General features: G+C 33.0%; 1 non-coding gene across 1 annotated transcript; it reads left to right on the top strand.

The window, feature by feature from the left end:
• Positions 1-22,853: 22,853 nt before the first annotated feature.
• LOC113594444 (U6 spliceosomal RNA) lies at positions 22,854-22,960 on the top strand. Its single transcript, XR_003414833.1, has one exon. It is a non-coding gene; the product is annotated as a U6 spliceosomal RNA (small nuclear RNA).
• Positions 22,961-72,089: the final 49,129 nt, after the last annotated feature.

Below are 72,089 nucleotides of genomic sequence, written 5' to 3'. Positions count from 1 at the left end.
GGAGAGCAGATACAGAGAATATACAGAAGGTGCAGAGAAATCACCACTCTCTTCCTTACAATACAAAAAAAAAAAAGCAAAGCAAATTAAAACTCAATGACTTTTCTTGAACCCATCCAAGGACTGGCATTACAGAACAAATCAAAGCCCTGAAACTTATAGATGGATGAATCCATAGAGTTAAAGTCAAGAGCTACTACCCGGAGCACAGCTGCTGGAGCCATCAACTGGTAGGAACACTAAAATGATAATTTTGACAAAGTGCTGGAGTCTGAGTGTGGGCTAGATATAGAGGGAGAAATTCCTGGGGCCCACAGTCTATGCAGGGTCCCCACATTTTCTTAGGTTTTACCCATATGAAGCCTCCAGGTTCTCATTGGCAAGAACTAAGTATAATCTCTCATGGCCTTGGCAGAGGGAGGGGAAGAATCAACCTTGTGAAATATGATCAGGGCATTGTCCATGATAAAGGCTTACTCTAAAGGGCAGCTGACCTTACCAGAGTGTTATCTCACCTACAAGATAAACATTTCTCCCACTGCATCCTCATGTAGCCTTTCTGTGTTATCTAAGATGTGGAGGGATCAAGAAATATTGATGAAGTTTGTAGTCCAAGGACACAGGCCAACGACAAAATTGAAATTTAATTTTAAGATTATAGAAGGTTTCCCTTCATTCAAACCTTAGTATGATACCAGTAGTTTTCCAGAATAACAATAGTGGATTACAGCTGAAAGAGATGCGAGACACAGACTCTTCTTTGATAACCAAAATAGAAGGAGAACAAAAATAATGCCACAAAGGATACTAAAATGCCTGGTACCTACAGCTACAGCAGATATCAAACATGATCCAACATTCAAACAGATTAGCAGATCTCATTCTAAAATCCTAGTTACCTCAGATTCCAATTGCCCATTACATCATGCCTAGCTTTCAACAAGAAAATTCTAGGAAAAAAGAAAAAACAAAACAAAACAGAAAACCATAATCTAGAGGGACAAAGTAAGCATCAGAATCAGACTCAAGTATGACATAGAGCTTGGAATTCTCAGACATGGAATTTAAAATACCTGTGGTTAATATGTTAAAGTCTATAAAGTAGGCAGCAAGTGATAATAGATGGGTAATACAAGCAGAGAGATAGAAAACCTATGAGTGAATTAAAAGGAAATGTCAGAAACTGAAAACTCTGAAACAAAATTATAGAATACTTTTGATGGATTTATCAGTAGACTAAGCATGGGAAAGAAAGGAATAAGGAAACTTGAAAATAGGTCAATAACACTGTTCAACTGCTCAAATGCAACAACAAATAATATAAAAACCAAAACCAGAATATTTAATATCCCAGGGGAAATTCAAAAATTTTATATGCATGTAGGATCCTAGAAGGAAAAGAACATAAGGGAAGTAATATTTGAAGTAATAATGGCTGAGAATTATCTAAAATTAATGAAATAATCAAATCACAGATCTAAGTAGCTCAGAGAATACCAAGTGGGATATATACCAAAAAATTAGACCAATATATATCATATTCAAACTGTAGGAAACCAAAGATAGAAAAGGTTTTTAAAAATCCAAAAACAGAGTGGGGGTTGAGGGGAGGGGGGAAGGGTGGATGGTGGAATACCTTAACAATAGAAAAACAAAATTTTCTTTTCAAAATGGAAGAGAAACAAAAAAAAAAAAACCACTTTCAGACAAAAACTGAGATAATCCAGCAGACGGCACTAAAGTAATATAAAATGAAGATCTTTAGGAAGATTAAAATGGTAGACATAAGGAGTTTGTATTTACACAGAGAAAGGAAACCACTAGAGAAGGAATAAAAGAAAGTAAAATGACCTTTGTACTTTTATTTATCATTTGTTGATCTATAAGACAGCTGTTCATTTCAAGGAATAGCAGTAACCATGTAATGGGTGTTTATAAAACACGCATGAGTAAAATGAATGGTATAATGGCCTAGTGGACAAGAGGAAAGATGTGAGAATTCTCTGTTGTAAGATACCTGCTTAGACATGACTTGGCATAGTATTATTTGAAGGTGGACTTAGACTAGTTAAAAATATATACTGCAGACTCTGGAACAACCACTAAAATTATTTTTTTAATGTTTATTTATTTATTTTTGAGAGCAAGAGAGAGTGCAAGAGGAAGAGGGGTAGAGAGAGACACAGAATGTGAAGCAGACTCCAGGCTCTTGAGCTGTCAGTACAGAGCCCAATGCGGAGCTTGAACCCATGAACCGGGAGATCATGACCTGAGCTGAAGTTGGACGCTTCACTGACTGAGCCACCCAGGCACCCCATTAAAAGTATTTTTAAGCACACTTGATATTCAAAGAAAGGAGTTAAAATAGAATCATATAACATGCCCAATTAAAACCAAAGAAGACCTTGAAAGAGAGGGGAAGAGAGAAAATGTAACTAATAGAAAATTTGTCTCAACAAGATAGCTTTTAATGCAACTGTATCAATGATCACTTAAAATATAAATGGTCTAAATATGTCAATTAAAACAGACTGACAGAAGTGGACAAAAAAAAAAATCATGACCTGATTATATGTTGTCTGCAGAGAAATCACTTAAAATTTAAGGCTTATGTAGGCTAAACATAAAAAGATGGAAAAGTAAGTATCATGTTAACACTAAACCAAAGAAAGCCATATTTATGTCAGATAAAGCAGACTTTAAAAATTAGAACCATTATCAGTGATAAAGAGAGACATTACATCATAATAAAGTGGTCAACTCTTTAAGAATACATAAAAATCCTAAAAGTGTATGTATCTAACAACAGAATGTCAAAATTTGTGAGACAAAAACTGATAAAACTGCAAGGAGAAATTGGCATATCCATTATTATTGTCTGAGGTTTCACCACCTCTCTCAATAATTGATAAATTAAAGAGGTAGAAAATCAGTGAGGATATAGTTGACCTGAACAGCGTTATCAATCAATTTCATCTAATTGATGCTGATAGACTACTTCATCCAACAGCAGAATACACATTCTTCTTAACCTCACATTGAACACACACCTAGACCACATTCTCAGCTATAAAACATACCTTAAGAAATTTAAAAGAATGGAAGCATGCAAAGTGTGTTCTTAGACCAAATAAAATTAAACTAGAAATCAATTACAGAAATAGCTAGAAAAATCCCCAAATATTTGGAGATTAAAGAACACACTTTTAAATAACAAATAGAAAAAAAAATTTCAAGAGAAGTTAAATAATATTTTGAACTTATCAAAAACCAAAACACAACTCACCAAAAATTGTGGAATGCAGTGAAACAGTGCTTCGAGGGAAATTTACAGTATGTAATCCATATATTAGGAAAGATAAGGATCTGAAATAGAAAATCTAAGCTTCTATTTTGAGATAATTAGAGAAAGAAGAGCAATTTAACTAACTCTAAACAAACAGAAGAAAAGAAATAATATAGAGCAAAGTTGAAAAGTAGGATACATATTCTCCACTCTGAGCCAATACAATGAAGTTTCTCACAATTTTGAAACTAGGGCTAAGAGGGTCAGACACTTCTGATTTTCCTCTAAGAGAGGTGCAAATAAACTACAGTTCAAAGCACATGCATGGAGAAGAACAGAAAATGTGTAAAATCTTAAGGGTGATTCAGAAACTTGGAACTATACCTTGATGGCTTCCCAGGCCTTGGTTTCGATACCTTTTTGAGACCCTACTGTATACTACCTCCTGGTTTCCATGAGATTCAACCAGATTCCTTCGTGAAACTGTCTGGAATGTTACTGAAATTATTTCAAGTTGATTTCTATTACTTATAACAAGGGTATAATAGCTAAGATACATAGCTAAGCAGCAAAGGCATTTAAATAAAGATTCATCTTGAACTTTAGCTTCATTTTTTTTTCTTATAATGTAGAGGATAGCAAAGGATTTGAGCTATTTAGCATCACCAAGTGCTCATATTATTTTTTTCTTATTTTAAACAAAGTACTTATATGTATTTTTAATATTATCCTTTGGAAAATAGGAACTTCAATTTGGATGCATATATCATTTCTGTGAGGTTCTCTATTGAAAGGACAATATGGATCAAGTTTACTCTCATGACACTTATCATGAGATAACCATTAACAAAATAGTATATTCAGGAAAAACAAGTTCCACTGGAATTTTAGAGATCCATATTGAAGATAATATGCTCTTCACTGGGTATTCAAAAGGTTTTATATCTCTAAATATTTTCCACTTATTTCTTGGTGTAATATTGACTACTATTTATTTTTGCATGTGATTATTTGTAAAATCACACCTATTGATATATGAATAAATAAATGCAAACATGCAGATGTTGATGTTCATACACATCTTTGTTATTTTTCTACTCTGCGATTTTTTTTAACTTAAAGTACTGTGTACACTCTGAACTCCTAAAGTTGAAATCTTTTGAATAAAACCTTTAGAACTATACATGAGTATCATTGTGAAAGGCAAGTACAAAATACAATACAGGTTAAGGACAACCTATATCTTGAAATAACACCTTTGACTAAGTATACAGAGATTTCAGAACCTTATGATGAAAGTCATTAGCATGATACAGATTCTTGATTACTTTTGTTTAAAAAAAGCTTTGAGTATACCCACTTAGTGTTTTGGCCAACTCTTTTGATTAGCTTGGAGTTAATCAGTTCTATCTCCATTCTTTTACTAAGGTAAAATGTGTTTTGAAGTTCCTTTTCTATAAAGGGCATTGGTATCAATGGCAATTCATTTTCTCTTGGGATGCTCTTGCAATTTTGCTGTGCTAAATGCTTCCACTAAGCACTTAGTGAAGGCTGAGGTCACCTCTCTTGTTAAAGAAGAAAAATTGCAACGCTTTAACTCAAAGTTTCCCAAAGTGCAGTATAAATTGTAATTAAAGGCTGGAATTAATTTTTTCAAATGACACAGAAGTTTTATCCTTGTTTACCCAATCTTCCTGTTTAGCTAGGTAAATATTATCTTGAAACTATATGTTATGACCCTAAGGACATTTATTTTATTCCTTAATGTCATATGTCGTATAAAACATAGTGATATAGGAAGAGGAATCATATTTCTTTCTGGTGTCTGGAGACAATGTCATGTTCCATGTAAAAATGTCTTCTATTTTTTTCTTTTTTTCTTTTAGAAAGAGAGAGAGAGAGAGTGTGCATGCCAGTTTGGGAGAAGGGCAGAGTGAAAGAGAGAGAATCATAAGCAGGCTCCATCCGCAGCACAGGGCCCAATGTAGGGCTCTATCCCATGACCCTGAAATCATGACCTGAGCAGAAAGCAGGATCCGAAGCTTCAACCAACTGAGCCACCCAGGCACCCCAAAAATATCTTCTATAAAAGTGATGGTTAACTCATTGCCAGCGTGATACTTTTCAGTAATTCATAGTTTATTACTAAATAAGAAAGCAAATTCCACTGTTCATACCTCTGAATAGCAATGCTGCTATAATAGAGGCTTAAAATGTTCTTTGAAATTTATGAAATCTACATCCTATTTAGTGTTCCACATGCATGAGTTATATTAAAGCTCACATATTGATCTGATCACATAACATTTCTGTCCTTTTAGGAGTGGTCTTTAATTTCTAAAATGAAAATAATAAACAAAATAGTAACGATTAAAAAAATACTGTGAAATAATATTGCTGCAGTAGATAGCAAGCAAGCATTAAATTAGTCCAAGTAACCTATCCTTCAGCACCTATACACAATAACAAATGTGCACATTTCTTTTGGCAAGAGTGTGATTTTTTTTTAAGGTTTGTTTATTTTGAGAGAGAGAGAGAACGAGCACACATGGGGGAGGAGCAGAGAGAGAGAGGGAGAGATTCCCAAGCAGGCTCTGCCCTGTCAGGGCATAGCCCAACACGAAGCTCGATCTCACCAACCATGAGATCATGACCTGAGCCGAAATCCAGACTTGGCTGCTTAATCAACTGAGCCACCCAGGTGCCCCAAGAATGTGATCCTTCATAAGATTCTTTGGAATTAGAAAATAATTTTTAAAAAGAATATCTTCTGAGAGTTAAACTTTTAAATCATCACAAGTATGTCACATTAAATACATACATGTTTTAAAATGAAACAAGTCTCTGACAACTGGCCTGGATTCTTATCTGCTTGAAGTAGTTAACACACATAAAAAATAAACATTCCATGGACAGGAGGATTCATCCAATCAAAAAATCATGGAAGAAGAGAAACATTGAAGCAAATAAGAGGAAGTTTGAAAGGAAGGTTCTGACCTATGGACTGAAGCAACTTTGCCTCATTAGCTGGTCCAATGCTATTAAAGGGATACATGCATTTGTATAATTTTACCTCTTGACATTAACTGCAAAAACAATCTGATTCAATTTGCTTACATCCATATGTACTCAGCAAGAGACTACCTCTCTGTGGAGAGAATGGGTTAGTCATACGCATGCAAGTATTTCTGTGCTAGTGAGAATTGCTTCTTATTTTTAATGGCATTTTTATTCCACAGAATTTTCTCTTAAAATTTATTGATTTGATTTTCTTTCTTATAAATATAGTCACATTTTTGATATTATGAGAAAGTTATGATTCATGGTGAGAATGCAGACTTTGGTAAATTTGCCAAAATAATGAATACTACAAGTGAGACTTCTTTAGAATCATATCGCTAATGTGGACAATGAAAATCCACATTGTTGAGAAAGTCGTTCTCCTCCACCCAGTCTTTCTGCTGCCTGGATGACTAAGAATGGGCTTAGGAACAGTTCCTTGCCAGGACAAAGGGAGCCTTCGCAGCCTGTACTGGAATTATCATCTTGTACGGGAATATATTTGCCTGTTTCAGACTCAGGGAAAATCTTCTGTTCTGCTAATAGCCCTGAAGCACACACCCAGCTTTCTTTATTTCAGACCCCACGGGAGAGGGGCTGAGGTACTTCTACTGCAGCCTGGACCAGGGCGTGCATAGCTACACCACCCACACGGGCAAGTGTCCACTGGCCAGGGGAACTGATGCATTGCAAGGGGCTGGATCTTATGCACTCTTTCTCCTTTCTCACTGTGAGTACATAATCACTGCCCTACTTGAGCCTGTTATACATGCTCTCTTCTTAGGGACCTTGCATCATACATTGGTCTCTTCCTTGGCTGCCACTTATCTGCCCCTTAACCTTGGCCGCACAGCGAGGCCACTGAATTATGCACCCATATACACGTAGTCCATCACAAAAATGCACCTATGATCTCATACACACCTTAGAAACATCACAGAAAAATATCTTCAAAACAAAGCAAAGCAAAACAAAACAAAGCAAAGCAAAGCGAAGCAAAGCAAAGCAAAGCAAAACAAAACAAAACAAAACAAAACGGTAAGTTAGTAAAATGGTAAGCAGGTATTGGTACCTTACTGGCTCTGATATTGTTTGCTCATCTCTGTGATCAAGTATATTAAGTATCAATGGCTTGGTGTCCTGAAAAGGTGGCCTGGCTTTCACACGAACTTGTGTAATGAAACTCAGACACCTAAAACCGAGATCTTGAAACCTACTGTGGATCATCCAACAAAGGGAGATTACAGAGCTAATATCCACAAAATGTCACTCAAAAGCGATTTTTAAAGAATGCTTTTTATAAGAAAGAACACTATTTCAACAGCATAGTCCAAGATTAAACAACAAACACTACTGAGGAAAGAAACTGAAAAAGGTGGGTATGAATCCAAATGAACGTTGACTGTTTTAAACACTATTTTTTTATTTTTTCAAAATGTTTATTTTGAATTTTTTAAAAATTTTTGAAAATATGTATTTATTTTGAGAGAGAAAAAGAGCATGGGGAGGAACAAAGAGAGAAAGGAGTGAGAGAATCCCAAGCAGGCTCTGTGCTGTCAGCATGAGCCTAATGTGGGACTCGATCCCACAAACTGCCAGATCATGACCTGAGACAAAATCAAGAGTCTGACACTTAACTGACTGAGCCATGCAGACACCCCTCAAAATTTTTATTATTTTTCAAAAGTATTATTATGAATAGTAATAATCATTGTCAAACAGAGGAGGGGAAAAGAAAATGTACATAAAACCTGGAAAACGCTAACATGAAGTTGGTAGCATGCTGCTTGGTATTAGATTTTTAAAAGGCATTTTTTTGTCTTTGTTTATTCTTATTATTTGAGAAACAGCTACAGACATGTTTTAATTTTAGATTTTGTCAAATTAAACATTCAATTTAATATTTTATTTTATTTTTTCTAAATATTTTTGAAAGAGGGAGAGACCACAAGCAGGGGAGGGGCAGAGAGAGAGAGGGAGACACAGAATCTGAAGCAGGCTCCAGGCTCCAAGCTATCAGCACAGAGCCTGAAACTGGGCTAGAACCCATGAACTGTGAGATCATGACATGAACTGAAGTTAGCCACTTAACCAACTGAGCCACACAGGCACCCTCAATTAAAAATTTTAGGTAGCCATTAGTAAATGAGAATGTATGCAATTTCCAAACCAGGAAAAAGAAAACAAAACTAGACAAGCAACAAAAACAAACAAAAATCACCTCCAGTCAATCAAAATGAAGGTAGAAGAGGAAGAAATAAGAAAAGGACATAAATGACTATCCTATGCCTGGTTCCACAAAAGCAGATCCTGGGTAAGTGGTTTATTTTCCTTCCTTCTTTTCTTTTCCTTCTCCTTCTTCTCCTTCTTCTTTGAATCAAGACAAAAGGAAGGGGATGTAATTAAGCAAGGATATCATTTCAAACAGTCTTGCAAAGGTTATCTTCAGTCTAATCCTTCATGACTGCTCTGTTGTGTAAGTTATCTTCAGATATGTCCAAACCTAAGGACAGGGCATTTATATTCCTGCACCATCAGGCTTTGGTAAAGAGCTGCCCTAGGGGAATGTGAACTCCCAAGTTCTCCAAGTTCTGCCCCAGGAAGCAAAATATGTCTCAGTAACCTGAGAAAACCTTTCCAGCCACGGGCTGCAGAAGCGGGCTGTGGCCAAATCTAAAAAAAGACATAATGCTAAAAAGATCTAAGGAAATCTGGCCAAGTTTTCAACATCATCTGCTACAAAGACATATAAGGAAAGTCAAAAATAAAATTGTTTAAATACTTTCAAATATACCACTAATCATAAAAATGTAAATGGCCTTAATTATCCTGTGAAAAAACAGAGGCTGCCAGATTGGGCTTAAATCAAAATCTAATAATAATATATTTATAAGAGGTACACATAATACGTAAGGATGCAGGAAGATTGAAAGTAAACATTAAAGATATACTTACCAGTATACCAGGCAAACATGAAACAATTAGAAGCTAATATCCTTATTAACATCACATGAAACTGACTTAAACCCATATGTACTATTAAAGATGAATAGGGCCCTTAGATAATGATAATGTAATTTAACTAAATATATACAACAAAAATTATTTGTCCTTGTAAAATGGTGAAAACTATATGGAGCAAATGACAGAACCCTATTAAAATTCGCAAAACTAGGGGCACCTGAGTGGCTCAGTGGGTTAAGCCTCTGATTTCAGCTCAGGTCATGATCTCCCTGTTCATGGGTTCAAGCCCCACATCAGGCTCTGTGCTAACAGCTCAGAGCCTGGAACCTGCTTCAGATTCTGTCTCCCTCTCTCTCTGCCCCTCCCCCACTCATGCTCTGTCTCTCTTTCTCTCAAAAATAAATAAACATTAAAAATTTTTAAAAAACAAATATTAAAAAACCACCTCAGTGGCAGATTTGTTTGGTGATTTTTTAGTGATATAAAATACACTTGCTAAAAGGTACATACATTTTAAGTTTACAATGCAATGAATTCACACAAAGTGAACACTGCCATACAACATCAAAGTCAAGAAATAGAACATTACCAATATCCCAAAGTCATGCTACTCTCCCTCCCAGGATATGCCCCATCAATTTCACTGCACTATTGACATAATGCCATGAATTAACATCACTTGCTTTATAATTTTCTACAAATGGAATCATACATTGTTTACGTTTATCTCTTTGGCTCCTTTTACTTAGCAATTTGTACTATTTGTCTATGCCATAGATTGTAGAAGGTTTATTGTTCATTCTCATTGTTGTGTAGTATTCTACTATATGAATAGAACCCATTGTCCTGTTAATAAGCATTCACATGTTTCCAATTTTTGTCTATTATTCTATTATGAATAAAGTTGCTCAAATCATTTCTGTGCATGACTATTAAGTCTATACACAGGGATAAAATGGCTGATTGACACGGTATGATCCACTTTTAATGGATATTATCAAATAGTTTCTCAATGTAATTTATGAACATTAAAATTTCCACTAGTATTTCATGAATGTTCCCCTTCCAGCCCCACATCCTTGCCAACACTTAGCATTGTCAATCATTTCACATATAATCATTCTGGTAGATATAAAGTTGTCTCTCATAGAGGGTTTGGTTTGTTTTGGTTTGGTTTTTTTTTTTTTTTTTGCATTTCCTTAGTGACTAATGAGATTGAGATATTTTCATATTTTTATTGACAACCCTTTAGATAACTGTTTTTCGAGATGCAATTTCCACTGGAGATTTTTACTCACTTTTCTATTTATCTGTTTTTCTTATTGATTTTAAGATTGTTATATATTTTGAATATTGGAAAGATGTATACCTTGTGTATGTATACCTTATGGATAGCCTTTCATCCTCTTAAAAAATGATGAGCATGCATTATTACATTTAATGTAGTTATATTTATCACTTTCCTTTATGGTAGCAGATATTTGTGTCTTGTTTTCTTTCTCTTGGTTTAGAATATTCTATGCTTTCTTCTAGAAATTTAGTATTTTAATAATTTATACTTTAATATTTATTTAATTTTTTTGGGGGGGGGACAGAGAGAGACAGAGCATGAACGGGGGAGGGGCAGAGAGAGAGGGAGACACAGAATCGGAAACAGGCTCCAGGCTCCGAGCCATCAGCCCAGAGCCTGACGCAGGGCTCGAACTCACGGACCGCGAGATCGTGACCTGGCTGAAGTCGGACGCTTAACCGACTGCGCCACCCAGGCGCCCCAATATTTATTTAATTTAGACTCACTATTCTTTTTTTTTTTCTAATTGGGATATTTGCTTGCCTCTTTCTCTCCCTACTGCAGTGCCAATCTTCTTACAAACCATGCATGTGTGGTTCTATTTCTGAACTCTATTCTGTTTCATTATTTTATTAGTCTATACTTGAACTGATATTACATTTTTGTAATAGCTATATCTAAATACATTATTGTCTCATAGTGTAAATCTTCTTTCTCCTTCTACTTCAAAATTTTCTTGGACATTTTGTCTCTTTTCATTTTTATGTTTTTACTTGTATCAGCTAGTATTTTTCCACAAAATATCAGCTATGGCTTTGAATGGGATTAAATTAAATTTATATATATATTTGGAAAAATATTTTTACAAAATTGAGTGTCCTGCACTCATAAATATTTTATGCTGTCCATTATTTAGGCCTCCTTTAATTTTTTGAGTATTTTTATTTCTTATTAGATATATTGCACAATTTCTGTTAGATTTGTACGACTGATTTTTATGCTATTTCACATATCATTTTAATATTCTAATTCAATTTTTAGTGGTATATAAGAGTAGGATTGATTCATCTATCTTAATTTTATGCTTATTAACCTTGTTAAATCAAATATTTCAATTTTTTTGTAGTTAGACATTCACAATTATGTTGTCTTAAATCTCAGCAGTTTTAGCACAACTTTTCTGATCCTCATATATATTTTTTTCTTGCCTTAATGTACTTGGTAAAATATAGAGTACAATATTGAGTGAAAGTGATAATCACACATTTTTTTTTGTTTTTGCTTCCAACATTTGAGTAATATTGTCAATAATTCATAATTAAACATGATGCTTTTGTGGGATTTTGTATGGTTTCTCCATACTAGTTAAGGAAATTTCTAATTTCCTTCTATTTCTTGGTTCATGAGGTTCTTTTTTCTTTTTTTCTGAGTGGATGTTGAATTTTACAAACTATGATTTATATCCGATATTTCAGAATATTATCTTTAGTTACTTTTAAATTTTATTTTTACATTATTTTTATCTATTATGCTGATCACATAGTAAATCTTACTGATTGAGTTAAAATTGTTAAGTGACCTTTACATTATTGAATAATGAAATAAACCTAATATTAACACTAGTAATTAGTGACACTGAGTTTGTTCTGCTAATCTTTTGATCATCATTGTCCTGTGAGCAATGCTTAATATATATCAATTAAGTCGATTCTGTCAATCGTGTTCATATTTCATGTTTAAAATAGTTAATGAATTTTGTTTCTTTGTCTATCAGTGACAGAAACAGTCTACCTACAACACTCAGTTTGTATATTTCTTCTTATCTATGTCCATTTTGCTTCGCATATTTGGAAGCTATGTGTTAGATGGATGCAGACTTGAAGTTGTGTATCTCCCTGATGGATTCACTTCTTCATTTTAAAGAAATGGCCATCTGCATATCTGCTAATTCTTCTATCCTAAATTCTATACTGCCTTCTGTTATTGCATAACTCCCACCTCCCTTGGGATAATGTATTAGTTTTCTATTCCTGCTTTAACAAATCCATACACTCAGTGCCTTAAAGCAATCAAATTTATTCTTCTTTTTGTTCTGCAGTTTGGATGTCCAAAACCAGTTTCACTGAGTTAAAATCAAGGTGTTGATGGGAGAGTGTAAGAGGATTACTGCTTTCTTGCCATTTTAAAATCTTTGTGGCCCCTGGATCCCTTGACTTATGGCCCTTTCTTAATGTCACTATAACCACTTGCTTCTATCATCTCATCCTCTATTGCCCATCTGATCCTTCTGACTCCTTTAAATAAATATCCTTTCATTATATCAGGGCAACCCAGAAAATTCATGATAATCTTCCCATCTCAAAATGTTTAACTTAATCACATCTGCAAAGTCTTTTTTTTGCAATATAAGGGAATATTTACATGTTCCAGGGATTAGAACACAGACATTTTGAGAAAGGGAATTATTTAGCCTAAAACAGTGTTTCATAGCATAACTCTTCCCATTCTATTACTTTCAAAATTACTGATTACCTATATTGAATGTGTGTATCTTAGTTGTATTATTCTGTGTATTCCAATGGAATATTGTTGTGATATATATTTTTAATATACAACTTAATTTTTGTGTTATATTATTCTACTTGTTTTATGTTATTTTTTTGCTTCTTTGTCTTCTTTGGGATTACTTGTTTTTACTATTCATTTTTCCTACTATGACATGTTAACACATTCTTTCTAGCTCATTTAGTGGTTATCTAGAAATTATGACATGTCCCATTTAGTTGCTAAAGTCTAATATTAATTAGTACATCTACCATTTATTGAAACGTGCATGATCTTAGAACACTTTAACTCCACTTTGCCCTAAACCTGCATGTTATTTCATGTAGTTTTTATTTCTACTCATATTTTAACCTCTACAAAATCTTATTTTATATAGTCTATGACAATTTATATTTTCTGCATATCCACTCTATCACTTTATACTCATTGCTCTCTATATTTCCATGCTTCCATCTGATATAATTTTCCTTTCATCTCTGTTTTTTTTTTTAACTGCAGACTTGCTAATAATGCCATTTGGGGTTGGACAATATTTCTAAGTTTGCTTCATCTCTGAAAGATTGGTTTTTGCTCATATGGGGCTTTGTGTGGATAGTTATTTTTTTCCAGCAGTTTGATGACACTGCCCCCCCTCTCTTCTGCTTGGTTCTATATTTGAGTAATCAATCATCAGTTTCCTCATGTCTTTTGAAAATAATATGATTTTATTTTCTGGCTCTCTTATAAGATTTGTTTTCATTAGGTTTAGTATTATGTGTCTTGGGGTGGTTTTTCTCTGTATTTATTCAATTTGGTTTAAAAAAACTAAAATCAGTTATTTATTGTGTCATCAGTTTCCGAATATTCTTAGACTTTATCTCTTCCATTATTCATTTTCTGTCAGATGCACTATCTTCTTTTAATCTTGAACTCCAATTACATGATTATATGATACCCTTTAATATGGTAGTTAAGAACAGGGAGTTGGCAATCATATGGATTAAATTTGCACCTGTGCTCTTTTTTTACTAGTTCTGACAGTAGGTAATTGTTCACCTGTCAGTTTCCTCATAGGTAAGTGGAAGATCATAATTCCACAGACACTAACTGCTGAGTAAATATTCAACAAGAAATACCTGTAAAGCATTTAGGACACACATTTTGTTTCCTATATAGCAATATAGCTTTTCGTATACCAAATAGACTGAGTATAAAATAAATTGCTTTAACCAGCATCTCTTTATTTCTTATACTCTTATTACCTTGTGTGTGTGTGTGTGTGTGTGTGTGTGTGTGTGTGTGTGTGAAACATGTAGTTGCATTACCATTGCACTTAATCTGAACTGCAGTCCAAATACCTCAATATAAATTAACTTTCTTCTATGAGGTGAGCTTATAAACTATGATTATACTTTCCAGACGTTATTGGTCAGAGCAGTAAGTCAAAGAAGGAAATCAGAGAAGTAATGTGATATTATAGGAGGAGACCAGAGAGTACATGGTCCAGAGCATTTTCCCTGCCCACATTTTGCTGATTGTTGGTCTGAAGGATCCTTAGGAATTTAATAGATAACATCAACTAACCACAACTATCAAAGACAAGAGGATTTAAACAAAGCTTTCATGGAATAATACTACTGAACACTCCTATAAAAACCGATTGCACAAAATAACAGATATTAATAATTAAGGATATTGTTTATTTCTGTGTTCATATTAACCAATTCACTTTGCATTCATATCAAATAATTCATTTTGAAAATGTATGTTTGCTAAATTCAATTAAAATTAGTATCTCCAATTGAACTAAATGTATAATTAGTATCTTTCAAAAACTAGTGTAGTTATTCACTTAATTCCATGACTTCTGTTTTAGTCATTAAGCTATATATGCATTATACATGCCTGTGAATAAAACCAGTGGAGCATTTCTATTTCAGTTTTGCAATGATAATTGGGACTTAATTAAAAGAGAAAGATATACAAAGCTATTGATTAGTTTCCTACATATTAAAAAAAAAAACATTTGTTTCTCTCCATTCTGTGTCTATGTACAAAAATATATAAGAATATTGACATAGAGTATATTGCTTACATTGGCTTTGGAAAATAATTTTCTGTGTGATCTTTCTAGTGAGCATCAAAAATTTCAAAAAGAAAAAAAACAAGTTTTCAAATATGTCTGTACTGTGGATTTTATATATTTAAAAAACAAATAAGCAAAGAGAATAACTTTGGGAGCAACCTTCCTAAGTAGATTACTTTAAGAGCACAAGAAAAAAAATTAGGCAGTTTTTAGCCAAATATTTTGCTTTGATTAAAATGTCTTCCTCTCTCAAAAAGAGAACCAGAAGTCAATATCTCTGATGAACATAGATGCAATTATCCCTGTCTCTCTTTTTTAGCATGAAAAAATGGTTTCTGTTTTTTTCTAGTTTTTATTTTGATTATTGCCATTTTTTAACCCAAATTTTATTTTTAAATTTTTATTAAATAAATTAACTCTTATCATTTTATAAATTGAAAATGTTTTCCATGTTGGTATGTAAGTTTATATTTTAGTAAGGATTTTATAATGCTATGTAAGTTTAAAATTGTGAGTAAAAAGGATAGAAAAATGTTTCCTACTCCTGAGGAATAACCTCTTGGATAACATCATACCATTTTAACATTACATTCTATATTTTTAGATTCAAAATGAATTTATTCAAGCTCATGAACTTGCTAAGTATTTCTTAAATTAGAATCTTCTATCTTATCACAGCTAATTTAGATATCAGCATATTAGATATATTTTCTCATGAAAATTATTTTGTAACATTTATAGATTTCATTAAATTATTGCACTATTCTTTATAGAAATAGAATGTATGTTGGCAGCCATCCATGAGGCACTTTAATGTATAATGTACTCAACCTTCTTCTTCTATCATTTTTATCATTAAACTATTTATAATGAGTAACATATAGTCCCATAACTTAATTGTATAAATTTAAGAATCTTTAGATGATACTAGTAATCCAATATGACTCAGAATGCAACAAATATATTTGAGAGAATTTTTAAGGTAATGATTGTATTAGTGCCTTGAAAAATTGTTGAATATTCTAAGAAAAAAAAATCTGATGATGGCTTAGTCTGAAATGGCTTTTGTCAAACTCCTGATTAGTATGTCCATTAACTAATCTCCATTGTATGAAATAAAGAAAATACAAACCAAAAAAGTCAATTTTTAATCAGTTGTTCAAAATATCCTAGTTTAGTCGCCTGTGGGTATAGTAATTTTTATTCTATTTAACAAATTTTATTATCCCAAAATGTATTGGAAAACCACTATTTACTTCTGGAAAAATAAACCTGAAAAAAAACTCTTAAGGACAGAAATTTTCTTTTTTCTCAGCTTTATTGAAATATAATTGACTTACAATATTGTGTGACTTTAAGGTGTACAATGTGTTGATCTGATATACTTACATCATGCATAATGATTACCATAGTAGTTTTAATATAGTTACATCATCTCACATAATTACCATTTATTTTCTATAGAGAGAACACTTAAGATTTACTCTCTGAGAAACTTTCAAGTATAGGGGAGCCCAGGTGGCTCAGGTGGTTAAGTGTCCAACTCTTGGTTTTGGCTCAGGTCATGATCTCAGGGTTCATGTGTTCCAGCCCCAGGTCAAGCCCTACACTGATAGTGCAGAGCCTGCTTGGGATTCTCTGTCTCCCTCTCTCTGCCACTGTCCCACTTGCTCTCTCTCTCTCTCTCAAAAATAAATAAATTAACTTTTAAAAGAAGAAACTTTCAAGTGTTTAATACAGTATTGTTAACTGTAACTATGATGCTAAATGCTAGATCCCCCAAACTGACTCATTTTATGATTGGAAGTTTATACCCTTTGACCAATATCTCCTCATTTCCCCAAACCCCTAGCTCCTGGTAACCAGCATTCTAGTCTTTGGTTTCTATGAGTTAAGCCTTTTATATTCTACATATAAGTGATATTATACAGTACTTGCCTTTATATATCTGCTTATTACACTTAGCATAATATACTCAAGGTCCATCCATGCTGTTGGACATAGCAGGATAGGCAAGAGATTTTCTAGTATGTTAATCCCCATACCTAGTCCATGTAAACCCACAAATATTTTCCAGAATAGTGAATGTTTACTTACCTCAAGTGACTTCTTTATTATAAGTCCTTCTACAAATGGTCTTTTCTTGAAAGAATATCTCTATCGTCTAGGGGGAAATACCTTAAAAAGTGAGAAGATTGATCAATCAGTTGATGATTGATAGATGATAGATAGATAGATATGATAGATGACAGATGACAGATAGATAAAAGATAGGCAGACAGATACAGGTTAGTACAAGAAACAAACATCTTTGTGGTCTGTAAAAGTAAAGTCCCTGAAGAGTTGAGCCTAAAATATTATAACTTATAATATAAAATATTATAGAAAACTATTGTGGTCCAACTTCATAATCCTAATAAACAGAGTCTGTGGACTTGTTTCTAACTTGGCAGAGATAATTACTCTCCAATGTTTAAATTTGGAAATGAAGTGTCCAATAACTTTAGGTAAAACCCAAGACCAGATCTTGGTCTCTTGTTTGTATAAGCCCAGAAATGAACCTTTTATGTGATTCAGAGCCTAGAACTTAGCTGTTAATGTGAGACTAGCTAAGAACTGTGAACAATAAAAAGCTAACTCATTGACAATGTTTATACCATCTTATAGGCAAACATCCCTTTAGAAGATCCTAACAGACAATGAACTGTCACATAAAAATTTCAAAATACACAAGGAACACAAGCACTCAGACACACACACACACACACACACACGCACACAGGCATGAACAGGTCAAACAAAATGAGGCGAGAAGAAATTAGATACTCTAAAAAAAGAAAAGAATTACATATTACATATAGAACTAATTACATATAGAACTACATATTACATATAGAACTAATTACATACAGAATTCATATTACATATAGAACTAATTACATATAGAACTGTTAAGTGTCAAGAAATATTGAGAAAATTCTCAAATGGAAGAAATGAAGCTTTGCCTTCCAGATATCAACCATTAAGTATGGGGATAATTTGCTACACAGTAATAGGTAATTAATACACTGAGATTCTAGTCATTGTTCTAGATTATGCATTTTAATCATGATTCTGGTCCACTAGTAGCTCAATGTTCCTGGAGGAGTTGTTTATTTGTTTTAAATTTTACTTTTCTTTGTACAATTGTTATATTTAAAGTGACTTCCAAATAGAAAAAAATGAAATTTATTAGCCAAGTGTATACTTTCTTGTAGCCAAAAATAATTTTATGAACATTTTAATAGAAATGACCTTAAGTAGTAAATGGCATTTTGAAATAACTACATTAAATGTTCATTATTTTATAAATAATTATAAACCCAGTTGTAATTATTTCTGAAGAAGGATCCCAGTCCCACATAAATCTAAATCACAAAGTGTTACACCATCTTGCCAACAGTTGTATCAATGTCTTATTATACTTCGCATATGAAAGAAGCAGAATTCTCAGATTTCCATTTCTGTTGATATCCACCACAGTTAGAAGTATATTTTAATTTGAATTAGGAAGTAAGTTTGAATTAATAAAAAGTAAAGAGAGAGTAATGCAGTATCTAGACATGCCTATATATGCTATGTTTAAATATTTTCTTATGTTATTTACTAATACTTGTTGATGGGTTATTTTTTAAGTCACATATGCCATAAATATTTGTGGCATCTGAAACATTATATTTTATGCTATAATTCTTATAAATAAATAATATGACTGACTATATAAACACCGCAAGGCTGTATCACGTGTAGCATGATTTTCAGTTGGTCCCATTTTGACGACTATAGAGGTGATATGATTTACTATTCTGTTTTTATTCAGCCTCTGTTGATAACAATGGTGTGAATTTGTGAGCTCCATATTTGATACATACAGTTAAACACAAGAATAGAAGTAGTTCTGTGTAAGTTAAACCTTTCTCCTGGCAATAGTGGCATGGGGATCTTACCAAAGAATTAAACATCCAGTCTTTGCAGTGATCACCAACCCTCAATAATTTATAATAGAAAATACAAATACTGAAGAGGGAACCCATATCTAATTCAAGTGTATATCTACCTTTAATATATGTTAATAATGCAAATTCTCAAAAGCTTTCCTTAGTATATTTTATGAATTATATTATTTTTAAAAATGTCGCCACCTGCTAGACACCAATAATTCAAACCATTTACCTTAAAAGAGGAACAAAAATACAAATTATATTTGTTTTTATGAAATTCATAACGATAGAAAAAACTGCAAAAAAAGAAAGGAAAAAAGTGCTTGCTTAGTCAACCAGTTAAATAGATGCTTTCCTAAGTTTGACACTAAAATGTTTTATTTTTAATCAATGAAACTCCTTGTTGATGAAAGTACATTTTCCATGCTGCTAGAAGTACTCACATTACCATTTATATTCCATGGAAATAAAATGCTTGTTCTTATAAATGTATTAAATATAGGTAGCTTAAAATGGTCTTTTTCATTTGATACATAGATGATACAGATGAGAGATGATAAATGATAGAGAGAGAGAGAGAGAGAAAGAGATAGCCTATATAATTTATCATTAACTATAAGAACACATTATTTTTAAAAATATCTCAGACTATTTTTATTTTTATTTTTTTAATTCTAAAATTTTATGACTCAGATGGCAGATCCTGGTGAAAACTGAAGTCTTTGAATGGCCATAACATTTCAAAGAGCAGAAAAAAACTTCTTCCAAAAATATGTGGCTGTTCAAACTTTCCTTCTTCATCCCAGTGACAAACTGGGAACATTCATCTGACGCTACCGTCGTTTTGTTCTCCATAATGCAGGTTACAATTTACTTCAGAAAGACATGAAGGACTTTTCTTCACAAATAGCTGCAGTGAAAGAGGATTGTGTCTTTTATCTGTCTTTTTTTTTTTTTTTTTGCAAGATAAATGGAGCAGGTGTAGAGGAATTAATGAAGCAACTGCCAAATTGTAGGGGTCATTGGTGTGTTGAAAGCTATAAATTAGCCAGGTCTTGTGGGAAATTACCCTCTACCTCTATTGAGATTCTGCCATTTCTAAATTCAAGTTCTAGACAAGAGAAAAAGCAATTTGAAAGTGGAAAAGAAAAGTGCTAGTTAGCTTGCATTATTCAGGGTCAAACTAAGTGAAAAACACATAGTGGAATATTTCTAAATATTAACTTTACAATGAAATCCACCAATATAAATATAGTTAAATTTTATTAATTCTAAAGAAGAAAATATAGTTTATGCTTAATTAAAATCATATTTCTATTGGTAGGAACAACTTAATACTATTAGGAGTACAATAGAAACTAGTGTTCGCAAAGATACTGATTTGTTGAATTCATAATAAATCCACTGTTTTTTCAGGGAACTGTTACAAGACTAAGGATTAAAAAGAATTTGAATTAAATATGAAATCACGGGATATGCTTCTTGTACTTTCTGCCTCAGACTCTCATATTTAAACGAAACATCAAAGGGAAAGTACTTGGGTTTTTTTAGATTTATTTCATTTTCAGAGAGAGAGAGAGAGAGGGAGAGAGAGAGAGAGAGAGAGTGTGTGTGTGTGTGTGTGTGTGTGTGTGCAGAGGAGAGGGGCAGAGAGCGACAGACAGAGAGAGAGAATCCCAAGCAGACTCCACACTGTCAGCACAGAGCCCAATGTGGGGGTCCATCCCAGGACCCTGCGATCATGACCTGAGCCAAAATCAAGAGCCGGATGCTCAACCGATTGAGCCTCCCAGGTGTCCCGCAAGTGCTTTATTTTTAAAATACATTTTCTATAATAAACTAGAAGCTAAAAAAAGAAGACATTTGAAATTCTTTCAAAATAGTATTGAAATTTTATTCATATTGTTTCAAAGTTACAAAGAAGCCAAACAAGACTTGTAATGTAGCTATGAGGCAAGAAAAATAACTTACTTGCATAACAAGAAAACTTGTAAATTATGTTCTTACTAATATAGTGCTCTTCAGAAAATCTACAATTTTAGTTCAAATGTACATATATCCTTGTAAAGTTCTCTAGAAATACAATATTCTACACATAAGGCAAAGACAGAAAGTACAGTTTTGTCTAGAAACTGAAGCCAAAATTAGTAAAAATTATGTATGTATCATAGGTTTCTTTATTTAGATGTCAAACATGTACATTAATGTTATACTACCATTGACTGTGCAAGTATGCTCTACCAGTTTTCTTTCATTAATTTCCTGTTGATCACATTACTGTTTCTCTCTTCTCCAAAGTATATACTTCAATGTGTTTGATAAATATTTTACAATATGTCTGTATCATTTTAAATATATAGGATTTTAAATTTTACTTTATATGTTGGAAAACATTTTTCATTTTTTCACTAAGCATTATGTTACATAGCATTATGTAATGTATGTACAATTAGGTACTCCAACCATGTTGCACTTTTTATAAATTAACCGCTTATAATTGCTAAGAGTGTTGCTTTGTATGCATTAATCACATTTTACCTGCTTCCTCCCACTGCGGGGATGCACATTATTTCCAATAATCAATATCACAAAACTACATAAAAGGAAAATCTCCACAAATATTCCTTGTGGACGAGGGCAAGCATTTCCATTCATATATGTGCAGGATGAGTTAATCCTAGAGTGAATATTTGCCTTAGTTCATTACATTCTTCTGAGGTTGACCTCCAGAATGGCTATATCGTTCTAGAGACTTGCAAGCAATATATGAAAGAAACATTCATTTCCTAAAATAGCAATGGACTTACCAGCTCTACAGATTTTCCCACTAGTGGATTTCCTGTTTATTTAATATTCCTAATTTTGTAATATTTACTTTGGGTATATGGAGGACAACTTTTATATTTCAAAGATTAATTCATTTTCAGATTTATATGGCACAAATGTTTTCTCATACTGTTACTGTACCCTTACTCAAGAAAGCTGTCTTTGAACAGAAATTCCTATTTTGTGTGTATGTAGTCAAGTTCATGATTTTACTTATGATATATTCTTTGTGGATTTGTTTAATATATGAATCTCTATCCTTATGTAATAATTAATTGTCTGAATTTTCTTTGATTACACTAACAGTTTTTTCCTTCACATTTTGACAGTCAGTGGGGTGTATGTTTTGTATATAACATAGCATAAACGTTTAGCCCTAGTTTTCTGTAAATAATTTTTGTCCTAAATGATAACTTTTCTTCCCAAATGATTTAGTAAAAATTCATCTGTTTCCCACTGACATGTGGTGTCACTTTTACCATATTACAATTTCTTATATGTACATTTATCTAGTACTGAACTTTCAAGACTGGTTCATTGTTAATGTCACCGATAGGACTATATTGTTTTTACTATTATTTTGTGATAATCATTATTCATGAACTTTACACATCTATAAAATTTCTCGGGTAAATTGTTGAGGTCCTCAGTAAAATCTTCCTGTTACTGTAATAGGGATTACATTTAATCTATTGATCAATGTGGAAAGAAATAAAATATCATAATGTTAAATAATTTCATCATGAAGAAAGTATAATTTTTTATTTACTCATCATCACTTATGTATAGCAATAAAGTTTTAAACCTTCTCATCCTGTGCTCACTTCAGCAGCAAATATACTAAAATTGGAATGATACAGAGAAGATTAGCATGGCCCTGCATAAGGATGACACCCACACTTTATCAATCCTATCATCCTTTTATTGTCCTCTACATTTATCTTTCAACATCCTATCCCCTACTTAAAAGTTAAGACCCTTCAACATCTAAATTGTCTTCTTACTACTTACACCCCATATTTCATCATTATGAAACCTTACTTACATTATAAAAACCTCATTTACCACAAAGCACTATCTTCATGATGCAAGTCTGAAAAAGCCCAATTCATGTCTACAGTAGGACAGCCAAATGTGGGCGGTAAAGCAAATATGAAACCTTCAATAGTCTTACTTTATTTTTTAAAAAAATGTTTTAATGTGTATTTATTTTTGAAGGAGAGAGAGAGACAGAGCACAAGCAGGGGAGGGGCAGAGAGAGAGGGAGACACAGAATCTGAAGCAGGCTCCAGGCTCTGAGCTGTCAGCACAGAGCCTGATGCAGGGCTTGAACTCATGAGCCATGAGATCATGACCTGAGGTGAAGTCAGAGGCTTAACCAACTGAGCCACCCAGGTGCCCCTAGTCTTACTTTAAATCTAGAAACTCTAACATCAATTATGCCCTTACTGATGCCTACCAATCCTATTGTATTTCCACAAGTCCACTTCCTTTTTTGTTTTCTATTCAGACTCCTCTCTTCTGATGCTTCCTCCTTGAATCTTAATCTCAACACATGACATTGCTTTTCATTTCACTGACAAAATTAAAAGAAGGGGGGGAGTTGGAATGACCTCACCAACCTCTCCTTATCACAGACTTGTTTGTTGATTTACCCTCATTTTCTTAGATTGAAACATGAAAGCATATCAGGATGTCATCCTCAGTTCCTGTCTCTTCTACTGCTCACTCTGTAGGTGATTTAAAGTATCATTTGTGTTCCAGCTATGCCCCAATTTAATGAGCTGGCTAGGTTACTCCTTGACCTACAGATTCACATATGCATGTACCTTATCAATATCTCCACTCAGGCAACCAAAATGTTGAAATGTTTCCACAGCTTCACATATCTAAAGTGGAATTCCCAATTTCTTCCCACAAAAGACGAGTTCCATCTGCATTCTTCTCAGTAAATTACACTTTTATTCAGTCAGTAACAAGGTGACAAACAAAGCTCATTCCTTTTTTTTTTTGATATTTTTTTCCCAGTTTCTACTGTGTTAGATGAGAACATGTTACTAATTCTAGCCATGAGAATATGTGTAAAAGTGATGTATATCACAGTACGTCCTTGACTGAAAATAAATACCACTTAAAATCTGCTATGACCTATTGTGTTCTGGTGGCTAGTGTGGAGACAATCCTCAGACCATGTGTAAAGAGGGCAGAATCATTTAATGGAAGGAGCTGGGATCCCTACTTTGTTGTTTTGGTGTAATTCACCTGATCAAAAAAAAAATGCACAGCAGATTGATATGTGTGCAGGAAATGTACAAGTGCTAAGTCCTTGACATTTCAAGAGTTTATTTGTTCAGAAAATAGAATGATAATAAGCCTAAATATCTTGATCCATTTGAAGTCTTCATATTGCATATTTGTTAATCAACTTCATTCATAATTTGACCATCTTTTCAATGTCACTGTTGTAGGCCTCTACCCTGCGTTGTTTCTATTATCTCCTAACAAAAGTGTTGCATTGCTGTAGAAATAATTTCATTAGAAACATATTTACATGCTTGTAAATTATCCTACTAAAACTTTGTCTTGAAATGATCCTGCTAAAACTTAAATCAGATAATTCCACAGTGTTGCTCAAAACTATGTAGTGGAATCCCTTCTGAGAATAACCACATAGATTTATATGAACTTTCTCTTCTTCATTACCTCTTTGACCTGCCCTTCTACCTTTTCACCCCTCCTACTCTGCTGTAATTCTCTGGCTACTTTGTAGATCCTCAATATATCAAGTGCACATTTTTTACCTTTACTTTAGCTATTCCTTCTGCTTGAAAGGCTTTTAACGTAAGATATATGCTAAGCTTTCTCATTCCATTCATCTAGGCACCTGTTCAAATTTGTTGAATGAGCATATAACAATGCATTTATCTCTTTTATTTTTGCGATTTCCATTTCATGACTTATAACCTGTTTGTAGTTTTATGCCTTTATAAACAATGCATGTCTATGAGCATATCTGGAGCTCTTCCAATACTAAGTTATATATCTTGTGTTAAAGTTGAATTGCTAGGTCATGAGATAGGAGATAGTTAGAATATGCCAGGTAGTGCTAGTTTATATTCCCACCACAATGGATAAGTGTTCCAGAAGTTCAAACTCCACCAAAACCTAAAGTTCATTTTATATATTTTTTATTTTTAATTTTTTTCTGATAGTTTAAGGGATGGGTTTTAATTTTCAGTGCTCTGATCACTAACACATTTGAACAACCTGTCACACACCTATGACCATTTGCCACAACCTGTTTTGTCATATATCTGTTCAAATCTTTTGTTGATTTTCTTCTGTGATTTTCTTTCTTTTTTTTTTTACTGACTGTATGACTTACTTTTCTTGTTAATTCCTTATGAATTATATTAGTTAAAAATATTTCCCTTCATTGTGACTACACTTTTAAATTTTTTCCCTCTGGTAGTAATGCATGTTGGTGATCATAAGTACTTAGGTTATCAATTTGTATATTTTTCAATTTTTTGCTCCGTTTAAATTTTTTTAAGTATTCCATTTTGATCTGACGGTTGTGCTGAAAATAACAAAAATAACAAAATGATAGTGGACTAAGAATCAAATATCTTGTTAAAAACCACATAGAAGTAATTTCCAGTGCCTTTTTTTTTTGAGCAGTCTCACAAAGACTTTATTACATTTATTGGCATAACATCTATAATATCTTTTACCTTTAAAATTCTCCAACTTTAAATGTGCCATTCTTTTCACTCTCAGTGTTTAAGAGTATTTTTCCAATGTCTCTTCATTCTCATTGTTCTCTTAAGTGATAGTGTTATTATTGCTTATTTGAAACGATGTACCTTTATGTTTAGCTATTTTTATGATTTGAAAAAGCCTTTGATTTTCAGTAATTTTGCTATGGTATACTAAAATGTGGTTTTCTTTGGATTTATCCTGCAGTAGGTTCAATCACCTTGAATTGGTTTTCACATCTGTTTTTATTAATAATCTCTTTGAATTCCCTCTTGCATTTCTACATTTTCTTCCTACTGTATTTTTTCTTTTGTTTCTTCAGTTTATTTATTTCTTTATCTAAATATTTTTTGTGTGTTGATCTGCTGTTAATTCTGTATCTTTAGCTAATTTCTAATATTGAATTCTTCCATTATAGAATGTGGCTAAAGATGCTTATTCTAAAGTTGCCAAATTTCTTGTAAAATTCGTCTTTTTACCTATTTTCACCTTTTTTCATATATCTTTTTCACTGTATAAGGCACAGTTTTATCCATTTTTTTGCTAACTCAAAACTCTTAACCATTTTCACATTTGCTCTTACTGTTAATTTTCTCTACAATATTTGTCATTTTGGTCTATTTGAATGTCTAGTAGTTTTTATGTATGCTAAACTGTAAACTTAAAGTTACGATAGGGGCACCTGGGTGGCTCAGTGGGTTAAGCATCCGACTCTTGATTTGGCTCAGGTCGTGCGTGATCTCATGGTTTGTAAGAGCCCAGCATCAGGCTCTGCTCCAACAGCACAGAGCCTGCTTAGGATTCTCTCTCCCTCTCTTTCTGCCCCTCTTCCACTCATGCTTTCTCTCTCTCTCTCTCTTCACCTCTCTCTCTCTCTCAAAAATAAGTAAATCAACTTTAAAAACCCTTAAGAAAAATAAAGTCACTGTAGAGAATCCAGAATGTGTTTTTTTTCTTTTTTTACCAGGAAAGATTCTCTCACTCCTCTGTTATACAGATAGCACAAGGATATCATTTCGATCCAAACATGAACACATCTAGATGGAAATTTGAAGATACTTGGAATATCTCTGCTTCATTCCTGTCTGTTGAGCATGGGCTCTTAGGCTTTTGTGAGACTTTGTCAGGTTTTTGTGGCTTCACCCTTAAAAGACTGCAGAATATTCATCATTATTCTTAAACGGTTCCCTAGTTTGGGTTTCTGTTCTCCTACCCCAGTGAGAAATAAATCTTCAAGATACATCTGTAAGCAAAGACTAGTTATATGCTTTGTTCCTTGAGCACAGTGACAATGCAGGGAATTTTAATCTCCTTTTAAAAAAACTGTAACTCAGTCTAGGTCTCTGGCCTCTCGAGCATCTCCAGAGCTCAAATATTCTGTGTAGGCATGTGGTTGATCATCCTCCAGATCTTAATTTTGATTACCAAAAGCTTTATTGTTTTTTCTTTCCTCCAGCATTGTTTATCTGTTTATGCTGATCCCAATCCTATGCCCAAGCCCAGAATTGGATGAGGCACCCAGTTTAATAAATGAAACAAAAACAGTGCTGGTGAATATCAGCTAAATTCAGATAGACTCTAATCTCTCTTGAGTGAGGTAATAATTGTAAAATAAAGTAAAATCTATTAATATGTTGTGAAACTAATAGTAATTCAACTAGAATTGGCAATTAGAGAAATGAAAATTGTTATTAAATTTCTTTTCAGTTCAGCTCAGGATTTGGCACTAAATGAGTTAATACCATTTTTTTAAATATGTGTTTTCAGAGCTCTCTTATTTTGGTATTTGTGGATCAGTGACTATGGGTCACTGATGGTCATTTGTGGATCAGTGATTATGGGTCAGCTAGTATCTCTACTCACGTTTTGATTAGCAAATACAAAGCAAAACACTTAAATTTCATTCCCCTCTTGTACTTGCATGTACTATTACTGTATATTTTAATTCTAGCTTAAATTTGTTAAACATCAAAATGACTATTATTGGCAATTTACAAAGTGATTATTTATGGTACCTGTATAACTTGTTTCCTTTAGTTCTTCAACTGACTTCCCAACTGAAATAACATTCCTTGTTTTATTTTATTTTGTCATTTAATTCACTAATTAATTTATTTACATTTAGTGAGAATTTGCTGAGAGCAAATGCTACTTTGGTAAAAATGCCTATTTTTTCCTAACGTTATTAACATATGTTTGTATTAAATAAAGAATTCATGCTAGGAATTTATGTACTTTCACCACAGAAGATAAAATTCCATTGTTTCCTGGATTTTATTATTTATTTCTAGAAGTTAGTATAACTTACCTTTAAACATAATTTTTTTTTCTCTTTAACACCTTTCTATATTCTTTCATAGTCAAATTACACCTTTGTATAGATACCTTGGATTACTTTAGTTGGGATTTACATTCTTGTTATTTGAATTGAAGGTTTTCATCTGCTCTGAAACATTTTTTTCTTCTAGTGTCACCTCCTTCCCATTCTCTCATTCTTCCTTCTGTAAGTCCAATTAGACATATGTTAGACTCTCTGTCTGTCATTCCTTATGAGCTCCCATTTATATTTCCCTCTCCTTGTGGCTTGGAAGCAATTTGGGTAATGTCTTTACTTTTACCTTTGAATCTCTAATGACCTCTTTATCAATTCTGGTATGAAATTATTTGAGTTTTTTTAATACTCGTATTTTATGAGGTAAAATGTAAGTATAGTAAATGTACATTTACTTGGTAGAGCTTTTCTATCACCTGAAAATACCCTTATGTTTTTGTCAGTCATTCTTCACACTCCATAAACATAGATCTGTTTTTTGACTGTGAACTAGTCTGGTTTCTACATATTCTAATAATTAATTTTAATTTTTAATGCTTAATTTCTTAATTAATTTTAAAATTAATACAAGTATGGTCAGATGAAATGCCCTTTGTCCTTTGGGTTAATTATTCTGTTATTTTATCTATTATATTTGTAATATAAGTCATACTTATCATATTTAGTATTTTGTGCTCCATATTATTTATATCTGAATATTTTAAATCATGACTACTTTACTTTTATTCTTTGGTTCCTTTTTTTTTTTAATTTATTGTAGGTAGCCAGTATACACAGCTTAAAGTGTTATATTATCATGGAGTTATTTACTGGTAATATGTGCTCAAGGGCAGAAGCTAAAATCCAGACTATATTTATGGTTCTTCCTTCCCTACCAAATGTGGGGTATAGAGGCCATAGAACAAGAAATTCATAGTATAGAGCTTCTGACTTTAGTCTGGGCTTTATGCTCTTTCCTTGTTCCCAGGCATTAGAAAGTTTTGTCGTTCAGGCTCTCTACTGGTAGGTCTGACTAAGACTTTCTCTTTCCAAAACTTTCTCCTTTAAATATAATACTCTAATCTTGAAGTAAGAAATAGGGGAAGGTAGGCTTAGATTCTATCGGGCATTACTAAACCTCTTTGCACCCTTCACCCCTGGCAGGGCCCAGGTCCCTAGAGCTCTGCTTTTGCTTATTTCTCCCTTAAACTAGGCTTATGACAGGCAAATATTTTTACAATCTATACTTGCTCCCTGGATCTCAACCCTTCTCTTCCCTAGAGTCTTTGGAACCCACCCTACCACCAGCCCAGTGCCATTTGTACTAACTAGCCATAAGAAAGTCATAAGAAGGTTTTCAATTCTTTTTCATTTCTTTATACTTTTGATTTTTCAGATGCGGGTAAAAGAGGAAAAGCCAGAAGCCCATGTTAGTCTTCCATATTGTCAAAAACTACTTAAATCATATTTATGGAGCAAATTATATGCTACTTACCATAGGAAAGTGAAAACAGAAAGTGAGATATGGCTCTGTAAATGTTTTAATCTAACTCTCAAAGAATCAATAGATGCCTGTGAAAACTAGCAAATAGAGGAGAAGAAATTTCATTTAGAAACTTCTTTATCCTGTATCGTTCTTTAAATGCGTAATGCAAATCAGTTATGAAGATTCAGGTTTTCAATAACTTTGCAAAAAGGGATAATTACAATCTAAATGTTCTAAGAATATATAATATCTATTTCACTATTATTTCTGTATTAATTTTATAAATGACTAGTAATTCTAAAATATATGTCATTGGGGTGCCTGGTGGCTAAGTCAGTTGAGCATCTGATTCTTGGCTTTGATTCGGGTCATGATCTCATGGCTTGTGAGTTCAATCCCCACGTCCAGCTCTGTACTGACAGCGCGAGCCTTCTTGGGATTCTCTCTCTTCTTCTCTCTCTGCCCCTACCCTGCTCATGCTGTCTCTGTCTCTCTCTCAGAATAAATAAATAAACTTAAAAAAATTTAAAAAAATAAAACATATGTCAGTAGAGTTTCCATTTCTATGTGGTCCTCTATGTTTATTTCATGTTAACTTTCCATGTAAGTTTACATTAATTACATTACTAAATAGTAATTTAACTCTAGTGAATTATGTTTTACAAGGCATCTGATTTGAAATATTTGTTATTTCAATTAATAAATCTCAAAACAAAAAACTTTTGCCATTATTTTCCCAATGTGAGACTATTCAGTGAAATAATTGCACTACATAAAAATGACAGAGACTTTTCTCTGTTTTTCATGTCTTAAAATAAGTGTTGAAATATGTTTCTTATTACTTTAGAGCTGTTCTGGAGATTTAAATATTGCCTCTGAATATTCTAAGACACTTATTTCAGTTTTATAGCAGTGTCCATAGATTGTTTCATGGCTTGCATATTTCTAAATTTAAATATAATTTCTCTATTATTTTTATCTGAAACTGGAAGTATCCAAGCAGCAACACTCTTTATAGAGAATGATCCCTGAGAGAATTTTACTGATTGAGTTTTGTTTTAAAAAAATGAGATATACTAAGATTTCAGTTTCATATTATTTTCTTGATGAAGAAAATTTCCTTGTTCAATGATGCAGAAAATATTTAGTTTTCTCTCAAATTCATAGATTCCTGTTGAGATATAAATGAACTGGCTCTATCTTAGAAGATTAATATTCATATTTTTTATTTTTATAAATGTGCCTTTTCCCTATTAGTCTTTTCTTGTTTTTCAGCAGATACCTGCATGAATACTAATTTGACAGATTTTGTCTTAATAGTATTTATAGCTGCTAATGATAGCTCAGGATGGAGTATCCCTAATAAAGTAACTAATAAGAGTTTTCAAAGTATCAGATTCTGACACAAGTATCTAAAAAAAAAAAAAAAAAAAAGAGGGAGATGCTGAAGAGTGAGGGGGAAAAAGTGTAGGAAACACTGTGTTACAGTGAAGTAGATTTCTTTCTACAAAAGAACTAAAATATTCTAATTTGTTAATGGATATGGCACATTTTCCATTGAAGATGTCATATTTAACATTTTCTAAACTTATTTGCAACACCTCATAGGACTAGCTCTAATACACACTTTGAGAAATGCTAATATAATTGCAAAGAAAATTTTCAGGAAAATGTGGTCTTCACTATAATAAATAAAAATATTAAAGACAAATATACTGATATCTTTTGATGTAAAGAGTAATTATTTTCTGTTATGGAACGTGGGCAGCAACTAATTCTAATATTAGTTGTGTCACTCTTCAGGGATAGAAACATGAGCTGCACTGATAGGTAATTTCAGCCATCAGGAATATAGTTATTATAATAAATAGGTTAGATATTTCTAGTCTTTTTATGTACATGTGTCCTTAAGAACCTATAAGAATGCTGTTAAGTATAAAGGTTCCCAAGGTCTATTTCTTTACATTTTGCTTCAGAACATCTAGATAGAGTTCAGGCACTTACACTTTTAAGTTTCTAGGTGATTTGAAAACAAATTTGAGAACTAATGGTCTAGACCAAGAGTAGGAAAACTACAGCTCAATAGGTCAAATCTGTACTAGAGACTATTTTAGGTAAGAATCGTTTTCCATTGTTAAGGTTTTGTGCAAAAAATAAATACATAAAAAAGAAAAATATGTGACATAGACTATAGGTAGCTGACAAAGCCTAAAATATTTATCCTCTGGCCCATTACAAAAAGTTTTCTGACCTGTGGTCTAGATTATATTTGTAAACATTTGAAAAAAAATTTTTAAATATTTTTTAAATAATGTCTTTGCTGAGATATAATTTACATACCATAAATTCACTCTTTTAAAGTATACATGATGGTATTCAGTATATTCACAAAATTGTGCAATCATCTCACTGGCTAATTTTAGAACATTTTCACAGCTTCCAAAAGAAATTTACTACTCATTAGTAGTAACTCAGCATTCTTACCTCTATCCATCCCCCAGACAATCACTAATCCACTTTCTGACTCTATGGGTTGGCCTATTCTGGACATTTCATATAAATGGAATGATAACCATATGCACACTTGTGTGACTGGCTTCTTTCAATCAGCAAAATGTTTTCAAGTTGTATAATATATCAGTAATTCATTTCTTTTCATAAATAATAATTGTATTGGTATGTGATATCTTGTCTATCCACTTATCAGTTTATGGACAGTCGAGTTGTTCCCACTTTTTGGGTATTTTGAATGGTGCAGCTATAAACATCCATGTAAAACTTTTTGTGTGGACATATGTTTTCAATTTGAGAGGATCTATATATATAAGTGAAATTGTCAAATCATCTGGTAACTCTATATTTAGCGTTTTGTGAAACTGCCCAACTGTTTTCCGGAGTGGCTGCACTATTTTACAATTTCCCCCACAATGTATCAGGTTTCCAATTTTCCACATTGTTTTCACATTCTTTTCTTTTCTCTTTCCTTTTCTTTTTTTAATTTTTTGAAAAATTTATTTATTTATTTTGAGAGACACAGAGAGTTGGGGAGGGGCAGAGAGAGAGGGGGAGAGAGAGAATCCCAAGCAGGGTCCACACTGTCAGCACAGAGCCTGATATGGGGCTTGGAGTCATAAACTACAAGACCAATGCCTGAGCCGAAATCACGAGTTCGACATTTAACAGACTGAGCCACCCAGGCACACCAACACTTGTTGTTTTCTATCTTTTTAATTTTTGCCCTCTTACTGGATACAAAGTGGTCTCTCAGGGTTTAGATTTTAATTTCTATATGACTAATTATGCTGAATATGTTTTTCATGTGCTTGTTTAATTTGCATATCTTCTTTGTTGATGTGTATATTCAAATATTGTGCCCATTTTTCAAATTTTTTATCTCTCTCTCTTTTTTTTTTTTTTTTAGTTTTGAGCTGCTCATTATATATTCTGGAATACGAGTCCTTTACCAGATATATAATTTGCAAATATTTTCTCTCATTCTGTGAGCTGTCTTTTCAGTTTCTTGATGGTGTCCTTTGTAGAATAAAAGCTTTAACTTTAATGAGGTCTAATTGATCTCTTTTTCTTTTGCCTTGTGTTTTTGGTGTAATTTCTAAGAAACCATTGTCTTATCCTAGGCCAAAGCTCTACTTTTATATTTTCTTCTAAGAATTTTATACTTTTAGCTCCCACATTTAAGTCTATGATACATTTTGAATGAATTTTGTGTATGGTACGAGGTGAATGTTTATTTAGTTTCATTCCTTTGCATGCAGATATCCAGTTTTTCTGGCACCATTTGTGGTCTAGATCCTTTTTTAAGAAATGTATAAGAAATTTTTAAGAATGTATAGGTACCACCTGGTGCTGTTACATTCCAATAGTAATGAAAAATTTTGTATATAAACACATTTTCTTACTTAACATAAATAGCAGTCATCAATCTAGATTAAAGTTAGTATATTTCATAATCATTGAGCCAGAAATATCACAAAGTTAACCCACAACTGATAATGCACAAATATTCCCTGTAACAAATCCACTTGGAAGTTTCTCTGCTGTGACAAAATGTAAACAAAAACAAAAATACATTAGTAGGAATACATCTAAGACACTGCATTTATATATGCCAGTTATAAGGCACAGTAGGGATGCCTAAAAATGTGACAGCTATTTATATTAAAGGTAAACTTTGGCTTCTCTTAGTAAAAATAATAGAATTCCAAAAGAAACAGCAAACAAAATCAACATGTTCTATCTGGGCAAGGAAAATAAAAACACTTGCTGTAAACTATGTTATTGTTGCCATGTTCTTATTCTTCCAACTCCTCACAAAAAAATGTATATATGTCTACTGTATATCACTTTCACCTGTTTGAAATGTCTTGCTACTGCTGTGGTTCATTAATGAGCTTATATTCTATACAAAATGAGCTTATATTCTATACAAGTTAGATTTTCCTCAACTAACTTGATAGTTTGAGTTTACCAGTGCATAGCTCCACTCCACAGCGCCAAGCTTAATGGTTTGAATTGCAACTGATATATATAAAAGGAATTTAAGAGCTTTTATTTGTTTTTTAATGTCATGCTTCACATTATATTTCTCGCAGTTTATTAAGAATTTATAAAAGGCTTACTGAAACCCCACTGTGTGAAATTATCACTTTTTGAAAGAAAACATTTGAACGATTTCACAAGTATTAGTTTGACACAACTTCTCTTGTACTAAAAAACTCACTCTCGTTGCGGTAAAATACTACTTTCAATTAAGTGATTCCATTTTATGTATCATAAAAACAAAGGTTAAATAATGTAATAATTTTCAAAATAACCTAATAAGTTACTAATACACTAATTATAATGAGCAAAGTACACCATATGCCCAAGTTCATGGAGTTAAAAATGAACTCTAGCTGTGACCTGTAGCTGTCAGAATCCAAATTGCTACTTCAGAAGGTGATGGTAACAGTTAAAATGTACAACTTTATTTAACCAGAAAGATCTAATTTATTTTGTACTCTATATAGCAAGGGTTTTAAAAGTTGTGCTTTTTTTCTATTCCATTTTCCAGTTTCATAAAAAAAAAAAAAAACACTTGTATCTTCACTTAATCACAAGCATCAATGATACTGAAGTGTGATCTCTTCATGATCAACTATATTTAAGCTTTAGAATAAACTTAATACCAGAATATGTCATCACCTGAGATATACTCCAGCTCAAAGCTGTAAGAAAGGAACAGGGCTGGAGCCTGAGCTCAGAGACAATGCCTTCGGAATTATTAATTAGATTGTCATACATACCAAAGCAGCTACAAAGAACATGAGACAAGTGAGGGAAAAGGGCCTCTCTGTCACAGTCATTCACTTATCAGCTGGGTAAAATACAAATTATCAATGCATAAAAAACAAACAAACAAAAAATCTTCCAAAATTCTAAACAGAATGGAAGAGGGGCAAATCAATGGAAGATCAGTTTTTTAAAAAGGAAAATTAATATAAACAGGAGGGGAAAGTACCATTTTTCATGTTTTGTCTTTGAAGTGTCACTAAAACAGATCTCAAAATGTATCAACAAAGTGAATGTCAATGATGAAAATTTTCAAGTAGTATAAAAGCATAATTTTCTTTCTCACTTTCATTTTTATTCTATAGCATTATTCTTAGCACACGTTGTGCAATATTCTAGTCCATTTTTATATATCAGCTATGAACATGTTTTCATTGAGTTTTTACTTTACTTTCATTTTATTTTATACAGAGAGTGTGCATGCAAGTCGGAGAGAGGAGCAAAGCTAGAGAGGGGCAGAGAAAGAGAGAGACTCTTAAGCAGGCTCCATGCTCAGCACAGAGTCCGATGCAGGGCTCGATCCCAGGACCCTGGGATCATGACCTGAGCCCAAACCAAGAGCAGGGCACTCAACCAGCTGAGCCACCCATGTGCCTGCTTTCGTTGATTTTTATAAATAGATCCACATGTGTGTGTACCTTAGTATCTAACAATTCCATTATTTTTTAAAATTTTTTAAATGTTTATTTTTGAGACAGACAGAGAGAGAGAAAGAGAGAGTGAGCAGGGGAGGGGCAGAGAGAGAGGGAGACATAGGATCCAAAGCAAGCTCCAGGCTCTGAGCTGTTAGCACAGAGCCTGACGTGGGGCTCAAACTCGCAGATGGTGAGATCATGACTTGAGCTGAAGTCAGACACTTAACCGACTGAGCCACCCAGGTGCCCCTAACAATTCCATTATTGATAATTAATTAGTTTCTTTCCATTTTTTAAATGTCTAAAAATGGCAATGATTATTTTATCTATGCACATGCAGTGAGTTTTTCTTAGATATATTCTTAAAAGGGAATATAACATAGAATAGGATTTCTGTGTTTTCATTGTCATTAACTAAATTGCCAAATCTGTGTCTCATAAGATTTTTGAAATGTTTGATTATATGTTGCTCTAGAAAATTCGGATGCCTGAACAAAAAGAGAAACACTATTTTTAAAGTACCCTAACCTCTGTAATTAATAAAAGAAAAGTGACTTCACTTTTCAAAACTGAAATATCAAGGCATGACATTGACCCCAAAGGTTAAATACTCTAAGTTCTCCTTGTGATTATGACATAGCATGTATGCTTGTTTGTGCATGTGTGTATATGTGTGTGTACAAAAAGAAAATCACTTTCAAAAATTTAGGGCACATGATTTTTTCTTTGTAAACTTAATATTTCATCTATTCCCAAATACTATATTTGTCCTATTTAAAGTGTTTCCTACAAAATGAAATATCACTTTGAAGACAAAAATAAAAACTAATTTGGAATCAATAGTAATAGAATAATCACTCTGATTGGCCAAATACCTTTTTAGAATTAGCATATAGCAAGAATAAATGTCATTCTTTATGAGGAGAAAATTTCTACCTTCTGTTCTTGTCTCTTCTTAGATCAAGTATACATATGGACATGTATTTGTACTGAGATGATAAAAATAGCATAATTATCTAATCTTCTTTTTCTATGATTAAACTGGAGAGGCTATTGATAATGCCATACTCATCCAGATATCATTAAGAGATGGTCTGCCTGTGTTATTAAATGTTTGAGTTATACAACTCAAACATACAACTTGAGTGGTTGTATATTGAAGTTTCCTTCTGGATAATGGCATTAAGATGTGAGAAAATTATTCTATAGAGGTTTATAAAATGAATATAAAACTTTTTTTTAAGTTTATTTATTTATTTTGGGAGAAAGAGAGAGAGAGAACGAGCGAGAGAGAGGTAGAGAGAGAGGGAGAAAGAGAATCCCAAGCAGGCTCCACACTATCTGCATGGACCCCCAGGTAAGGCTTGAACTCATAAAACAGGAGACCAACACCTGAGCCAAAACCAAGAGTTGGAGGCTTAACCAACTGAGCCACCCAGGTGCCCCATGAATCTAAAACTTCTTAAATTCAATTTAAAAAAAAATGAAAGGATTAAAATGTGCTTTATGTAAGTCTCAGCACATCTGAAAATAGTATTAACAAATTAATATTTGCATTTGGATACTTTACTTGGCTTTCAAAAAAATGAAAGAAAACAAAAAAACATAGTGCTTCCAGTATTTTAAACTTAATGTAAAGAGTAGAATTTTGGGGGCACCTGGCTGGCTGAGTCAGAAGAGCATGAGACTCTTGATCTCCAGATTGTATATTTGAACCCCAGGTTGTGTGCAGAGGTTACTTAAATTAAAAAAAAAAAAAAAGTAGGAGGAGGAGGAGGAGGAGGGTGGCCATTGTGAAAGTAAAAACTCCTGATGTAGAATTAATCAGAGTGCCTACCCAGGGCCTCAGAATAACAAGTCTCATTGATAGGGACCTATACAACTCAGGGCAGATATTCACTTGTGAGGTGTGGTCAACCCTGCAGAGATACATGTACAAAAGTGACTCTTTTTCTAGTGATTAGCAGAGAAGAAGGCATGTGGCTCCCTGATTCAAGCTAAAAGGAGTCAACTTGGAGAAGTAAAGGAGAGGCTTCTTCACTAACTAAAAATAAAAGCTATAAAAATATTTTTTTCTTTTCCATATGCAAGTGTATGTTCACACAATGACAAACAATGACAAGGGTGTGATGGATAACTGTTTTCTAAACTTTTTGCATTTTTGTATGGAGAAGAAAAAAGTTACGTAAAGACTGAAAATACGATAGGGAATAATCAGTTGTTTTGAACATACAATAACTTTATAAATGGAGAAATAGATACTTATAGAAAAAAATACTTATAGAAAAAAATCTTTCATAGGAACATGTAAATATTTCTGAGACCGTGCTCTTTTATTATGATATACCAAATGATTCAATTATGAATTTATATTCATCTCTTCTGAAGAGTCTTTAAAAGGATATCTAATACACATATCATACTGAATTCTTGAATTGTTTGTACATTTGGTTGTTGTGCTTTCAGAGTTATTAATAAGGAATATAATTGACACATTTTTAGTACATACTAAATCAAAGAGTGTCATTCTATACTAGATAGTCATTAGCCAGTTTTTCTCAATTCTATTATTACCATAGATATCAAGTGCTGACTGTCTTGACTTATGGAAGACAAACTATATAATAGCATTTCAGGATTTGAAAATCAAATAATAAGTTAAATCCAGTATTAAAAATAAAGAATATCCTGCTAACACATTAGTATTAGTATTGACAAGATATTTAGTGCATATTTAATGGATATCTGGCTTTAATTTTTTTCTTCAGACACATCATCTTTTTGTAAAGTAGTCAATAAAATTTAGGGAAGTCTTATAACAATTAGAAAAATTTCAATCAAGAAAAATATTTATGGCAACAATAAAAATAGATCTGTTTTTGATAATAAGTAAATATTTGGATTCTTTTGTAATTGTTATGAGTACATTAATAATTAGTATGTTGTAAATATATGAAGAATAATCTAGAAACATTTTTCAAGATGCATAGGCATGAAAGAAAAAAAAATATGTGGCACAGTTGATGTTTTCCTTCTCTTGAAATACTTCCTTCAATTGGCTTTACACTACATACATTTTTCTGTTTACTGTGACTTCATTACTGGGCCATTCTTTCTCAGTCTCTTTCCGTGGCCCTTCGTCACATCCTTAAACTCATAAAACCCAAGTGCTCCAAGGAAGTTCGCCAAAATCTCCCATTTCTATCTATTTCACTCCATTGATAATTTTGCCACGTCTAGAGGCTTTAATTACCTTCCACACATGGCAATTTCCAAATTTATCTCTATTGTATGCCACTCATAATCTCACTGGTTACTCAATATCCTAATTTCAATACATTGTTGCCAACTCACTTTCTCACAACAATTACTTCTGTTCTCAGGGTTTTCCTCATCTCAATTAATCAAATTTCAATTGTTCTAATTTGTTGGGCCAAAAATATTAGAGTTATCATTGACTCCTTTCACTATGGTAGATTCCCACTCCCCAATGTGACTGTATTTGGGGACAAGACTTTTAGGGAGGTAGATAAAGTTAAATAAGGTCATAAGTATGGAGTCCTAACCTAATAGGGTTGATGTCTATATAAGAAGAGAAAGAGACATCAGAGAATAGCAAAAGAGTGGAGATCAATCTCTCTCTCTCTCTCTCTCTCTCTCTTTCTCTCTCTCTCTCTCACTGTGCATGTATGTGTGTGTGTGTGCAGACACAGAGAAGAGACCATTTGAGGATCCAGTTGGCTCTCTTCCCAACTGATAGATAGATGCCTTCTCCGGAAGGCATAGTACAGCATAGCTCAGCTGGGTTCTAGCTCAGTCTTACCAGGTTGACATCAAGGTATTGGTAGGGCTGTATTTTTGTTTCATGTCTTTTTAAAAAATATTTATTTATTTTTGGAAGAGCACAAGTGGGGAAGGGACAGACAGAGGAGGACAGAGGATCCAAAGCAGGCTCTGCGCTCACAGTGTGACAGCAGTGAGCCTGATGCAGTGTTCAAACTCACAAACCGCGAGATCATGACCACAGCTAAAGTCCAATGCTCAATTGACTGAGCCACCCAGGTGTCCCTGTCAAATCAAACAGATGGCTCTGGGGATGAATCTGCTTCTAAACACATTCAGGTTGTTGGCAGATGTGTGTCATGTGGTTGTCAGACTGAGGTTCTTTTTCTTGGTTGTTGGCTGAAGGTGATTCTCCTCTTGTGGATGCCGCCTGCGTGCTCAGACTCATTGCCACTTTCATCTTCACTGCTAGTGTGGGTGGTTGAATTTTCATCATGTTTCTATCCTTTCTGACCTCTCCTTCTGCCTCCTATTTCCTACTTCCAGCCAGAGAAAATGCTCTGCTTTTAAGAGTTTATGGGATTAAATTGGGCCAATCCCCCAATAATAGAGGATAATCTCCCTGTTCTAAGACCCATAACCTTAATTACATCTGCAAAATCCCTTTTGCCATGCAGTATAACATATTCAGAAGTTTCAGGAATTAGTCTCTAGACACATTTGACAGCCATTCTTCTGCCTTCCACTCTGCTTATGGGTTTAAGAGTGTGTGCACGTACCTTTTTTTTCCACAATGCCTGGTTGTGATCCAGTGCAAATTAATATGCACTTTATAAATTGTTGAATAGTCAACTCTTAAGAAATCTTTTGTTTAACATTGAGATATCAATTTAATACATTCTAGTAGTGCTTAAAAAACATTGAAAATTAAATAGCTACATTCTTTCTAACTTACTGCCCAAATATTTTAGATCCATTTTAGTGTTATTATTGCCTTACAAGTTCCAAGAATTATAAACAAATTTAGTGCTTGGCATTGTTCCTAAGAAATGTATAATCTAGTAAAAGGCATAAAGAAAGATCAGAAATAATTATAAAACAATATGTGATACAATATGTCATGTAGGGATTTATACCTTTTGAGTATTATGAGAATATGTGGTCACAATGGTGGGAAGAATTTGGAAAAATCTCATCAAGAACTGTATCTTGAAGAATTAAAATAATTTAAATAACACGATGCCCAGAGGAGACACCCCTAAATAAAACATATGACAAAGATATAGAAGTAAGAAAGTGCATTGTTTGAAGGACAACAGTCAGGATCTGTGATTTTTTTCTGAAAATAAATAGCATAAATCAAGACAGAAAGAGATAAGACTAGAAATGATCACATTAATAACATCTATTTATTGGGCATCTATGAAGATCACACACTCTTCAATGGGCAGATAACACAATGGGGAACCAAAATAAAATTCCAGTGGATGGACACAAATATAAACAAATGCAAGAATATATAAGTCATCAGTTAATGACGAGTATTTTATATAAAAACAAAGCCTGGCAGTAAAACTTGAGAGTATCAGAGCAGTGCGCTGGTTTGTATAAGTTGATTAGGGAAGACCTTTCAAAGAACAAACCATTTAAAGGCATATCTGAACCCATGTGTGAAAGACTGAACCATGCTGGTCTTTGAATGAAAGGCCTTCCAGGGGAAGAAAGAGAATATGAAAGGTTTTAAGACAGGTCAGGAGCAGGTTTAATTTATTTGGGAAACAGAAAGAAGGATCATACACCAGGAAGAGAAAGATCATGTGTTGGGGAGAAGAGAGAAAGGAGATGCTCTCATAAAGACATTTGCAACCTTATGATGAAGAGCCTTGACTAAAAGAGGGAAGAATTCTGATGAGTTTTATAAACTCATTGAGTCACATATTAATGATTTGGAGCTGTATTTTAAGATGATTATGGAAACAACAAACAGTGTGAAGTCTACCTGGAAGAGATCACCAGCAGAAGACATGTTAGGGGGTTATTACAATAACCTGGTGGGGAAGCACAATGTTTGTACTTGCAGACCTGATAAAGCATTGAAGCAGAACAGGACATGAGACAAGGTAAAGAACAAGGAGATAGAAAGGAAGAAGCAGGAATAAGATTTGGTACACAATTTCCAAACTTAAGTAAATAGAAGTAAGTTAGGATTGAACCCTCAATTAAAAAATATTTATGTAAGTTGCAGTTTGGATATTGTATCTGACACTACTTAAAAAGAGATGCCTCAGACTTTTGCCTATATCGCTGTTCTCCTTGGTTTGATTCATACCAAAGTGGCTGCAGTAATAAAGTAATAACTTACTTTACACACCTGAAAAATCTACCACCTGAAAATGTTGCCTAACTTCTTTTTTTTTTCATTTTTTAATGTTTTTATTTATTTTTGAGACAGAGAGAGACACAGCATGAGCAGAGAGGGGCAGAGAGAGGGGGACACTGAATCCAAAGCAGGCTCCAGGCTCTGACTTTGAGCACAGAGCTCAAACTCACATACTGTGAGATCATGACCAGAGCTGAAGTCAGACGCTTAACTGACTGAGCCACCCAGGCGCCCTAACTAATGCCTAACTTCTTAAGCCTCTCTCCTCAAGACTCCCATCCCAAGATGGGGATTTCAATCAGCTCCTCCTCTCTTGATTAAGTGAAATAAAAAGTCAATTAACTAGTCAGTACACCAATTTTATGCCACAAGTTATTTGAAAAGTGTACACAGAAAAAGATAAAAATAAATGAATGAAGAGAAGAACAGACACAGATGAAAAGTTACACACCTGAAGAGATAGAGGTGGAGGCTGCATATTTGAATTTTAGCTCACTGCAAGTCTAAATGAATAATGTTAAGAAAAGCAGTAACATTATTGTCATTGTTCATAGATTAAGAACATTAATCTGAGGAAACTAAGTTTTCCTGGAATAATTTCAGATATATTTTTTTTCTTTTGTGGACCTACGCATCAGTGATAACGAATGGCATAATGTACAATGGCCTCAACCACATTTCCTCAACAAATGTAACTGTGGGTTTTAACGTCTGTTCTTCACAAGTTCTTTGAAGAAAGATAAGACTATAACACAAATGTGAAGCACAGATAAATTTAGGGGATGGGAGTCAAGGAAAGTAAGCAAATAATCTACCATAATTCTGGTAGAATCTCCAAAACCAAATTACAAATAACATGAAAGTTTACAGTTTTATGATAGTCCAATCTATTCTTCTCTAGTGAAATGGATGTCTATCCACCATTATGGACTAATATGACCTCCATTATTGGCAGGTTGGGCATGTAGCTTTTGGTCTATTTGGGGAGGGGATATAGGAGGATGCAGGAACCCCACAAATTCTTGTGCACAATTAAATTTCTTTTTTGGAGTACAGATAGTCAACAGTATTCAACTACTTCTGCTTTAATACTGGTAAATTTGTTCTGACCCAATAATATCAGGTATCCTTGGTCAAGGATGCTTAAAATCTCTTCTCACAAACATTTCTTCAATCCATAGAGAAAAGCTAGCAAGGTTATCAACTTATTTGTCTATTTCTATACTTATCATTTTATTGCTTTGTAATCCTTTCCTCTAGGTTTATTTTCCTTCTTGCTAATATACATCCTTTAGTAATTCTTCTACTGAGAGCTATGAATGGTACATTTCTTACTGCTTTATGTTGGGTTCATTTTAAAAAGCCTTTTATCATTACCAAGTTTTAATGTTTTCATATTATTAATGTCCATTGGTATTCCTACAGCCCATCTAGATCTGAATTTAGTTTTTATTATCTTAATTTAAGAATGCATGCTTTCTCTAAAACAACACTTCCAGACCAATTTAAGTTCTTATTGACTAGCAAATAAAATTAGAACAATCTCTGAACCACAAATCCAGTAGGCCACTTACTTTAAGCTTCCACTCAATCTTTGGGGTTTTTAATTTATTTTTTATTTTTTAAATGTTCATTTTTTTTTATTTTGAGAGAGAGCGAGAGCGAGAGAGAGAGAGGGAGAGAGAGAGAGAGAGAGAGAACACATGAGCAGAGGAAGGTCAGAGAGAGGAGAGAGAGAACCCCAAGCAGGGATTCAGTGCACTGCCAATGCAGAGCCCCATGCAGGGCTTGGTCTCACAACCAGGAGATCATGACCTAAGGTACTTAGCCAACTGAGCCACCCAGGTGCCCTGTTTCTTTGTTGTTGTTTTTTAAAGGAAGTTAAATTTTAATTTCCAGACTGATACGTTTTCTTTTTCTCTGTCATTGCAGTGTATTTGGAAACAGGGGTGAGGTTAAAAGTATAAACTCACAAAATTTATTCTGAATTAAATCTATTATAATATGCTAATTTTCTTGTGAACTCTCCAACATGATGTTGATAAAAAGAGCACAATACTTCCTTTTTCCAATGTTTTATCATTTTATTCAATATCAAAAATAATATTTTTAAATGACTGGAAAATAAACATTTTAAGGTTGAAGGTTTCAAATGTCAGTATATTAGGGGAATGTTTTGTTGAGGGGCGAGGGATTTCCCATCATGCAATTCTACTCAACTTTAATGCCAAAGCTTTACCTTCTACACTGCTTTCGCTCTTTTGTGTGTTGAGTACTTAAGAATTTAATCTGGCAAGTGTGAGTATTTGAGTGACTGGGTTATTAAAATGTATATGAACTTATGACAGTTCAGATGAGTTTCATCCAGGTTCTGGGACATTGACAGACATTATTATGGTAGAAATTTTAAAATCAAATTACTGGAAACTATTGATGGAGGGTTTACACTTCACAGCTAACAGGGGTTTAATGGTAGATCATTACTTATTTTTTAGGGCACTGTCCATACAAGGCACTTATAGCATTTTAGATGTAGTCTTCTTGTCTCTGGCTCTAACCTCCAGGGTCAAACCCCATCCCCTCCTCCCTACGAATACCTAAGAAGTCTTTCATTTATCTCCCTGGAACCAGGAAGTCTAGCTCATTTTATATTTTAATTTCAAGCTGCTATGACATAAATTCAATGCTTATTTCCTTCAGTTCTTTCATTTTGATTCTGTAGAATTTCTTTTGCACATCAAAATTATAAACAGTGATTATTATTTCTCTCAGTTTTAACTTGAATGATTTGTGTTCAGCTATGTGAACAGAGCTGATTTATTTGATCTCATAGTATATGTCCCACTATGCTAAGTTGTCTATTTTTTGGCCTCAGGCTATGTGGTCTGGAAAAGATGACAGTTTAATATTTCAAGTTATTATCTGTCTTCACAATAATCTTGATTTTATGTATATATAAATATAGACAACATATTCATAACATGCAGCTTCTATTTGATATATAAAATATATGGATGGTTACGAAGTTTTGTTATATACTTCTCATTCTTCCTGGGAAGATGAAACTTTCATCAGTGACTTAGAGACTGAAATTCTGAAAATAGCATACGTATGCATTTTGCAAACAATGGAGCAAATTTCAAAAATCAAAGCAAGAGCACCCATTTAACTCATCACGCTGTATAGTCAAAATACACCTAAAACATAGATATAGAACATCTTTTCTTTAAAATTAGATCGAATGCATCAGCATTTTTGCAGATTCAGCAAAGATGCTAGCAGTTACTAGACTCAGTTTATAAGCCACATGCAGCTATTTTACATTTTGGAAGATCTCCAATATCGCTACTTACCTAAATGACATTTGAGGTGGTGGCACTTAATGAGGTACATGCAATACAGTACTTAACTCATGACATCTACCACGCATAAAATACTTTATTAGCTGATCCTGTTCTATGAATATAAATTGATTTTCCCCCATGGTTAGGGAAATTGGCTCTTCAACTATACTTAAAGACAGAGTTAACCGGGTCCATCTAGCAAATTAGAGTAGGTTTCTTTGCATAAATGACGGCATAAATGGGAAAGGGTACTTAAGTCTAGTGATCTTTGTCCCTAGCCATCATGTTTATCGATTGCCCTACATTTAGGTCAGGAAGAAAGGTCTTACCTTACAGTTTGTAGAGACCCTGGAGTTTAATTACTTTGCTACAAAGCATTAGGTAATTCTTTTTTGTTTAATAAATGAATTCCTTAAATGTCAGATTTTTAGTGCTAATAGAGTAAGACCTTGAAAAAATATTTTTTTCTTCCAAGTTTCTTGTTTCTGAATCACACTGTCTTTGATCTACAAATGCAAATAGTTTTTAGTTATTGCTGTAATTACTGATGTTGGGCATACACAGGAGGCTTAGGACTATACCAGTCAAAATGAAGGTGGTAAAAGAAGCATAAAGGTGTTCTCTTTTATCAAAATTCATCCAACAAAGGGGAAGAGATAGATGCAGAAGTAGAGATAAAGAGAGACAGAGACAGAGAGAGAAGAAAGGAGAAAGAAACATTGAACACAGATAATTAACATTCTGTAATAAAGGCTTAAGAACAATGAATCTTCAGAAAAGAGTGATTTTCCTGGTTATTCATAAAGAGGAATTAACAGATGAGGGGCGCCTAGATGGCTCAGTCAGTTAGGCATCCAACACTTGATCTCAGCTCAGGTCATGATCTCACAGTTCCTTCAGTCGAGCTCTGCATTGGGAGTCTGCTTGGGAGTCTCTCTGCCTCTCCCCCACTCGTGTTCTCCCTCTCTCAAAAATAAATAAATAAAATTTTTTAAAATATCAACAGATGAAATTTGATTTAAGTTCAGGGTTTAAAGATATATGGGATTAACTTAATTGAAACGGGGAAAAAAGTGATTTTAGTTTAGTAGAGTATATAAACTTCATGAGCATAAAGAAATGAAGGAGCAGAAATGAAAGTCACCTGACTGATACGAAAGCAAGTCTGAGACATGGTATTGTTAGGCTGTGCCATTTGTCAACTATATTATACTTCATTCAACTTTGTATTTGAAAACTTAAATCAAAAATGTAAACTCTACATTTTGTACACAGAGTAGTCACATAGGCCTAGAAATTATGTTATATGAGGAATGATAGGAAATGAGGTGATGTTTGTGGAAAGTATTTTTAAGATTATATTTGCCAGTTGTTTCCATACATTAATTTTTAGTTATGATATTGATGGCTTCCAGGGGAGGTTAACAAGAAATATAAAACTTGTCTGTTAATATGTGAAGAGCTGTCATTTAAGAGAAAGATTGGAATATTGTGAATGATGCCAAAGGCAAGGTCAAAACCACTGGATGCGAATTACAAGTAATCTGGTGTCTAGCAAAGTAATAAATAGTTCTCATAGAATCAACCATTAGAAACAGCATAATAATAACAAAATAATATCCTATTACTGAATACATTTAAACAAATGTGAATGATTTTTAGACAATGGGTGCTATAGAAGCAATCCCTTCATTATTTTAGTTAGCGTCTAGGGTTCTTTCTCTAAAAAGTCTACTATTTTGTAAGTAGATTTACTAGGTTAAGTGAAGTCAAATTGTAGAAGTTTTGGGAATATAAATTGAGAATTGCATTCTTGATATTATATCCAAGAAGGAAAGAATATAAATTTTGTTAAAAAGATAAATATAATGTATTTAGAGTGATTAAGGGAATATTAACCCAGTAGTAACATGAAGAATGGAAAAGAAATCAAACTTCTGGAAATTCTTATTAAATTCTTCTGAAAGATGCATTTATTATATGATTTTGATTGTGGAGTATCTTGCTTTAGAGCTAAGGAGAAAGTACAAGATAGATCACTCAAAAAATCTTGATCCACTAACGGTTTTTTCAATAATTCTTCAATCATTCTTAGTTCAGAAAATTCATAAAGCAAATATATATGAGTTATTCTGATTCACAAGACATTTTCATTTTGTATTTTGAATAATGTTTCTTCTGGATAATTCAGTATGTCATTAAAAAAAATGGAGAAGGGTAGAGAATGAATCTCCAGAGACAAACAGAAAATATGTGGCATAGTATGTGAACTATACGCACCTGCACAGAAACACAATTGGGAGTATTTAAGAGATATTTTAATAGGAGACATTCATCAGCATGTAACAGAAAGTACAAATTAAAATGGTTTAAACAATGACAACACCCACTATCACATATAACAAGAAGTTCTAAGATATTTACATTCTTAGTTTATTATATAGGCTTCTTGTCAACATCATGCCATCATCAGAAATATTTTTCATCTTCCTAGAGTCTCATGTTCAATGTATTGGCTTGATCTTCAAGTTATTTCCCCTTGTGATTGACAAATGTCACATCAAGACCTGGCAATATTGGGGGCAAAATAAAAGACAGCATGCTCCTTGTGTGTTTCTAGGCGCTAGAAGACCTCTTTTAGAAGACACACTGCCCTCCAGAAGACCTCCATTACATATCATTGGACAGAAATTGATAATGCACCATCAACCTCTTACCTTCAAGGGAATAGGACTACCAAGGTCGACTTGAATTACGAGGATTTACTCATGAATCACATGTGTGTAATGCAGATGCTGGAACAAATTCAAGCTCTACCAGTAAGATAGAAGGAAGGAATGGCTGCCATATAAAAAATATATGATGATAATTTATCTCTAAGTAATGAGTAAATCACGTATATTTCTTTTGTATTCTAGTGCTGCACATAGTTTCTTGCTGAGCCAAAACTTTTGGAATAAAAAATACAAGAATTATAAAACAGAGCAATACTGAAATTTATTGCTGCTATAATCAAAGCAATTTGCCTCTGCAAATGAAAACTAAAAATAAACACAATGTAACGTGCTCACAATTCTGCTCTCCCTTTAAATGTTAGCTAGAAATTCCATAATGCACTATGTGTCTGTCTGCCTACATGAAAAAGTATACACAATGCACATGTGGACATATTTACACACATACATGTATACACACACGCATAGATACACATTGATACATGAATATTTAATTATCCAACAACTGGCCAGATGTCTGAGTTGCGCATTTATATTTGGCATACGCACTATGAATAAAAAGAAATTACAATTGACTGAAGTGCCTGTAGTTAAATATAGGATGTTAGGTACACCACAGCATCTGCTTACCTATGCAATTTATACTTCCCTAAATATAGAAAATGCAAAAGTAGAGGAAAAATTCCTTGCTCATTAAGGAGTCTGACGCGCTGATCTATTGGGAAAATTATAAATTTATTATGCTCTTATTTTACATGTGTTCCAGTAGGTCCAAGTGATGGATTTCGAGCACTGTACACCTATCATTATTGTTTTACTTTTAGGCTAGTAATACCAATTAAAATATGTAGTTATGTCACTTTCAGTGACAAGCTACAGTGAAATTTTGTTTAAATAGGATTCCTATGATTAGTGTCATTTCCCTTATTACTGCTTCCCCATTACATATAAATTTCCTTCAATTATAATTTAGTATTTAATAATCTCACAGTTTTATTTTATGCCAACCTGTGAAAAGCTGAATTAATTTTTTTGTTGTTGTATTTTTTAAGTTCTTAACTATGTGAATTTATCACAGATCCCAACATGTTCATACACTATATTTTCAGTATTTTTCTATAGACATTTATATTCACAGTGATAATTGAGTGTAATGGAAAGTTTAAAATATGTAATGAGTAATAATAGAGAATTAAATTTTGTTTGCTAGCCGAGTAATTTGTGTATTAAAATATTTTTCATTCAAAATGTTTTAAAATATAGAGATATAATAATCTGGGCCAGATCCAGATTAGTAAAGTTTGAATCTTATATATTTTGAGGAGACCTTCTTTAAGGAAAAAGGATTCAAAACTATAAAAATAAAATTTTGGTATGAAAGCAAATATTGTTTAGAATCATAAATGAAAACAATAAATGACTACAATCTACCAAAAATGGTTACATTAAAATGCTTTCTGATTGCAACCAGCTCTCCTTCCTTACCTAGAATATTCTACAACTACCAGCAAAACCTACTACTCACACAGACCTTTGACATATGAGACTCTGATTCTTAACTTTCTTTTCCTTCTTGGTATGTCTTCTTTGGTGGTAAAGCCTAAATAATCACAGTTTTTATTTAAAAAGAGAAAACTAATTCCTCTCCATTTTGGATACCTGGAAATTTACTGTATATTCAAATGGAAATGCGTTTCAGCCAATACACTAAGGGAATATATAAGAAGAGAGTGGCTTCAAATTGTTACTTAAGCCCTTCCCCCTTTTTATCTTTCTTATTTGCACTCAATAGTCTTTACAATCTTTTGTTTTCTCCATTACCTATAACTATGATTTTATTAATAAAATTAAACACATCCTTATTTTCTAATTCTTGTGTTACCCTGTTGTCTTCTGTTCCAATTAAATATTAAATAACATTAATTAATAGCATATTAAATAATAGATCTTGTTATTAAATTAAATTTTGTTCTCCTATGCTTTTTAACACAAAAGAAATAAATGCCTGATTGTCTGTTATGAGTAAGACCAGAACAGGTATAGCCATGAGAAATGAAATTCCTCAATAGAAAGCTAATGAGTAACTTCTTTTTTTCCTACTTTGGAGGAATTTTAATGTCATAATATATGTGCACATTTTAAGTTTGAATGTTACTAGAATATGAAAAAATTATTGAATGCATGCTATGAAAATGCTTGCACATTCTATTAAATCAAGAAGCCAGCAAAAATAGAATATTACAGGGGCCTCTGGCTGGCTCAGTCTTAGGGTTGTGAGTTTTTGACCTCAGGGTTGTGAGTTCGAGCCCCAGGTTGGGTGTAGAGATTACTAAAAATAAATAAATAAACTTAAAAAATATATAATTACATAGTAAAAGTGTCATTTATGGCAAGAATTTTTTGAGAGTTAAGAATTGAGAAGATATAATTTCACTTTGGTGCAATTATATTTAGAGAATTTTTTTTTCTTTAATATCCTATTACTTTAAGCCAACTATGGCAGGCTAGTATGCCAGCAATGAATGAGCAGTCAAAAGCACTATGGTATTTCACTTTTGAAGCATATTAATTTATTTATATATTTTAATATTTATATTAATATATTTTAAAACTATAATATATAACATAGTTTCAAATAAAAATGGAGAACTATAAAAATATTCTAAGTATGTAGACCCTGTGAACTCTGCCTCTGTTCAGATACCATGCTGGATTTATCATTCAGTAAGATGTAAGAGATATATAAATACATGATTCATTACATATCAAGATTGTAGGTATATGCCATATCTTAGAAAAACTGTTTAATTCTAGAATAATAATAATCACCTTTTACTTATGAAATAAATATTTTTTATCATAGAGGCAATTATTCCTGAAAAATCTGTCTGAAAGTATTGAAGAAAAAAAACTAAGTCCTTAATTTTTCACCTTGCATTAATTTTTACTTAGCAAGTTGATCTTAACTGTGTTTTTGTAGTGACTTAACAAGCAGCACATATTTGAAAAAGTACACATTCTAGAAAAAAAAAAAAAGAAAGAATTGAAATTCTATTCTTCCCTAAGTACAAACAACGTCCTCAGGGAATAATTTTCTCTCCCAAATAAAGCAATTCATGCCATTTTTACACATAAAGCATATGTTTTATGTCTAATTTATTTTAAGTTCTTGCCGAGTAATAAAACAGTATAAATAAATTGATTTAGTATACATGCTATAATTATTAGAAAATAGCTATTGTGTGTTCATTGTAGGTTGAAGTCTAGGGGCACTTGGCTGGTTCAGTCAGTGGAGCAGGGGACTCTTGATCTCGGGGTTGTGAGTTCAAGCCCCATATTAAGTGTAGAGATTATTTAAAAATAAAATCTTTTTTTTTTTTAAAAGGAAAGTCTAGAAAAGAATCCAACTGTAAAGAAAAGGAAAAATTAATGCTTTTTTTTTTCCTTTTAAGTTTCTGTGTTAGTTTGCTAGGTCTTTAAGCCACAAAAGAGTGGCTTAAAGAACAGAAACTTACTATCTCATGACTCTGATGGCTAGAAGTCCAAAATCAAGGTCTTGGCAGAATTGGTTCTTTCTGAAGGCTGGGGGAGGATCTGTTCCAAGCTTGTCTTCTTGGCTTTTAGATGGTCTTCCCCATGTGTTTCTTCACATTATCTTCCCTCTAATATGCATGTCTGTCTGGATCCATGTCTCCCCTTTTTATAAGGACATCAGTCATAGTGGGTTAGAACTCACCCTAGTGAACTCACTTTAACTTGACCACATCTGTAAGTGCCTGATCTATAAATAAGATCACATTCTGAGGTACTGTGGATGAGGATTCTAACATATTTGGGGAAGGGAGTGGGAAGGGGTTTCCTTTGCATGAATACAATATATACCAAAAGTTAAATATTTATACCAGGTTTATGTGTGTGTATGGGAAAACATAAAATTTATTGTAACATTTATTTGGTGAAAATTGGTGCATACATACATTCACAAACACATACTTAGGTCATTGACTTATACACTTGAGTGTGCATTAGTATGGTCGAAGACTTGTCAAGGAAACATGGTTTATAGAAAGAATAAGCTAAATCATCTAGTGAAATAAATACTATTCAGAAGTTCAAAGTGTTACTGAAATGAACATTATATTAGGATAAGACAGGCTAATAGATTTCAGTGGAAAGATTCCAGTTTTAGGAATTATATTATATTAAAAAATAATCCTGTTAAGCCTAAAATCTATTAGATTTATTACTGTAGGTGATTTTAAAAGTTTTATCACAATGAACTTGGCAACTATATAGACTGGAATTATTAGAAGTATAAAGCAGTATTATATCTGATCTGTTCAACTCATCTACACCATATACCATTTGATTTTAGTAATATTATTTCAAAGGTATTTCAGGCAAAGTCATTTTTGAATTAATTCATAATTCTTTGACTTACAAATCATAGACTTAAATAGTCTGTTCTATTTCCTTAAAGGTAAAAAGAAGCAAATATCTCTATAAGATGGGAAAGTCTAAAGTTATTTTATTTGTAAGCACTATGAAAACAATATATTTTTTATTGAAATTGTGATATTGTGACCTAAATAAAAACATTATTTCAAAATGTTCGTTGGTATATTTACAAATTTGCAGCCTCAGAGAAAATTTACAAATAAGACATTTTGTGGCAATTTGAAATAAGGTTTATATAATTGATGATTTTATTGTATTCGTGTTAAATATCTTAATGTTAATGTGGTTATATAAAAAAAATGTTGTTTTTCTGAGGAAATGTATATCAAAGTGTTAAGTTATGAAGGATTAGTTATGAAGGATTTAATTTCCTTTAAAGGATTTAGTTATGTTTAGTTATGTTTAGTTAATTTCCTTTAAAGATTTAGTTATGAAGGATTTAATTTCCTTTAAATAGCTTAAGAAAAAAAAAGGAAAGATATGTTCACAGATATGGAGAGATGAAAATGTGATAAAATAGCAGCAATTAATTAACCTAAGCAAAAACATTACTAGAGGTATACTATTCTTATTTTTAATTTTTTTTCTTTAAATTCCAGTTAATTGACATACAGTACAATATTATTTCAGGTGTACAATACAGTGACTCAACACTTCCATACATCATCAGATGCTCATCACAGCAAGTGCGCTCCTTAATCCCCATCACCTATTTCACACTTTTATACACCCACCTCCCTTAAGGGAACCACCAGTTTGTTCTCTATGGTTAAGTCTGTTTCTTGGTTTGCCTCCCTCTTTCTTTTTGTTCCCCTTCAGTCATTTGCTTTGTTTCTTAAACTCCACATATGAGTAAAATCATATGGTTTTTGTCTTTCTTTGACTGACTTATTTCACTTAGCATAATACACTCTAGCTCCACCCACATCGTTGCAAATGCCATAACTCCATTATTTTTAATAGCTGAGTAATACTCCATTGCATATACACCACATCTTTACTCATCAATAGACACTTGAGCTGTTTCCATAATTTGGTAGACAATACTACTATAAACGTTGGAGTGCATGTATCACTTTGAATTAGCACTTTTTAATTCTTTGAGTAAATACTGGGTCATAGGGTAGTTCTATTTTTAACTTTTTCAGGAACCTCCATACTATTTTCCAGAGTGGCTGCACCAGTTTCCATTCCCATCAACAGTGCAAAAGGGTTGCCCTTTCTCCACATCCTCGCCAATATCTTTTGTCTCCTGAGTTGTTAATTTTAGCCATTCTGACCCATGTGAGGTGGCATCTCAATGTGGTTTTGATTTGTATTTCCCTGATACCAGTGATGTTGAGTATCTTTTCATGTGTCTGTTGGCCATCTATATGTCTTCTCTGGAAAAATGTCTATTCGTATCTTCTGCCCATTTTTTAATTGTATTATTTGTTTTTGCAGTGTTGAGTTTTATAAGTTCTTTTTTTTTAAGTTTATTTATTTTGAGAGACACAGAGAGAGAGCCAGCATGGGAGAGGCAGAGAGAGAGGGAAAAAAAGAGGGAATACCAAGCAGGCTCTGTGCTGTCAGCACAGAGCCCAATGTGGGGCTTGAACCCACAAGCCATGAGATCATGACTGGAGCCAAAGTCAAGAGTCAGACACATAACTGACTGAGCCACCCAAAAGCACCAAATTTTATAAGTTCTTTATATATTTTGGATACTGACCTTTTATCAGATATGTCATTTGCAAATATCTTCTCCCATTCGTAGGTTGCCTTTTAGTTTTGTTATTTGTTTCCTTCACTATGCAGAGCGTTTTATTTTAATGAAGTCCGAAGAGTTCATTTTTGGTTTTGTTTCCCTTGCCTCTAGAGACATAGCTAGAAAAAAATTGCTATGGCCAATGTCAAAGAAGTTACTGCCTCTGTTCTCTTGTAGGACTTTTATGGTTTCAAGTTAGAGTTGTACTATTCTTTAAACTCTCTGCCATTTTAAACATTTGAAATTATAACTTCCATAGAGTGTATTTACATATGAAAATTGGAACACTCCAGTTTTTGTGAGAACTGAGATATAGAAAAATATACTTTATTAGTATATTTATACTTTATTAGTACTTGTGAAGTATATACTTATATATTATTTATATAATTTGTATTTTAATGGTAGATTCACTAATGATATAGTATAGAACAGTAAAAGGTACAATTAATCTGTAACAAGTAATTATACCTCCTTTTATTTGTTTGGAAAACAAGGTTTAACATATATTTCTAGGAATAATGTGTTCTTAACAAATACTTAATAGTAATATACTTGTCTTTTGTTTTGATTTTTTTTCTTGTTTTACTTTATATTTTATTTCTTCTAGTCATATGAACCTTGAAAATATTTGTCAGTTTTAGGGGCGCCTGGTTGGCTTAGTTGGTTAAGCAACCAACTCTTCGTTTCAGCTTGGGTCATGATCTAATAATTCCTGAGATCAAGCCCCATGTTGGGCACCATGCTGACAGCGCGGAGTCTGCTTCAGGTTCTCTCTCTTCCTCTCTCTCTGCCCCTCCCCACTCATGCTCTCACTCCTTCTCTCTCTCAAAATAAATAAATAAACTTTAAAACATATGTATAAAAAAAGAAAATATTTGTCAGTTTTTCAATTATTTACAAATCATAACCAAGAAACACAAGTAATTTGGGTCCATCCAGGCTTGAGAAACTTATAAACACTATGAGCATATTTAAATGAAATATTAAACTCCAGGATTAAATTAGAAAATACTTAAAGGTTACATAATCAAAGATTATTAACTAAGTTTGAGTTGAAATGGCACATTTAACTAATGATATTAAGCACTGTATTATTTTAACTTCTTTATCCATAGTAATGCAAACTAAGTAGTGAAAACAAAAATATTCACTTGTATATTTGATTATTTTTAACTAAGAAAATTGGTGGATGCATGCTAAAAATTTATACCAGTTGTACACCACATCAATAAGATATTATGTTAAAAGTACAAAATTAAGCATAGATACTGGAAGTATAGGAAACGTATTTTTAAAATTTCTTATTTCTTAATTACATTTTCCCTATATGTACTCAAATATCATCCTGAATTCGTTGGCAATTTAACTTTACATTATGCATTTTAAAATGACACCTAGTTTGCACTGCAGTTCCAAGTGGATGAGGAGAAAATGAGAAATAAATGAATGCTCACATTTTTAGGCGATCATGATAATTCTATTTCAATTGCTATACAAATAACAGAAGTTAAATTTATCCTAAAATTTGGCTCAGAGATATCAAATATCATTTGGGAAATAAATTACACAAACCCCATCTCTCTCTCTCTCTTTCTCTCTCTCAATCTGTCACACACACACACACCCACACACACACACACACACACACACACACATCCCAGAATCTATGATAGAACATGGAACATAAAAAAACATAATTTACATTGTACTGTCAATTTTTGCTACTTCAGCTTGCAATATGTTTATTGAATACAATATATGTCTTTCTGGAATATTTTCAATATATTCTTAATGAATTTATAGTTTGATAACTCCCTGTCCTATTTAAGAGCATCCATATGCACACTGAGCTCAGTTTCCATTCATGTGACTTAGTATTCTCTAGTTCTTTCAAACATCAAAAATGGAGTAAAAAAGTAAATTTCTTTTGCATGCAATTCCTTACTGTATCCTCCATTTACCCAAATTGTTTTTTTTAAGTTTATTTATTTTGAAAGAGAGAGAGAGAGTGAGAGCAGGGGAGGGGCAGAGAGAGAATCCCAAGCAGACTCCGCACCTTCAGCACAGAGCCCAACACGGGACACAAACCCATTAATTGTAAGATGAAAACCTGACCCAAAATCAAAGTCAGATGTTCAACCAACCGAACCACCCAAGTGCCCCATACCCCAGTTGGTTTTTTGAGTAATTTCTATTTACCAGAGTTTCATGCCATAAATTTCAGAATTCTTATCATTAGAGTGCAGTGTGTTATATGATTATTCAAATAATAAATGTTCTGACACATTTCTACCTGAAATGTTCTGAAAATGTTCTACCTTTTCACGCTGTCTGTTTAAGGTTGGTGTAAATAGTTTCAAATAGTTCCAGTTTCTTTGCAGAAGTTGCTGTCTATAGATAGAGGAGACAAAAGAATAATTACATTTACATAGACCTCATTGAACTTTATTCCAGCTTCTGTTTAAATCCTCATAAAACCTCCATTAAAGCCTACATTCTTTTTCTTAACTATCAGGCAAGGTCACAGAGTAGAATAAATTCTCTGAAAATCCAAGTCATGGAACTCAGAGTAGAAAATGAATGATAAAGGGGCGCCTGGGTGGCTCAGTCGGTTAAGTATCCGACTTCGGCCCAGGTCATGATCTTGCCGTTGGTGAGTTCAAGCCCTGCATAGGGCTCTGTGCTGACTGCTCAGAGCCTGGAGCCTGTTTCAGATTCTGTGTCTCCCTCTCTCTCTGACCCTCCCCCGTTCATGCTCTGTCTCTCTCTGTCTCAAAAATAAATAAACGTTAAAAAAAATTAAAAAAAAAAAAAAGCAAATGAATGATGAAGTAGAAAAGCCAGGAATAATGCAAAATCGCAAAGTTATTACATGTTAGTTGTCCATCTGATTAGAGAATAACTGATTGCTAAATTATGAGTTATTGAGAGTGAGATGAAATGAGAGAGATCACCATTGATCCCAAAGTAAATGAAATTTGAGGAGGGCTTTGTTGAAGAAATGGTAAGATTTTTGCAGGTGGAGATGAAAAAATGGGTCAAGAAACAAATGAGCAAAATCCAAAGAGCAAGGATGAGCATGCTATAAAGAGGGAACAGTAGGATCTTTTCCCAACAATACTGGAGTCTTATTGTGTAGAAATATTGGAAATTAATGTGAAAGGTATAATATGAAACTAACATGAAATATGTACCTGCTCAGTGAATAATGATGATCAGAAAGGGGACTTTGCATAAAATTAGTTAATTATTTATAGCTTTCCTCACTGAACTGAGGTACTTTCAGGAATAAATAACTTCTATTCACCTTCATATTCCCAGCAAAAGTATAATGCCTGAGGCAAAATAAATAGCCAGTAAATAGCATGGAATGAAATAATGAAGAGGTGAATTAAGAAATAAATGTAGAGACAAATAAATGTTTAAAATAAAATACTTTGGCATGTTTATTCTGATAGCAGTAAGATCTTTTAATAATTCTGAAAAATGCCTAAATGTGTGGGAACGAAAGTGCAAATTTAACCTATACTTGGAAATTAGGTATATATGAATCAACAATACTACAACTTCAGAAAAATCATGAGATGTACCATTGTTATTTGTAAGCTTTTAAGATTTCAAGAGTGGTTAAACAATTTCAAGTTTATTTTAGTATTTGGCTTTCTATTATGGCTTAGTACTTTCTTTCTTAAAAGGACCATTTTGAGTAGACTCTTAAAATATTAAGATAATTATCAATACTTTCTCTGGTGTTTGAAAATACCATGGAGTATAAAATTGTAATGAGACAAAGAATGTTAAACCTGGGCACTGAACACAATAGCACTGGGAAAGATACCATCACTGAACACTTCTTTTGCATTTTTTTTTTTTTTGGTCTCTAAGGGAAGAAATGAAAACAGCATTCAGATTGCTTTATTTAAATCAAATTAGAATATAATTGTAGTTTGGAAACATTGGGTTTGTTGTTAAAGAATCACAGGAAAGTAGTAGGAGAAAATAATACTTAGTTCCTTCATTGTACATCAGATCTTTGTAAAATGAAGCAAACGTTATATAAAATCGTGTATGTTCTCTTAAGCAAGCAAAGTGCAGGAAGCCTCCAATGATGAAGACATTAAAAAACAATGGATACTGCAATTTTATCATTGTATGTATTTAATTTTTGAGGCTTGTTACACTAACCCATTACAGAATAAGTCAAGCATCATATCCTTTACTGATTTTTGTCAGCAAGAATATACAAATTAAATCTGCAATAAAATGAACAATATTCAAATTTATAAACATGTATTTAAGAGTGTTTAAAGAAATGGTTATAGATATGAATAGTTAGGTACCTCCACAATGAATTTGTATGCTTTAAATCAGTGTTTATTATAATTTTTATTTTTCTATCTAAATAAAAGTAATCGACATCTTTGATAACTTATTGCAGAATTTGATGCATACATGAAATTTTAGAATAACTACATATGATATACAATAATAGTAGAATTGAGGTTTTAGTGTGGATTTGCAAATCAGGCACACACACTGATTTAAGTTTATGTGTTCATATACATATGCACAGATATATATGGCCCTGGCTTTGTCTCTTGAGAATGCCTAAAAGCAGCAAGAGGCCAGCAGTTTTGAGTCTAGCTACTGCCTACATCTTGGCTTCTATAAGGCAAACAGCAAGGCTCCTTGGAGGAATGACTGATTCTAAGCCTTGTACCAGAAAAGTACAAGATGATACTGGAAACATCATTTTGTACCAGACAGCAAGGATATGCGAAAGAAAGAAAGAAAGAAAGAAAGAAAGAAAGAAAGAAAGAAAGAAAGAAAAACAGAAATAGCAGAATACATTGAACGGACACAGAAGCAAACACTAGTCAAATTAAGAACAATCTGAGTTTCAAGATAAATAATTGAGGCAACAAATTACAATTCATCGAAAAAAATAGAAAGCAATGTGTCCACGAAGATACAAATGAATAAAAATAAATGTGTGGAAACTTTTGTAAGCAAAAACTTCTATTTATGCAGTTTCAAAATATTTCTATATAAAAATAATTAATTTTAAAAAGAAAAATATAGTGACTGTATAATTAAAAATCCTAGAAGACATTACTGTAATCTAGTGATCTAAGTGAACTAATGAAACAATTTGAAATTGTGTTCCATCCAATAGAATGCATTCAAAAGATTTCAACATCACTTCTAGGATATTCATGCAAAGATGCATGACCTGAAACTACCCACTAAGAAGCACTACTTAGGGGATAATCTACAAAAAGAGAGAGGGAGTGGGGCATAAACTGTGTCAAATTCATGAAAATCAAGATAAGCTTAAGAAGTTTATGACAGACTGACTTTGTTAACAAGACATTATTGTTACAGTTGTCAAACTAGATAGAAACTTGTGGATTGTATAGCAATAACGTGTTCATGTTAATTTTTTGTCTTTGATGATCATATCATAACAGGTGATTACATTATATAAGCACATGTTCTTTACAACACAAAGTTTACAGTAATCTATTTGAGGCATCAGATCTGCAATTTACTTTCACAAATGTTTAAGGAAACACAGCTCTTTTTACTATAATTCTAAGATCTCTGTTGTTTGTGTTTATCTAAGAAATACCACAATTCTATGCTTAAATCATTTGCCAGGTTTTGAAGCTCTATGATTTTGGAGTCTTAAGTGTTACCAAGAACATATAAAAGGCAGAAGTCAACCTGCCCTTCTCTTTCAGGAAATCATATCCACCAACCAAAAGCCAGAGAGGGTCAAGTACAAGGAATGGGAAAAATTAAAAGTAGGCTCAGACTACTGAACTGAAAGGTCCCCGTGACCAACACCCAATTGGATTAAGTTGATCAGTCATTCATTCCATCTGCTTCACAGAGTGAAAAGAGAACCATCTCTTGTGCAAGATAGAACATTTAGATCTTAAACAGTTGTCTTATACACTATGTCCAGAATATTATAGACATGAGGCAAGAAAATATTACTAATGAGTAAGACAAAAATATAGACACAAGAAGCATCTCTAGACATGATATAGATATGGAAGTTAACAGATAATGTTATTGAAATAAATATGATTAATTTGCAAATGAAGTCAGAAGAAGTGAACAAATAAGAGGAAGAATGATAGATTTCAGGAGATAATTAGAATCTATATGAGAATCAAAAATGCTAAAATGAGTGGTTGAAAAAAACAGATTGGGTCTTGTAGAATAAGGATTACCAAAATGGAGGACAGGTCACTGGAAAATTTTCAAATTGGAAAAAAAGGAGAAGAATATATATTTAAAATAAAATAATAGAGTATAAAAAGCATACAAAATCTTGAAAGTTTTACAATGGGTAAAATAGATTTCCAGAAGGAGAAAACAGAGAGAATGAGAAAGAATAAATATTTGAAGAGATGACTAATAATGTCCAAAACCAGTAAGAGCATCTATCTGCAAAATCAAGAAACTGTGAAACTCAAGCTTGTTAAAATTTTCCTCTGTGAAAATTTCTGCTTTTATGGTATTTAAATACATCATATGTATTTAAAAAGGAAAAGATGAGAGTTTCTTTTCAAACACAAAGTTCATTTAGAAAAATAAACCAATACAATTAAATTTTACTGAAAATATACATGACAGTAAAATTTTAAACATTTCAACAAAAGTCAAATAATTATTCCTCAACTTTTAAAGTGTTCATTCAATGTGTTTACATAAATCCTTGGTCCTTTCCTTTAATTCAACAAAATGTCATTAATTACATTTTATGTACATAACATATTCTCCATGATATCGCAGCAAAACATTTTTTCACTTTAAAGATTAAACAGATTCGTTGAGATGAATTGAATTTTGTGAGAAGAGAGTTTAAGATTCTATATCTTTATACATTTAATGGATTTGAAGCTGAAATATTTGTCACATTTTTAATATATATTAACAGCTCTAAAATTGGCTTGAATTTATGTTTAACCATGTTTTACATATGAATTGTTTTCATTCTTAATAATAAACATAGTGGGTCAAGGAAAGATGCTAATTGCTGAAAGCTAATTAGGCACCAGTTTGACACCATTTGGTACTCAAATTCTGGATTGATTAAATGTTACAATGCTATTTTACAACCAAAGTACCAATAGAAGACTTGTCAGCTACTACTCTATGCTCTAAAATGTATTGAGGTCTTTAATAAACAGAGCTTTGAAAGAAACTTGCTCAGTATAAGAAAATCCATTATTGAATTTTCTAAAACAGTGTTTCTCATTTGGAAGGATGGATAATATTTACTGTGGGATCATCTGTGCATTGTAGGATGCTTAGCAATATCCCTGCCTCTACCTTTTATATCCTAGGATCACTTGCCCCCAGACCTAAGTTGTGACCGTCAAAAATGTCCCCAGAAGGAAAAAAATATATATACAGATTTGAGAACCATTGTACAAAATAAGGAATTTTCTAAAAATAAAAGTCTCCTAATAGGCACACAGTTCTCACAGGTTTGGGCTGTTTTATTCTTAACTACTTGGTTAACACAGTTATCCACCGTTTGAGTATTAGTGAGAGCTAATCTACTGAGAGATAGATAATCACATCCAAACCAAGATTCTAATTTCTTTGCTATTTGTAACTGTGGCTAGTGAAGTATGTCTCCACTTCATAAGCAATGTTTGATTTTAATGTTGAATCAGATCTTACAACATTCATTGATTGAAAGAAGTCATGATTTATAAACAGATATTTGTAAAATGGTATTATAGACTTTTCAACAGAAATTTTATAAGCTTAGATCCTATGGCTATCTTTCTGATTTTTAGATTTTTTTCTGTTGTTTTCCTCAAAATATTATAAAAAGAAAATGACTTTCCAGAAGAAATCACTTTTATTTTTAACTAAGCTATTTTAATAAAATTTGTGTATTATCAATATGTTTTAAGGTTTTATGCTAGATATTTAATATGCAAAAATGAATATCTACTATATATCATCTATTGTTCTATGTATTGGTTCCTACACACAAAAAGCATGCAGATTTGTGGCATTTTTTTAATGGATCTCTTAACAAAAAGTAATGTTTTGCATGAAAAATGAAATTGTAAAATCACCTGATAGTACCTTACAGTGTAGTTATTTATATGAAGGAAGAGTATAAAATTTAATTAGAGAACAAAATACTTCCTTTTGTAAAAATTTAAGAATTCTCAACACCTCAGGAAAGATAAATAATGGCTTTCATAAAAAGCAAATAAAGGCACATTTGAATTCTTAAATTGAACACAAAATTTTAAGATACAGTTTTTATAACTAACAAAATATGATATCAAAGTTGCTTTAAATAATATGATAAACAAGATTGCACATATGGCTACATTTAGAAAAAGAAAAAAATAGTTTATCCATATTTCCCTCTTTATTTTTAGTTCAATGCCTTCATATGGAGAGGCACATATTATAACAATTATAGAGATACACTTTTCATAAATGTTTGTTATACTGAATTAGGAATAGCTATATGTCTTATAACTTTTAAACTGTAATTTATGTAAGTGGAAAAACACTTACTATTAAAACAGGATTTGGTAAACTTTTTTGTAAAAGGCCAAGTATGGAATATTTTAGGCTTTGCTACCCATACATCTCTATGGCAACTACTTAACTGTCATTTAGCAGAAAATCAGCCGTGGACAATACATAAACAAATAGGTGTGGTTATGTTTCAATAAAAGTTTATAAAATCAGACAGTAGGCATGATTAGTCCATGAACTGTCCTTTGTCCACCCCTGTAACAAATTACTATGCATATCTTAACATGCATACATTTTTGCTGTTAATGAGATGTTCCCCTTTCCTGGTGATCGGTTAAGTCATTCCCTACATCTTATATAATAAGAACTATATGTTCCAGTTAATAAATTAGTGTTACCATTTCTTTTAAAATATATCTAATATTATCATTATGAAAATTGCTCTTTTTTTAGTGAATTCTTTCAACTTAAACATAATAAAACCGACATAAATATAAACATTTTCTTTTATAAAAGATATCATTTGACATAGAAAAGTGTACTGATGACTAGCAGTTATAATTTAAAGGAAAATTAGAAAATGTACGATAGGTAAAAATAGCATTGAAAAATTAGATTCTGGGGGACCTGGGTGGCTCAGTCAGCTCAGGCCATGATCTCCCAGTTCATGAGATTGAGCCCCATGTCGGGCTCTGTGATAACAGTGTAGAGCCTGCTTGGGATTCTCTCTTTCTCCCAATCTCTCTGCCCCTCCCCTACTAGTGCTCACTCATGCTGTCTCTCTCTGCCTCTCTCTCTCTCAAAATAAATAAATAAACTTAAAAAAAAAATTAGATTCAGCCAAAGGAGAATTTAAGTTGCTGAAAGCTTTGATACATGTTGCCATCCTTTGGATATGGAACTTGAAGATAAGTTTGCTAAGGGCGAAAGGTCTTTTGGAATCAAGATTTACAGCTGCTTTAGCGCTTGCTTAGCATAAAGAAAGTACATTTTCATAATATATCTCAAAACATGAGAGAAAATTATTGCCTGTTAAAGAGACAGAAATTTTTCTTTAATATTTTCCTATTTTTTAGTGTCAAAAGCAAAACATTCCTAAAAATTTTATCTATGCTTTTATATCTTACATTTTTCTCCACCTCTCTATAAGCTTGAAATGCAAATGTTGATTTGCTTTTTGCTTTTTCTAATCCACCAAGAAACCATTTAGAAATTATCTGTTTTATGTGTCTTCAACATACCTGCTTATTGGAAATAAACTTTTTATGAAATCAGAGCAAATAAATGAAAATTCTACTAAAAATTTCAAGGGTTACAGGTGATAAGTGTTGTTTTTCTTTTTCTTTATCTTTGCTCACACTGGTTACCACCTGCTTCCCATCCTTGGTATCACATGCACATTATCTTTTTTCTTTTCTTTCTAACTTTTGGTCTTAGAGCTGTGAAAAATACCTACTTTGCAGAAGTTTTGAAAGTTCTTAAAAGTCTTCTCATTTTTTGCTCCATGAAACACCATTATACTAAAAGGTTAACAAATAGAAGAGATTAAAATTCATTCACAGTCTCCACCCTCCCACCCCCACCAGAAAAATGAACCCCTGCTTTTTAACATAAAACTCTGTAGTCCTCAGTGTTTACAGTACACAATAATTTGCCATGGCATTTTCCAGGGTATTTGTATATAACACACTCTTCTTTAACCCTTCCCATAATATATTGAAATTAGTTGTGACTTTAGGGATCTCAATCTTATTCTAATTACTCTCTCCATATGGAACTCTTTAGCTATTGGCAGATTCAACAAATGTCTTATTACACCCCTTTGAAAGAGTGACTGAAATACATGTAATATACACGTGCTTTTCCTCAGACACATTATATTCTATAAAAAGTTTTATTTTTATTTTTTTAAGTTTGTTTATTTATTTTGAGAGGACGAGAGCTCGCTCGCGCATGAGCTGGGAAGGGGTAGAGAGAGAATCCCAAGCAGGCCCAGTGTGGAGACCCACCCTGGGCTTGAGTTCACAATGTGTGAGATCATAACTAGAACCTAAGTCAAGAGTCGGTCACTTCACCTACCGAGCCACGCGTGCGCCCCAATAAAAGTTTTAAAAATGTATCATAACAGTAGTTCAGGCCTCACTAAAAAATATCCCCTAGAAAATAGAAAGAATGGACACTGTTTACCTTAAGTGTTATATAGTTGTCCAAGTTTAACCATTTTACAAATGCTATATATGGGTTACAGAAACATATCTTGTCCTTTACCATTAATGACTGTACAGGTGTCAATTAATATTTAATTAATATCACTCACAAAATTGAAAGCATATCAAAGGCATTGCTGCTTATTTTACAGAGTTGAGCTATTTATCTCAACATTTAAATTTAAGAAATTCTGTACCTGCCATGTAAAGTCTAAAGAGAAGCTCTGAGTGGTTTAGTTCCTTTTGCTGAACGATTGAAAGGGAGTTACTATAACTTTTCAAAATCAGGAACGGATCCCAGGTAAATACAGCACTTGATTTTGGCAGAGATATCTTACTAAGTAGAACAACTAAAAACACGAGATGACTGCCACACAAACTATTTTATTGCAACATAAAAAGTTGCATACAACAAACAAGAAATATTACAAAAGTCTGTGTCACCTTCATCCTGGTGACACTGCCCCGAAGCAACAGATTTTAACATTCTCAATTTATTACTTCATCTGTTGATTCCCTGTATCGCATTATATTATATAAATAAACTCCATTTCTTGATTTGTCTATTTAGTTTCAATTAACTCCTTACTTTAAAAAAAAGAGAATAATAATTAAACCCTACTTCCCCTTCTTAAACATCTCTGTAGGTTTATTCTTAATTTCTTCTATTAATTACTTTAATCTTTTACATAAAATATTTATACCTCTTTGTCTTGTTAAATTAACTGCAAACAGTATATTTTAGCTTCTTTTTCAGTAAGATGAAGAAATTTGCACTCTTAAACTTTTCTCAATATCTAGTATCCTTTTTTACTTTTCAAATTCTAGGTTTTTTACTTTCCAAATCCTTCTAGCCTTTTTTTTTTTTTTTAATTTAGTTTGGCAAGGTGTCTTTTGTATAAAAATATAACACACTGGCCCCATGCTGTGTTTATAGGTTAAGTCTAGATGTTAAAAACAAGGAGGCTGTAAAATTATGAATACCTTCTGTATTACTAAAATAACTACTGTTGGGGCGCCAGGGTGGCTCAGTCGGTTGAGCGGCCGACTTCGGCTCAGGTCAGGATCTCATGGTCCGTGAGTTCCAGCCCCGAGTCAGGCTCTGTGCTGATGACTCAGAGCCTGGAGCCTGTTTCAAATTCTGTGTCCCCCTCTCTCTCTGACCCTCCCCTGTTCATGCTCTGTCTCTCTCTGTCTCAAAAATAAATAAACGTTAAAAAATATTTTTTTTTAAATTAAAAAAAAATAAAATAACTACTGTGACTGGACCTATAGAGAAGTAGACATAATGCAACCCCCTGTGCTTTTTGATGCAAATAGGAATAATTTTGTCAGATCCTGCTCTTCCATCGTTACATTCCATACATTATTAAAAATCAATCCATATTTTATTTTGCGTTATCATTGCACCATGATTCTTGAACATTTTTTCCCTGAAATTTTGAAGTGTTTTTCTTTTTTGTGGACAGAAGAATCACATGTCATCACCATATTACTAATATCCAATTTCTTAACAATACTATACTAGTTATGATGCAAGATTAGTTGCTGTGACAATGATGAAAACAACATTTATTTTTTAGATGACAAACTTATTTCTAATTATCTACTCTTAAGAAAAAAAAAAAGGTTAGCATGCCATTTCCATGTTTTACGGACTCAGGCTATTTTTATCTTGATCCTGTTCCAACCTCAATATTAGGTTTGCATCTTGCAGTCTAAAAGATCTGTACCAGCTACTAGTATAATATCTACATGCCAGCCAGTGGGAGGGGAGAAGTGAGGAAGAGGATGGTATGAGTCTTCCTTTTCGAGTATAGCACTAAGAAGTTTCCCGTACAATGTACTTCAGTAATTCAGTGTTAATTTGTGCAGGATTCTAAAGCTCTTCTCAGCTGCAAAATTTAAATAATAATAGTACCTCCCATGGATGCAGTGATTATTAAATGAGTTACCATTTATAAAGCACTTGGAATAGTACCTGACACAGTAAAATAATAAGCAGAGTAAATTTATTCAATACTATTGCTACTTCTTTTGTTATTTATTGACCAGAAATTAATTACATGATCTGAGTTTGTTGCAAGGAAGCTAATACAACTTTGTTTCCTTCACAATCACGTGCTGAGGTAAAACTTTCATAATTATAAGAGAAAAAGAGAAGACATTAGAAGGGACAATAGCAAGATCTGTGATATGTGCCATTAATTAAAAATAACAACACACCTACTCTTTTCTTGATAGTTTTCTCCATAATTGGGACTTTTTGTTCTGATGTAGAGTCATTCCTCCAAAGCCCTTCCTTTCCTTATACTCCTGTGTTATATCACTTTGTGTAGACTTCTTTCTTGGATTTGTTTTCCATTTGGTAGAATATATTCTTTTCTCTCTCCCAACCTCTACTTTGTGTCAGAAAGAACAAATAACACATTGTCTTAGTCCATTCGATTTGCTCTAACAAAAATACTTCAGACAGGGGAACTTATAAAAAACAGAAATTTATTTCTCAGTTTTAAAAGCTGGGAGGGCCAAGATCGAGCTGCCAGCATGGCAGCATTTTGGTGAGAACCCTCTTCCTGGTTTATATCTTGTATTTTCTTGGCCTGTTCTCACATGGTGGAAGGAACAGGGATCTCTGTGGGGTCTCTTTTATAAAAACACTAAACTCTTCATGAGAGCTCTGCACTTTTGATCTAATTACCTCCCTAAAGCCCCACCTCTTTATACCATCATTTGTGGGAGTTACCATTTCAACATATGAATATGAGGGCACACAAACATTCACACATAGCATATACCAATTTTTAATTGCTTATATCTGAAAACATCTTTCTTCAGTTCTCAAATTTTAAATAATTGTTTTGTAGGACATTGATTTTAGTTCAAAATCATATTCTTACCAAAAAGTTTAAAGATTTTATTCCATGCCTTCTAAAACCTAGTCTTGCTGAACACTAATACTTGAATTTTCTCTTTTGCAGATAAACTATTATTTTAAAAAATAACATTTTATTTTTGATGCTATACATTTTCAGAAAAATGTGTTTATGGTTCATGCTATTTAGGACTCACTGAGTCTCTTTCAATCTGAATATTTGAACCTTTGTTCACTCAGATTTTTTTTATTGTTGCTTTTATTATTTCTTCCATTTTTCATTGTTCTCTCTTCTTGGATCATCTATCAGAAACTTTGTGAACTTCGTAAGTATTCCTCCAGGTAAACTTCATTTCTAATTTTTTTTCAAATTCTGTCAATTGTTTTGCTTTTTTGTTTTCCTTCCCTGTACTTTACATGATGAAAAATTTCTTAGGCTTCTTCTGCTAGATTTTCAGCTGGATATTTTGCTGTCACGATCCTACCTTAACTTCCAAAATTTCTGCCACAGTCTCTTATTATCCTCTTTCCCGAGTGGAGTGCTCTTTAGATGTTACATTTAATGAATCTGTCTAAAATATTAATTAAAATTATCTAACTTTTATCTGTTTCCTGGATTATTTTAGGTTTCTCTGAAATTATTTATCTTTTGTATTTTATATGCATGAAATTCCTAATTTTTTTTCCATATTTAAAAATGAAAACTTACCTACTGGCTTAAACTTAATGGCTCGCTTCTTCTAAGCTCTTGGTTGGATTGCTCTTCAACTGTGAAATTCTCTTACACATTTAGCCTCTGCCCTGAATGTACGGTACGGCTTGACTCCTCTGTGAGACATGCTAATTGACTGGTTTCACTTTGGGATGTATGGGCTGGGAACACAGCTTCACGCTCCCTGCATTTTTCACTGTGTTCCCCCAAATAAACATAACTTAATTCTGAAGTGCCCATACGCACACTAGGTGTTCAGTTGTGTCCTGCTTTAACTGTAAGCCAGGAGCATTGCTGTCACTCTTTCTGTTACCACTCAGAAATGTAACCAGCTTATTCCCACTAATTAGATTGCAGACTCCCAAGATTGTAGTGTTTTCAGGTTTCAACAGGGAAGAAACAATTCCACCTCCACTGACTTCTCCAATTCTTGGTTTCTGTTGTGGCTAATTATGCTATTGGTGTATCACTCAGTATGAAAGAAACTGCCTCAGACCTTTCAGAAATGAGTCAAAGTCCCCGGTCCCCTGTTTCCCACTTCTCACAAAAGTCTAAGAACTGCTTTTGATTATTTTTGTGTACTTTAGATTTTAGAGAAGGAAAGAAGTAAACGAAAGTCTTCAGTTTTCCACGTCAAACTAAAGAGACTATTTTAAATCTATGGATATTTTCAATAATAGCCTTGAAACAAAAAGTATTTTTCAGTATTATAATGTGAATACCGTCAATGGCACTGGAAACAAATGCTCCAAATTGTCTTTGAAACAGTGGCATAAAATCCTCCTAGGGAAAAAAAAATAATTTATCCAATGGGAATTCTTGTCAAAAATATTTATATTGTTCAACTAGTCAAAATATAAAGTTTGTTAAACCTTTGGGGGAGAATGGAATTAAATGCCAAGTCATTTATTTGGTTCAAGAGATTACATAATTTACTTGAAGTAGATATGAGTCTTCCAAGTTCTCAAAAACTTAAAGCTCTCAAATAAATCACATGTACCTAGTGGGTAATAACATACATTCCTGTGAAAAGCCTCATATCAATCACATATACCCAGTGGGTGAGAGCATACATTGCTATGAAAAGAACAAAGTTGAATAAACTACAGAGTTTTAAAAACATAAGAATTTCCCATGGATAGCTGTGTGAATTTAAACCAGTTACTTAAGTTTTTGAATTTCTGTTTCTTCATTTAAAAGAGAATAAACTATTTACCTTGAAGGACTTTTAAGAGGATAAGAAGAAATGTATACATATTGTTGATAGTTTACGTAATAGGTGCTCAGTAATGTTGAAAACACTTGCAGTGACAAAGAAGATATTAAAAATATGGATTAGAGTATCCAAGTTTTATCTGTTCCCTGAATGCTCTCTATCAAATCCCTCCAAAATCAGCTATTTATTTTATTTGTATAATTATACTGTGTATCGTGTCATTTCTAAAATTAATCTAACTGGATAAAATAAGGTTAACCTACATAAAGTACTTGTGCATTGACAAAAATATATGAACTGCAAAAAATTATTTATTTTTAAAAAATGAAGACAAAACTAGTTCTATTTAATAATACATGTAGTAATTTTAAAGGAAAGACTAACAAAGAAATCTCACACGAAATCTTAGGTAAGAGCTTTTTTCTTAAATGACCACCAATTCCTTATGTTTCATCTTCAGCCTTAGGGATTCAAATACATGATTTGTCAACATAGAGAATGAATTCTTTTTTAAGGGGAAGACTCATATTAACCAAGGTTGCAATAAATTGTAAAAAAAATCCATTATTATGTTAGAATGTCAATATATTAATTTACAGCAAGAATAATCACGATAGGGATTAATAATTATTTAAGATTCATATAAATGGGACATGGTCTCTCTAAAAGTAAAACAGAAATATAAAAAGAATCATTATCATCCAATTAATTCATTGAAAATAAGAAGTCAGTCTCAATGACACACTGAGGTACCCAAAGGTTTCAATGTCTCCAGCAGTCTCTACATTAGGGATAACTTTGAAGACTCAAATATTCATATTACCAAGTTTCTATCCCCCATAGGGGAATGCTCTCATAAACATCAACAAACTTGTCTACGTATTTCTACATTCTTTATTTCTTTAACACTGTGCAAACTCTAGAAGGAAATTTTGTTTTTCAGTTCACATGAACATCAAATAGAACAAGTAACATTAAGCATTTAAAATGACAAACATTAAAAATTTTTTTAGCATTTTTTTTAACGTTTATTTATTTTTGAGACAGAGAGAGACACAGCATGAATGGGGGAGGGGCAGAGAGAGAGGGAGACACAGAATCTGAAACAGGCTCCAGGCTCTGAGCTGTCAGCACAGAGCCCGACGTGGGGCTTGAACTCACGGACCGCGACATCATGACCCGAGCCGAAGTTAGACGCTCAACCGACTGAGCCACCCAGGTGCCCCTAAAATTTTTTTAACGTTTATTTATTTTTGAGAGAGAGAGAGAGAGAGAGACACACAGCATGAACGGGGGAGGGTCAGAGAGAGAGGGAGACACAGAATCTGAAACAGGCTCCAAGCTGTGAGCTGTCAGCACAGAACCCGATGCAGGTCTCCAACTCATGGACCGTGAGATCATGACCTGAGCCAAAGTCGCGTGCTTAACTGACTGAGCCACCCAGGTGCCCCAAAATGGCAAACATTTTAAATTGAATAATCTCTGTAAGGAATAGGGGTACCTGGGTGGCTCAGGTAGTGATCTCATGGTTCCTGGGCTGAAGACCTGCATCAGGCTCTGCACTGACCGTGCAGAACCTGTTTGAGATTCTCTCTCTCTCCCTCTCTCTCTCTGCCCCTCTGACCCCCTGCCGGGCTCACTTTCTCTCTCTCTCTCTCTCTCTCTCTCTCTTTCTATCTCCCTCAAAATAAATAAGCTTTTAAAAAATGAATATTTACATATCTCTGTTTTAGTCCATTAAGGGTATGAAACAAGGTAACTTATTAATTTACTCAATTATTACCTCTTGATTACCTATGTGGCACACACCATACCAGTGTTCCAATTATACAGACAGAAAAGACAGAGAAACTCTGATTCCATGATGATCACAGACTTGTGAATATATATCAATCCAGAATCATAATTTCTCAGTAATGTGGAGATCCTGATTCAAAAAAAGGAACACTAAAGAGAAAACAAATGAGCACAATGATACTTGAGTTCTCTTGTTAAAGTATCCCTATTGTGTGGCATCTGAACCCTCCTTAATATTATTCTGGTTAAAGCTACCATTTTCCTAAAAGGTGTATCCATCTACAAAGGGTGCATCTCTCTAACACCTAACACCTATGACTAGTCAACATATTTCAAGTAGTTTACAAAGCGGTTTATATTTTATCATTTCCTTCTTACAACATGCTATCACATTCTCCTTACTTCAAATATGTGCATAATGAAACTGAGGATGGAGATAAAGTAATTTGCCTAGTGTCATGTGGCTTACTAATTATGAAGCCAGAAGTTTATCCCAGTGTTACAAGCTGAATTGTGTCCTCCCAAATTTATGTGTTGAAGTCCTAACCTCGAGTACCTCAGAATGTGATCGTATTAATAGGCAGTTTTTTAAGTGGTAATTAAGTTAAAATGAAGGCATTCGAGTGGGCCCTTCCTCATCTAATGACTAGATTATTTATCATAGGACAAAATTAGGACACAGACACAGACAGAGGTAAAATTAGGACACAGACACAGACACAG

This window comes from Acinonyx jubatus, chromosome C2, assembly GCF_027475565.1.
Source record: "Acinonyx jubatus isolate Ajub_Pintada_27869175 chromosome C2, VMU_Ajub_asm_v1.0, whole genome shotgun sequence".
In the NCBI taxonomy this organism is placed as follows: Eukaryota; Metazoa; Chordata; class Mammalia; order Carnivora; family Felidae; genus Acinonyx; species Acinonyx jubatus.
Note: the sequence above shows the minus strand (reverse complement) of the source record. Positions and strands in the feature narration are given on the sequence as shown.